This window comes from Crocodylus siamensis, chromosome 4 (genome assembly GCF_052110815.1).
Source record: "Crocodylus siamensis isolate JL-2025a chromosome 4, ASM5211081v1, whole genome shotgun sequence".
Taxonomy (NCBI): domain Eukaryota; kingdom Metazoa; phylum Chordata; order Crocodylia; family Crocodylidae; genus Crocodylus; species Crocodylus siamensis.
In genome coordinates this window covers 35,259,852-35,331,940 of record NC_143398.1, presented here as the reverse complement: position 1 = coordinate 35,331,940, position 72,089 = coordinate 35,259,852, and positions in this window count along the sequence as shown.

The following is a 72,089-nucleotide window of genomic DNA, read 5'->3' as shown; positions in this document are numbered from 1 at the left end:
AATGTTTAATGGAACATAATTATAGCTAGACTAAGCACAGTGATTGTGTTCTGTAACTCAATTACAGGAGTATTTGTTAAACAGGATGAGAAAACTTGCATCAAAGTAAGTTTTTTTTACTTGGGCTAAGTACAGATTTCAAAAAGCCCTAGGTTGAAGAAATCTAACTTTTGTGCTTTACTCTAAGTGCCCTACATTAGGTCAGGAGCAAACACCCTTTGAGGGGGGAAGGTATGCAGGGTCCCTGCACTGGCTGAGGCTAGCAGGATGGGGATGCTTCCACATGCTTCCCACCATGCCCTATGGGCTCCCTGGGCTGCTGGAGAGTGCTGAGTGGAGGTGAGCCTGCAGGACATCTGTAATTAACTGCTGGGTATGGGGGAGCACCTCCCCACCCCTATGACTGTCAGCCACAGGAATCTTTCAGCTGCAGTCAGGTTGGGGGAGGAGCATGAAATCTGCATCCCCATGTTACTGAAATAACAGAGCAGCAAGTGGAGGAAGGAGCACTTTCCCCAGGTCTGGCACAGGGGGAACAGTCTATCCCCCCCACTGCTGTGCTGCACAGACACAGGGACACAGATGACGTGACTTCCCCTCCCACCTGGCTGTGGCTGCATTTGTGTCCTTGCATCTGTGTCCCCACACAACAGTGCAGTGAAGGGAGCAGTTACCCCCCCCCACTGCTCTGCAATACAGGGATACAGACACAGGGACACATATGCCAGGATTTCACCCCCTCTACCCTCCGCCTGCAGTTTGAAGGACCTCTGAGGGGCCCAATCCTTCCTTCTGTGGAGTGCTCCCCCTACCCCCCACCCGCCTGGGGACATTGTATGAAGTTAGAAAAATACTAAGCTACAAAAACTATCTTCCTAGCCCTCCCCACTCCTCCCCATGACTGACAGCTCAGCTGAGAGTTCAGCGGGGTCCTAGTGCACTGCTCTGCAAAAGGGGTGGAGGGTGTGGGGGAGGAAGGGCTAGTGGAGGGCTGAAAAGCAGCCTGGGATGCTGGTGTACAATGACCTAAGTTGGGTCAGAAGGGGATCTGAGACAGAAGACTGATAGACTGGTGTAACCTAAATTGGTTAAATTTGATGCTATGCCCAGCCAGGTCTACTGCCATTTTTAAACCAGTCTATATGCACTGTACCTCTGTTCATTTATGGGCATAGACTGGTTTCCAATCACTTATACTGGTTTATGTGTAATGTCTGTACTTGGCCTTAGAGTCCTTAACCAGTTGTCTTACAGTTCAGCTAAGGATTGCATGTTTTATTATAGGTAAATTCAGATATCTCAGATATCTGTTTGCTAGGGTACTTCTAGACCATGGGCACCATGGATACAGCTTCAAAAGAATACGAAGTAAAGGAAAACTGCATTTTGAAGTTGTAGATCTAATGCAATTTTAAGTAAGATGATTAGATTGATTTAAATTCTAAACTTTAATAGTCATATTGGATCCTGCTGCTTTTTCTTTTAAATTCAAATGTGCCCTTGAGCACATAAACATCAGGAATCCCTGTTCTAGACTAAATAAAAATATTTCTTTTCCAAGCTAATAATTCTAATCCTAAAGCCCTATACAGGCATCTATGTAAAAGTAGCTCAAATTTAAAGATTTGTTGGCCGCGTCCACATTTGGGTCCCTGGGGACAAGTAGCTGTGGTGCACCTTGTGACACTGCTAGTTGTCCTCAGGGAATGCCTGTACCACCTGTCTTCTGGCATGCAGCAGGTTGCCCTGGGTGGGGGTAGGGGAGGCTGGAGCCAGCAGTAGGCTGGCCCCGGAAGCCTTACCTGGAGTCCTGGAGGCCTCCTAGGGTTGAAGCAGTGGCAATCCTGCCACTTGGAGCTGGCTGGCAGCTAGAGCATATTGAGTGGTGCATGCTGCCCCCACATGCGCTGCTCCTTTTTTTTTTTTTATGAGTTTTTTTCACCCCTATATCCAGGTGTCAAAAAATCCCCTGCACTGCTCCCTTGTAGTGTGGAGAACACCTGAGTATGCGGTATGTGTTGGCGCAGACATGGCTGTGGTGTTACATACTACATGGCTGCGCTCATCTGGATGTGGCCATTGAGTCCAACCAGGTACTACTAATGAGGAACTGCCTTTGTCAGTAGTGCTGCTCTGGTTACAGGATTAGCACAGTTTGTGCACATATTTAGCATCTTTTTCATCTTGAACATGAACAATGCGTGCCCCTGGAGGCTGGGGACGGGGGCACAGCGACTGCCCGCAGGTGGTAGCGGTGGCGGGGGTGTGGCGCTGGCGAGCGGGGAGCTCCCACAAGTGGCTGTGTTGGTGGCGGGGTTAGCGGGGAAGTGGCAAGCACCGATCAGTGGTCACTGACCACCTGCAGATGCCACCAGCAGTGTCAGCAGTGGCCAGTGGTGTTCACCATGCATCTGCAACCCCTATGCGTCGCCAGTGATCTTTAAGCTGCTTCTAACAAGACCACTCTCAGACTACTCTGCTTCCCCTTTGTCCATAATTTCTGATTTAAAAAATACAATTTTGTTCTTGATTTTAGCACCACGTCTACTTTCCCATTCCTTCTATCCTATTGGGAAAGTTAATTAACTTCAATGAGCTTTAGATTAGACCCCCTTCCTCCATTCTCCCAGAAAAAAAAGGGACTCTTTGTCTTTCACTTTGAATATGGCACTACTCTGAGGGCCTGGTACAATAATAAGTATTTTGAGAAAGTGTTTTTATATTGTTAATGGAATTTTTAAAATAATGATAAATCTCAAGGGCTCAACAGTGATTCTTTCATTGTAAAAGGCTCAAAAAGGGCCCATTCCTCTTGTGTAGTTGAATACCTGGCTGAAGTTTCAGGGCTGCAGCAATCTGTTGTGTACAGATGAATCTCGCTTCAAAGAGTGGAGGACAGACATCAATAGCAGATACCTTAAGAGTTTACACAGAGCTAATTCTGTGCAAGATCATTTTTTTAAAGTAAGTTTTATATCAGTAATAAATCTGAATCAGGGCCAAGGTTTTAAAACAGCTTAGAAAAGTCTGGAAAGGAGACAAGTCAGTATTTGGAGACAGTAGTTCTATTTGTTAATAAAAATATCTTTGTAATATGTCCATAAAACACTTTTTTATTTAATTTTTTGGTGTATTGTAATCCAGCCCATTGATGTCTTGATTCTCATTTACATTTGAATGCCCTTTCCACCACAGTGGCAGGTTTTAATTGTCTTTAAAGTGTATTCATGTGTCACAGAATAATTTGGAGAGCATCCTTATCACGTCACAAGACCTCTTGAAGAAGCTCACAGAGCTGCTTCTACCCCAGGTTGTAAATCTGGCAATCTAATATGGATTTGTGAAGCACTGCTCATTTCAGATTGTACCACAAGTGAAAAATAGGATGAAATTGCAAGCTCTTTTTTTTGGTAAATGAGAGAGAGTTGTATGCCTCTAATTTTAGATTCTGTGGGTGTGTCTACACGAGGTGCTTTACTGTGCAATAGCGTAGTTTACTGCGTAGTAAGTGTGTATACATGTATGTATACACTCATTTGCTACCTGCAAATGCAAAGAGCAGATTTACTCATGAGTAGTTACTACTCGGTAACGCACTTGTAGATGCCAACTGGGAGCAGATTTCCAGTCTTTAAGATATAGTGAAACCTATTTTGAATAACTTCACAAACATTGACTGTGAAGAGTCTTTCACTAAAGGTAAAATTCTAGCAGTAACCATGGTGCTTTAATTTGCACGGTCCAGATGCTGGTATGCATTAAAAGTAAATATAGCAAGCAAGTATTTTGGGGATGAGGTGGGATGAGGCTTGCACAAGACAGCAGTTCACTGTTTCTAGCTCTCTGGCAGGTGGAGTGGATGGAGAGGGAACTTCCAATCCAATTTCTTCCTTTTCTGTTCTCCCCACTCCTTAATTCTAACAGGACAAGACATGAAAGGACCTTATACCCCAACCACTCCATCTTTTTGGGGCTTCACATATTGTTAAGCCTGCTCTCCCTCATAAATAATCCTCAGTATGGGTTGCACTTTGTCAGAAAGGTAATATATTTCCCAGTCTTCACAACTATAATATAGGTTGCTGTATAGGTATATAGCACACAGAGTACAACTGCATTATAAAATGAAGTCCCATACAGGAAAGTGGAGAAGGGAGGAAACTGACATTTGCTACTGCCAGCATCAGTTATTCAGAAATCATGAATCAGGCCTCAAAAACCAGGAAATTGAAGTTAAAATAAATAAAAGATCATACATTTATTCGTAATTTCCAATTTTTCACCACGTATGTGGTTACCTGCCATAGGTGTTTTCCCTACAACCACGAAAGCTAGGATCCTTTTTTTTTAAATGAAAGTTGGTATTATTCTGTGAACCCAGGACATGCAAGACTATGTGGAGAGGAGAGAAAGGTTTTAAGATAGCTCCCAAATATTATGATACTTGTAATAAAGTCTTAAAAAATGGCAACAATAGCTATTTCTACCCTTCCTACTAAACTACAGAAAGTAACCAAGTAGAATGTTTTTTTCCCTGGGGAATAAATATTGCTCTTGTTCTCTCTTCCTGTGGGCACACCTATCTTTCTGTGCACTTCTGAAAGATTGATTTTGTTTTTGGCAAGGTTTCTCACAGGTCATGAAAATGCACCAGAGCAAGACCAGTTTCCACTGACACTCGGAATCAGGCTTTATAAATGACTGTTTTGGTTTAGAAAGCTGAAAAGTATAGAAGAATTTTTTTTGATTAATCCAAAGCAATTTCCCCCTCCCTTTTTAAAAGTGAAATGAACCCCTGGCCTCTGGACCATTTCATTTTGAAAAGTCAGTTTAGAACCATCTGATCAGATTTGTGGAGGAATGACATTTCAACATGGAAAAAAGGGAAAAGTTTCATTTTGAAAATATAAAAATGATTTTTTTTTCCTCTGAGAGCATTTTCTGATTTCCACATTAATTCACTAATAGTTTTGGTAGAGCCAAATTTACATTTTTGGCAAATAAACTATTCATCCAGAAAATGTTGCTGAGCTCTTTCCATAGTATGGAGTGACTTGCGTTTCATTTCAGTTATAGAAAACAGATGACATTGCATGAATTTGGAATGTTCTTATTTTTTTTCCATTTATAGGAGGAAAAAACCCCATAAAAGCTGTACCTGGAAACTGTGGTAGCTTATGCACAAGACATTTCACACAATTCTTATTGCATTGTAACTCTTAAGCAAGTGTCTGAAATAAGTTATTACATTGATCTTATCCAGCACCTCCAAGGCTTGATTCCCTTCAGGAATAAAATACCACCAGAACCCCTGCCGAACAGAATTATTCATTAAAAGCCTACGTGTTTTAAATTGTGCATCTTCATAAATACTTCACTTATGCAGTCATATGAGATCTTTCCCACAAACCTCTTGCATCATCTCTTTTTTTGAAATCTGTATTTTGATGTAGACATTCATAATATAACTCTTCTCTAATTTCTTGCATGCTTTGAGCTGTGAAGTACTTGACAGTGTTGACATTTAAAGTATGACTGGTCACTCAGAACTCATTGAGATGCACAGGGCAGTTCATCTGTCAACACCATCTTACTTTTATCCTGACAATATTTTGTGCATGCCATTATACTAGAAGACTGTATAATTAATCCATTAATATACACTCTTATCAAAAGCTTTTGAAAGGGGGAAGGTCTAAGGGTGAGGTATGGTTGGGATGTGCCTACTTGGGTCCCATCCAGATGATGGGCATGTCTACATATGCTTCCTACAGTCCATTGTTACTGTACCATTATTTAGTACTTAGGAAGTACTAAATGACAGTGCAGTAACAGCCTGTCCTGGAGGTACAAGCATGGGGTCACAAGAAGCCTCCCCATGGGGAAACCTGGGATGAGGGTAACCCAACCCCAAAGAAGAAACCCCGGAGCAAAGAAAAACTTACCTCTTTCAGGATGTTGAGGACACAAGGAGATGCCCGCCTGATTTATCAGCTGTGTGTCATGGAAATTTTTTGAGTATGTGCTGCCAGTACAGAAGAGGTTAAACTGACATGCGCGGTTTGAAGCTATGAGTGGAAATTTCCAAGGCTCACCCAGTCCTTGCCCCCTGGGTGACCTGCGGAGCTGTCAATCATTGCTGACCTACTTTCCCCACAGACCCATGCTCAGATTGTGTCAGCTTCTGACTGAGAGCATGCTCAGTCAGAACCTGACATGAGGTAATCGGACTAGAAATTTCTCTGCGGAGAGCACGTTGATTGGCTACCAAATTGATATAAAAGTTCTGTGAGCCCCTCCCTGGGGGTGGTGTGTTGGTGTGTGGGGGGAGATCACGTGGACTAGAGACAGAGGCTGCTGCTGCAGGGACTGTCTCTGAGTCAGGCTTCAGGGCCTATTGATCTCCTCCTTCGGCGGCTTAGTGCTCATTGTATTGCGGTTTTTGACTACAATCATCTGGCTCCTGACTTACCTTTTGAACTGATTAACGGCTTACGATTTCGGATCACCCTCTGGACTTTGTTTAACCCAGTTCTGGATCATCGACCTCGGCTTTCTTCACCAACTACGACTCTGCTCATCCCTCCAACTGACGTCTCCGCTGCATCACCTTCTGGCTCCTGACCTCGGCTTTCTCATTCGACCACCCAATTTGTCCATTGCTGTGGACTGGCGTCACGCGGTTCATCATCACTGTGTTACAGTTCGTTTTGTTGTTTGTGATCCCCATTTATGAGCTGTTGACCAGCCCTGGGACTAGGTCTTCGGACTGAACCTCGTGGGCCAACAGACCCCTTTGTTGTTAATTGTTTGTTTGTGTTCCAAACTGTAACTGAAGACCTTTCTGCCTATGCCTGAAGCGTAAGTCAAATAAATTCACCTGTTCTTTCTCAATCCGCTCCGAGTCCCTAACTCCAGACTCTACGCCGCTAATCCCACCTGTCCGTATCTAATTGCCACCCCGGCCCACCATGACCTTGGGGCCCGATCCTTCAGTTTTCCCCGACACTGTGCTTATCTGCAGCTGGAGCCAGGTGACATCAGCAGGAGACACTGCCTGGCAAAGATAAAAGCTGGTGCTAAAAGAGAGCTTGGGGGGCATGCTGAGGGCAGAAGAGGCTGCAGGCATCCCCCATGCCAGGTGCACCCCACACTGGCAGGATCAAGATGGGTTGATGCTGAGGCAGACATCGGCAGCAGCAGAGGCTGCAGAAGTGCCCTGCACCAGCTGCAGGCAGTGCCAGAGAGAGGGAATACAGACAGCTCAGGGAAGAGCCGAGGAAGACCCCAGATGAGGCAAGGGTGCGAAACCGAGCCAGGAGGATGCGCCAGACTCAAACTAGAAGCCCAGGGGGAAAGGAGGGCTGTTTGGCCCAATGATTCCCCACCTGCTTTTTGTTTCTATAGTCCTCTCACCTTTTCCTTTTCTTTCTTGTGTGCATGTGCTCCAGCCAGCCAGTGTGGCTCCTTTTCTTTACCTTTGTTGCCTTCTTCTTCCTATTTGGTGTAGTCTTGCCTTTCATTTTGTTGTATTTTTTTTTTTTTTTTACTGGAGGCTCCAATAGGGGAGCATGGCTGGTGAGAAGGTGTGGCTGTAGCCAGCATTGCTGATTAGAACCACCAGGATACCAGAGTGATGTCTCCAAGCGCGGAACATCCAGGGACACCTGGGTCTGATCAAAACTAAGTAGAACCATGTACAGAAAAGAGGGCGTGGAGATGTCATCACCGGAGGCCAAGCTGCATTAAGATCCTGAGGCTCGTCTCAAGGGCTGGCGCATGGATGGGGTGTAGAGGAGGTGGAGCCCCGCATACAACCGTTGGGGGACATGACAACTCTGGAGGTACCCTAAACAGGAGCCCCCACCACTGAAGATCTATCTGAAGTCATGGCAGGAGAGTTTTGGGGTCTTTCCTGAAGTGATCGAGGGCCCCGACAGGGTTTGCACCAAGTCCCATTGTGTCCAAGACCAGGTGCACGTGCCAAGGCAGTGCAGGAGCAGATAGTTGAGCTGAGACGGGTACTGTGCTATCCCAGTGGCACATAGTTATTTTTAGTAGCTATGTTGCTATAGCAATGCACTATAGCGAGGTAGTTTGTCGCTACGGTGATGTAGCATTGGCATCATGGTTTGTGCCTGTCGACGCTGTGTCACCGTAGTGATGAGCTACCTCACTATAGTACATTGCTGTGGTGATGTAGAGTCACATGTAGATAAGCCCACTGTATCTTTAATCCTTGCTCTCATTCAAAGTAAGAAGGGACACTTTTTCCAAATCAAGTTTAAAAACAGCCAAAATGTCATTGACTCACTTATTTTCACAGCATTTAGGCAACAAGATTTCAGATATTTCCTCTCTGCTGTTTGGTGCTATAACACCATTTTATACAACAGTACTGATGTTAAATTCAAACATTAACTTCATGCCCTATGCCAATCTGATTACAATACTGACTCCTTTAACAATATTTTGTCCTCACAAATAAATATCACTCAGTATTTAGACAGAAACTCAAAAGTTTCTGACTTGCTTTCTTCTTCCTTTCTATGAATGCCTTCTCTTTACTCTCGTATTACAGTATGTTCTTTGATGGATAATACCACACAGGCATTGTTTTTGTTTTGTTTTGGCACATTGTCCTGTCTGTGAAAATAAATCTGAAAGAACATGAAGGTCATCCTGATCTGGTCCCAAGTGTCCCTATAGACATATGTAGAGACAGATGGTTAACTCACTCTCCTGGCCAAAAACAAGACCTGTAGGAATTTCTCCTTAACTCTGGACAGGTGGCCAGCTCATCACAGAGTGTGAACATGTTTGTCCAAGGCATTTACATATTTTAAATATGGAAGTGTGGGCTATTGGATATAAACCAAACCATCATCCTACAGTATAAAGATGGAATATTTGTTTTCTTAAATGAATTGGTTTTCATTAAGTAGTTGGGTGATCTCTTAGGAGATGGAAAATCCTTGGGTTATCCAAATTGCTTTATCATGCAACATTATAATGTGCCTTAATTGGAGAAATGCAGGATCACTCTTGGGTTCAGTCCTAGGCCTGTAGAGGCTGCTATAGTTTAGTTAACTTTGCTGTGGGTAGCTGTTCAAAATTGAGACAAAACTGTGGTATATTTAATAACTAATCTCTGCATTACAGACATCTCTGGCAATGATACAGTTGCAGAGGTGCTGAGTTTCTAATATGACAACCAGTGGACTTTACATTCTGAAGTGTTCCTTTCCTTATGAGGAGGGTCTGTGGGGTAAACAGCAATCCCATATATGCTGATGTAAACCTGAAGGAAGACCCAAGATATTATGGTTGTAACTGATATAATACTGCTTCATAGCTTTTGCAATACTATAAAACAGGTCTTTTTTATCATTGGTCATGGGAATATGCTATAACCTGGGGAAACTATTTTTTACTGTAAATGAGGGGTTTTTTCGCCCTTTTTTGGATGTCTTAATTTTGAGTCCATTTTCCTAGCACAAACTTCTACTTTCACAGAACTAGGACTTCGATTTAAATCTATTTGGTATAACATTTAACATAGCTAGGGATTTTAGACATTTTGATCCCACAGCAGTGGCATGTCCCAGATGGGATATTTCTGAGTCCCCCCTCAACCACTCTTGGACACTGCTCCAAATATGCCATGTGGCTGCATTTGGGTCATCCCTTCAAGGTCTCCAAACCAACTGTAGTTTCTAGCATGTATGAGAGCAGCCACTGGATATAGTACCAGCATATTTCCATGTTTGGGGTATACATGCAGAAGCAAGTGGGCAGGTTGCACTCAGAGCTGTTGTGACTGGGGTATGCTGCCAACATGCCCCAAAAATACCAGTACAAAAGATCCATGAAAAAAATCAAGGCCTTTAAAACAGTCTAGTGTGCATTTTCAGATCATTTTTAAAGCTCCTGTAATTTAGTAGTCTGTACTAGATTTTGCATTATTGGCTTCTGCTTTAGCATGTAACTATTGAAGATGTCCTAAACCAGTAATTCTCAAGCTGCAGCTCCCTGCGGTGCCTTGAGATTCTTTCAGGAGTGTGGTGGGTTGCTGCACGATATTAGTACCACTAGGTGGGCAAACAGTCACAAGATAAACCCAGAGATTACGGTAGAAATTCATATTGGTAACAGCATTCTGACTTGCTATGATCTTTCAGAGTTCCTTGCAAAGAAGAATTTCTTTGTTATTTTTCCATAGTCAAAAAACATGGGAAAGCTAAGAGCTGGTATTTTCTGAGGGGTGGTTTGAGTCTAAAAAGGTTGAAAACTGCTTTGCTAGATGAATGAAAAGTGTGCAAATTCAGATTTTTAGAAAAAGCATGTTTCTAGTCAATTTTCCAAAGGAAATTTCTAAATGTATTTCAGCAGGTGCCTGTTGTGAACATATGGGCCAGTAGATGATTGATATAGAAATCCCCACATACTCATTGTTGTGATAAACTGAAATGACTCCCAGCAAGCACCTAGGGTGCAATTTGCTCCAAAATCAGTTGTTTAAAAAATATCAATTTGCATGAAATGAAGTGTGCCAGAGCTATGAAGCTGCAGTTGCTAACGTGTGCTGTTCTTAGCATTTGCTATGTTGATTTCAGTATTACTGAAGTAATACCTGGTACTTGTGAAGTAAAACATCTCAAATACATTTTGCTACTGCTCAAAGCACAAATGTTTAAAATTCTTAACTAGAATGGTGCTCTTTGATTGCTTTTTTGGGGGGGAGGGCGTGGGCAGGACAACAATTGTTTCCCATAAAATGTCTTATTGTAGTGAGGTAGGTTTTGTGACCATTACAGATTGTACTGCAGACACACACTCATAATTCTACCCTTGTTTAACCCAAGCAAGTTTATTAACTTTTGTGAAGGTGGATAGACACCTGACTGGGGTCATATGACCCCAGCATCTGTTCCTCCCAAAGACAGGGGGTCAGACTTGATGATCTGTTTAGGTCCCTTCCAACCCTAGCTACTATGATACTGATGAAAAACCACTGCTTATGGTCTTTTACAGGATTTCTTGCTGTCCTTGGTGGGGGATAGACATTATACAAAAACGATTTCAAGTGATCAAAAACTAGTTTATACCTGTAACAGAACAGATGCACATAAACCAGTTTGAAAATGGTCAAAACTGGTTTGAGATAAACCTAGTTAAATGTAGTATCAGACTTAACTGATTTGGGTCAAACCCATGAATGGCATGTGCCCCTGGCAGCTGGTGGGGCAAGGTGACAGCAGGAGCATGGCAGCAGTGGTGGGAGCAGTGGGAGCATGGCGGCAGTAAGCTGGGAACTCCTGCAGATGCTGCTGGTGCTGCCGGCAGTGGGGGGAGGGGCGGTGGCGGTGAGTGCTGACCAAAGGTCAGTGACCACTTGCAGCCGCGGCCAGCAGTGATGGTGGCAGCCAGCAGGGAACGTGGACTACCCACAGACACTGCCAGTGGTGTTGGCGGTGGGTTGGTAAGAAGCGACTGCCCACAGGCACGGCCAACAGTTTTGGTAGCACCTTTTTGCAGGGGGTGCATACCATGCTCAGGGGGTGCACATGCACCTGTATGCACCCCCTATGCATCGCCCCTGGTCAAACTGGCTTATGTGATGTCTCTCCCAGACCCCTTGCTGCTTTAAGTTAAATCAGACAACCCCAGCATCCCAGCATGCTCTCTTGGCTGGGCTCTTTGTTCCACAGCAGAGCTGGCCCCTTCCCTCTGTTCCCTGGCTGCAGCTCAGCACAGACTGCAGGTGTCCCTGCTCCCCCCCTTCCCTCCCCAACCCTCTGCCTTACAGACAACTCTCAGCATTATCTAGCAGACCACATGCTGGCTACGGTCTGTGATGTAGCAGACGGGACAAAGGGAGAATCAACAGGTAATGTGCCTCTGTTATTTTCCTAATGAGGTGATAAACACTGAGTTAGGGGTAAGAAACAATTCCCTGCTGGGGTGGCCGGAGGTGGGGGGGACCCCTCCCTAATCAAAGCATTCTGCTGAGGCTTGGCTATGCCCCACTCAGCTCAGCATTATGCAAGGGAAGTGAGGCCTGCTTTAGCACTCTCTCTGCCCCCCGGCTTCTAGCTTGAGCCACTGCAGTCATGTGTTTGCATGTCTGGGATGTCTTTGCAGTTACAAAGTGATTTAGCCTAGCCAGGTTGGACTAACCTGCAAATATTGAATCTATTTCAGGCTCAGGCTTTTTGAATGTCTGTCCCTAGCCTTTGTCTCCAAAGCTCCAGATACTGGACTCGACAACTAGAAGATGGAATGAGAACAACCATGTCATTTCTCTAAGTGTGTCCTTTTGTTCAGTAAGGGCTTTATCTAGCTGCTTCTGCTATAAAAGAGACTCTTTCCACTGATATCAGTAAGAACTGCATTAGGCTGCACAGATGAAATGAAGCCATTTTAAAATGATAAGGATGAAATGTTGGCCTCACTGAAGTAAAAGGAAGTTCTGTCACTGACTTTCATGGAGACAGGATGTTGTTGATAATATCCAGATGAATTATATGAAGTACACTTTATTACTATTATTAATTTAAAAAATATTGATCTTGACCATAGTTTCATTGCATCAAAATCAAAGAACTCCAAAACACTTTTCCATTGATAATGTGGAAAACCCAGATACTCTGAAAATTAATGGGGAAGTCATATTAGACACATACTTCTTGATGGTAGCATAAGTTGACATGAGCCATATTAATAGGATTGCACCTTGAAAGAAACATTTTGGTATAGTTCCAGTGGGGCTAGATCTGTTAAATGTTAATGTCTTTTCCATTAGCACTTAAAAATATTCGGATTCTGCAGCTGTTATCACCCAGGTTTTAAATATTAGACATGAACACATTGAGATATTCATGTACATATGCTATCACTAGGTGAAATGACATTTTCTGCTTAAAAAGTTTGGTGTCATATTTTATATTATTATCAAAGATATGAGCTAATAGAAGAGAAACATGAAAAATGTCAAAACAGAGTACATGACGAATTGAATACTTGCTATTATTTTGACTGAACGTATCTAGCTCTTTTGTTGACATATTTCGGTAAGGAAGGCGTGACAACAGAAAAGGAATACAAAATTGCAGAAACAAAAGTAATAGAAGTGACAAGCTTTAGACAATAGTAAAAATAAAAAATATGTAGTTTTTGAACTACATTGCAGATTCACATCTAATGTGGAGGAGATGAATACAACTATTCCATAGTCTCTGGATTTAAAGTATTTATAAAATGTAAATGAATTACTGCTAAATTGTTCAAGGTTGATTTGAATCCCTTTTTAGTTATTTGTTGGATAAGCATTTAGGCTGGTGATAGAGGGGGGAAAAATATAAACTGACTTTTACAGGAAGAAGCAATTTAACCTGGCTCCACAGTGTCTGTATAGATTGGGCACTTCAGTGGGGCTTTTTGGCACTTTTATTTAAAGCTGATTCAATAGGCTTTAAATAAAAGTGCCCAAGCCCCCTGTTGAAGTGTACAATCTATACAGATGTTGGACAAGCCAGATCAAATTAATGTGATGCCTCTTCTGGGCATGTGTTGGGCTTGGTGTGGGGGTGTGCTGAGTTTTAAGTGCCTTTTGGGGGGGGTGTTATGTCTGTAAGCAGCCCTAACTGATATTAAAATTCAGGGTAAGAAAGGAGCTCATTTTTTTTGCTAATTATCACTTGGTTTCTTAAATGTCAATTAAAAAGAAATTATACGTGTGCTTTGGCTTATTGATTATGGAGGGCATTATAAATCCAAACTCACTAATTATGCTAAATATTAGCTATGAACCAAAATGTAAAGTACCACAAAATTTAAAGAGAAGCAATTTTATGAAGACTGTGAAAGTTCCAACAACTTTTCTTGTTAGAAAAAACAGCAAACCACTTGTAAAATAGTTTAAGGTATCTCTTAAGGCATTGCATAGGTTTGGTATGCTGTTCACCATTTTGAACAAGATGTGCTTGTTTGTATTTGGGTTTCACAAACTAGTCATCTGTATGCACAAATACCCTGAGGGTCTGATCCATGACGTGGACTTGGACTACACTTAGTGAAGGAGAAGCCACCTACCTTCTACTCAGTAACTTAGCAGTCAGGTATTTCCTAAGGAAATGGGATACATGAGCTCTAGACTGCCCTCAGGTAACCTTATTTTCAGTTTTCCAGAAAAGTGCCTTAACCACTAGTTTATGGTGTGAACTAGGCTGAGGATCTATTTAAGAGGATTTATTGGTCAGCCCAGGGTGCAAGGTTCAGGGAGTCAAAAGGAAAATGAGCCTGACTCTGCATATCAGAAAGGCGGGAGCTCTCCTGGAAGGGAGCCAGCCCTGGGTTTTGACTTCTGCTCCCACTGCTGTTTATATATTTTATCTAATAACTATTTAATACAAAATGCATGAACAATCCCAAGGGCCAGAATCTAGGGCACCTTCATTAAGTGGTATGAGCAGGGCTCAAATGTATGCCTCAAGAACTGCAGCAAAATGCCTTATCTACCCTACCACCCCCCTCATGGTGGGCAGTCTGCACTTCTGAAAATCAGATACCAAGTCCAAGATAGAAAATGGATACACCTGACTTCAGTTTTGAAAAATTAATCTGATAATTACAGCCATAAAGGGCTTCATGTTCATAGTAGCTTTTTTATCCTCTTATCATCACAATTAGAAAACATGGATGCTAACTTAGAAATCTCCTCAATGTATTACCCCACAGAATAGGTAACAGAGTAAATAAAATGCAGATGAAGTTCTCTTGAAAGATTTAAGTGATTATTTAATAAAACTTGATGGAAAAATTCCAACAGAAAGCTGTTAGAGTTTGCTGCTTAATGGTATAAATTTAACTAAAAGTCTAAAACAGCCTCTATATGCTGTAAATTATTGAAGGAAAGTTTCCATTAAACAAAATGAATCTTGCTCTCTCAAATATCAGCTCTACACAGCTGATATTCATAGTTAACTCTAGCTGGATAGAAATCCAAGTAGATTTTCAGCCTTTTACCATTGTTTTCCATCTGATGCTATGAAATTAAGTGCTAAATGCTAATTCTCAAATGGAAATCCTTAAAGAAATCTCTCACTGTGTCACCTTCCCTATAATAGAGGCCCCCAGTAAATTGTTAATTTTAATCAAGGGACACTTTTATCAGATGTTGATTAGGTCCTGTGGCATTATGATGCCTTATGGTAAACTGTGCATTAATGGCATAAAGAAGGAACTGTACATGCTGCAGGGGCTCAGAAAACATGAGACAATGCTCTTTGCTTTTATCTTGTGGGTGAAATAGTTTTCCTGATAACAGATGAGAGAGCAAGGAGAGTGGCTCATAGTTCTGAATAATGAACCTGAATTTTCCAGATGTTCCTTTCTACTGTGAGCCTCTGATTTGCCTGAGATTTCCAAGCGCAGTGATCGGGCTACAAGAAGACTGCCTGCTTACAAAATGTGTATTTAGAAATGCTGTGGCATATAATTAAATGAAACGTACATTTGATGCTCTGTGGTACTCATCTACAAGTTAGCTCCTTAGGTATTTCAGAAAAAGCTTTTTTTGTATTGAAAATTCATTTCTTTGTATATCAAATGCCCTTTAAAATGGTAAGGTATCTTTAATTTTAATGCTAAGATGTTAAATTATTTTAGATCCAAACACTGAGTAAATGAAATACTTGATGCCCAGCAACCTTTTTAAGGTAACCACATTCATCTTTGTGACTGGGCAGCAAAACAATTTGCTTGTATTAAAGCTGTTTGTATGCGTGATGTCTGTTGAGAGAACAGCTTTCTTTGGCAAGCCAATCTCCCTAAAAGATTTAATTTAATTTTTATGTGTGAATTTATAAACCATTAAATTAAAGGAATATTCTTGAAAATAAAAACATGTCTTGTAATTGTGGAGTATTGGAGCTGTAAAATACTTATTATGGATAGTTATTATTTTTGGTAAATTGTACTGTTTTTTCCAGTGTTCCAGGAGTGTCTGCCATCCTTACTCTGCTCTTAAAGATTCACTGGAGCCTCTTCTTTTTTTTTTTTAAATTAATTTTGTAGAAGACAACAAACATATGACACCCACAATCTTTCTATAGCACTGATTAAATTTCTTACTGTGTTCAGAGGCCACAAGATGGCAGTCTTGGATTGAAAGTATCCAAATGTCAGTTTTATTTATTTGATGGCATTGTTGGTGCAGCAGCATCTTTGGAAAGTGGAGTTCTGGCTGTCCTGAGCTCATAGGCTTTGCTGACAGGGATTACAATTATGTTTGAGTCGAGCAGCAGCGCTTTAAGAAATGCTCCCTGAGGATGATAGGTCAAGCAAAGTGAAAGCGTGCCTCCTAGTTTTAGCAACTGGATGTTTTATCCAAGTTTACTTTGTCCATTGTACTTTAATTCCAAAGACTAGATTTAAAATTCACTCGCCAGTGTACATCTGGTGTGGGTCTCTGATATGCTGAGAGGAACCAAACTGTCTCTGTTTAAAGCAAACAAAGGCATGAGAGGCACATCCATGCTCATTACACAGTCAGTGATACTTAAATGGCCCCCCATTACTGTACTATCTTTTAAAATACATCTGTCTTCATAATAGGCTTTGCAGTAGGGGAATTCTATTATCCATCAATTTACAATACCCTGACCACTGAGTAGGGAGCCAACTAAGCTAGCCAAGGAATGCTGAAGAAAAGGGTATATCTTGTATTTTGCCTTTTCTGGCCTGGTCTGTACTTACCTGCGTCTGTTGCTACAGATTCTGGGGATAGACAGCACCTGCCATCAGACAGCTGCATAAGTCGGGCGGGATGAGAGCGGCATCTACTCCAGGAACTGACGATGAGAGTGCCACAGTCCCTACCCTCTGGCCACCAGGAGTGGTGGCAGGGGGAGCTCTGTGGTGCCCTTGCTGGGCCACAGGAGATGAACAAGGCAATGCCACACCAATCAGTATATCTGGTGCGGGGTAGGGGAGGTGAGTGGGGTAAGCAGATTGGTACTTCCTTCCCTGGGGAGCCTTTGCTGGAGCAGGCACAACCCTGCTCCCAATACATATGTAAGGGGGCCGAGGCCCCAGGGGGCCAGGGTCAGGCGAGGAACACCGGAGTTCCGCCCAACTTCCGGGGCCCGACCCGGAAGTTTGGCCGGGGGCCTAGCGCTTCCCGGAACTCGGACCTGGCCGGACCGGGACAGGCCCGGGAGAATAAAAAGAGCCCACCTACCCCAAGCAGAGGAGGACGGAGGCTCCAGCCGGAGCCTGCACCGGGAGCTGTGGAGCCGGGAGCTGTGGAGCCGGGAGCCACGCGGCAGGAGCCGGCGGCAGCGAAGCCGGGAGCCGCGGAGCCGGGAGCCACGCGGCAGGAGCCGGCGGCAGAGAAGCCGGGAGCCGCGGAGCCGGGAGCCACGCGGCAGGAGCCGGCGGCAGCGGCGCGGGGAGCTGCGGAGCCCAGGACCTCACCGCGGGAGCCAGTGGAGCTGGGAGCAGTGGAGCCAGAGGTGGTAGCGACTCGAGATGACAAACCGGTAACAAGGGGGCCGGCAGCAGACGCACCAGAGGGGACTGGAATGGGAGGTTCTGACGGCGGGACCGTTCTCCGGCGGCTGCGGGCAGTTTGGCCGCGGAAGAAGGCCCGCGGGCAGGGAGGTAAGCCTCGCAGCCCCCCCCGGGTCTCAAGAGACAGTCATTAGGGGTACGGACACCCCAGACCCATAGGAGCTAGCGGCACCTGGATAGGCCAGGTGCTGTAAGGACTCCTGAAGAGGGTCCTGCAGTGCGAGGGCGTCACCCCACTGCAGGACTGGGACACGGACAAGGGAGCCCCCTGACGGAGGCTAATCCCGGAGGACCGGGTGAGGGTGTAGGGGAGGAGGAGCCCTCAGGACCCCTGGACCTTGGAGACGAGGTACCCCATCCGGACCGCCAGCTTCCCCGTACGGGTGAACCCCCATATTACATCAAGTCGTGGCAGGCGAGATCGGCGGAAGCGGGAACGGCCCGTCGCGTATCCCCCCCTCTCCAGGGGCCGTCCGGGGATAGGGGGACCCACGGTAGGTGACGCACCTCATCCCCTCACAACATATAAATGGGAGGGGGAACAAACAGGGCACCAGCATCTGCTCCAGAGGACACCTGGGCACTGGAGGGCTGACACTGTTGAGGCTGAGCAGCAGCAGCAGTCCAGGAAGGTAAGACTTCCTTTCCCCTCTCCCATGATGCTGCACACTACCACCCTCCCCCATGCCACTGCCACCAGAGTACATGTACATCCATGTGCCTTTAGCAGCTCTCCATGAGTGCAATGTTCACCCTGAGCTATAGGATAAAAGGGTGGTACCCTTTGGTTGCCTGGCTGTTAGATAGAGGTTATGTGACCTCTGAGGACACTGGGCACCTCCCTGGGATTAGGTACGGGATACGTGGCTTGAACATCAAGATGGGCCTTATGTGTAAAACTGGCACCGAGCTGTTCACTTGGTGACAGAATCGTGGCAGTTTTGGTCACTACAGCCATGGAAGCATGGAGATCTGAGCAAGACAATTTACTGAACTGCATCCTGTATCTGAACAACTTCCATTTACAACTAGCTTGGATACCTCTGTACTACACTGCACTATTCAGTGCAGATATAACTTTACATATTAAAGGGTTTAGCTGGGAGTTTTGAGACTGCACACTTGTAAAATAGTTCTCATTTGCAGACTGTGGCGTCATGGTTTTTCTCCTTTCTGATATGTTGAACAGCCTTCAGGAATTAGTGTTGAGTTGACTAGATTTGAACATACATTGTGCTACATTGAATAGAACTTAGGGAATGCCAAGACTAAAATCCCTCAATTCCTTCTGACATCACAAGTTTCAGAGGCAGAGGAGGGCAGCTCATGCCTGGGGCAGTACCAGCTGTCAATGGCAGTGGGTTAGTCAGGCATTTTACGGCCCTCCTCCAAAGGCAAGGGTGACTATTCCAGTCCTCTCAGTAATGCTATAGTTCCTTATTTCTAAATGTATAGATATGCAGTGGTATCACTTGTATTTTTGCACACTGAATCACTTCTTTGAGCCTATACTTCTAACTTCTCTAGGGATCTTTTATTATTTCTCCACTTTGATGGGATTTGCAACAACCTCCATGTTTACATCTTCTGTAGTCTTCGTAAGTGGAGACTCCAGATCAAATATGAAGATGCATAAGTAGGTTTGGACTGAATGGCAGTATCTATGATGCCCACTTCCCTGCAGTTCACAACCACGAACCTTTATTTATGGCTGTTCAGGTACATGATGGCATTTGTTACTCAAGCCAGCTGGAATTTAGTTTTGCAAGTAAGATGTTATAAGACATTGATCCAAGTGCTTGAGAAAAGTGTCAATTCTATTCACATGATCTACTATTTTTGCAGTTCTACATATTTTTTAAAAATCATGTTTTGAGCACTTAGATAGCATACTTGAAGAAAATACATATTGGAATTTACTACTGAACTGTAGGATGTTTTATTGGTAGACTTGGCTGAAAAGTCAACTTGTATAATATGAAATGGCAATTAAAATTTTCATTTAAAATTGCAAAATATCTGTAGTTCTTTTATCCCTGCTTGAAATATCTTAGACTAACTCCCACTTACAAGTAATATCCCTTTTGACTGACTGAATTAGTTACAAACTTTGATAACTAAGAGAAACTTTGGAACTAGAGAAAAGCTAAAACTGAATAGGTACAAAATTGCTCTATGGTGTTATCTACCTTGCTACTTGTGCTTGCCCTGGATAAGGAATGTCAATGCTAAAGGAAGAACAGTAGTATGTACAATTTAGTACGAAGTATAATCTAAAACCTATAAAAGCCTACTCAGGTAATTTCTCTCTTTATCTTTAATGCCAATAAAACAACACACCTACATATCCATGTATAATGATGACATGTAAATTAGAGACTTCTAATGCCTGATCCAACTACTTGTTGAGTAATGAGGCTTTTAATAGGTGTTGGATAAGGCATTAGAAGTACAAACAATAGGCAGCTATTTGTGCCAATTTGTCTTTGTTGCTTAAAGATTCCTTCTAAATTCTGACTCTGAAGAAACAAATGTTGATGTATTCTTCTTATTACGTGTGCAGGGGAGAGGGGCTTGGGTCTCCATTTGACCACCATTTACAACTACCTTATATTCCTCTCATACTCAGTGTCCACATTTCCATGAACATGCACCATAATTAAAGGGTGAATGTAGGTTCCCTGTGGTAATTATGTGCATCTATCCATTTTCTCATTTTATTAATATTTTATTTATTTATTAAAAAACCAAACATCCATAAAAATAAAATAGGTTGTATTTGGTACCAGTTTGATGGAATACTTTTTAAACTACCTTAATTTTCTTGGAATAGGATGTCACTAGAGCTGGGAGTTATTGAAAACGTAAACCTAATCTTTTAAAGTATTCGAAGTGTGAAAATTGTGTTGTATTACAAACTTTGATGTTGAAGAATTCAGTTGAATGACCTGGCAGGCTTTCCTGTTATTCACATAGCAGTAAATTATTAATTGTTTCATACTTATATGAATCTGACCACTTGGGAATACTCTTATTTTAGACTAAGATGTGTTACCTCATAAACCAAGGTCAAATGTGAAGCTAGGTCTTCCTGTGTTCTAACCCTGAGTCTGCCACTTACTTTAAATTTTTGCTCTTGTTCAAGTTAAATTTATCTCAATTTATCTAAAACCTGTCTCAGAAGTTCTTTGAGCCTTTAGGGTGTACTAGAGTCTTGTTTTCAAGCTTTTTTCTGCAGCTGTGAAGTCTAGCAATTTCTTTTTTCACAAAACAAGGGTGGAAATTCTTATGCCTTCCCATCAAACCAGGAGTTGGGATTCTAAAATAACCAGCAATTATCCGGAAACATATGATTTGATCGTTATAGTATGATAAAATTGTTTAAATCAGCCTTAATCACATGGCTGATCTAAGGCTACTTTAGTTCAGACTTTTGTGATTATCAACTACTGCAGTTTTAGGTAGGTTCAAAAAAACTATGTGGCCAGGCGCACACATCTTCACTGCTATAAAGGGCATCAGGACCAACTTTATAAAGATGTACCATATTTTAAGAAACTGACTTTTTTATCCCCGTCTCTCAGGAAATGAAGACTGTTCATTATTTGTAAAAGACAAGATATTTGGCTGATTTCACCCAACATAATTCCATTAGCTTCAGCAGTTACGTTGATTGATTTTCAGCTTGGGATCTGACCCATAAAATACAGGACTCACCTAAAACAACATAATATTATTCCTACAATTTTTATTTTCTTCAGAGAAGGTGAGGGCAGTAGAGGGTACAGTAGTTTGCCATGATTAACATTCCACACAACTGTCCTCGAACTGAATGCCTATTGTAGCATGCCAGGTGACTAGAGGGCATTATTAAAGAGTGATGAATTCTAATAGCTGCAAACACAGAGGAATTAGTGAATAAATTTGGGGGTTATAAAATGTGAAGGTCAGGTCTAATTCTGTCAGTTCAGATTCTTCTTGTTATTGTGTCTTAACTCAAGATCTAAGGAAATTGGGTGAAAATGTACAATTTGTGTAAGAGTGAATTCTTACCATGTTTCAACAAGAAAAGTTTCCTTTGCAGAAATGTTAAAAAAAACCTTTCATGAGCCAAAATGTGCAAAGTACATTCTCCTTTCTCTTCTTTTACAGATCTAGTCCTAGAATTTACCAAAGGAAATATGCCCTGCAAATTCAGCATCATATAGAATGAAAACGTTGTTTGTGTGAAGGTATTTGTGTTGGATATGCCTGAATCAGTAGCATAGAAAATTCCCAGGTGTATACTGGGAAATGTCAAGAGTCTAATCTGTGGTCAAATTCCTATTGTGAAGTTTTCCAAGAAGGGTCTGTCTTCCTTTTTTCAGTGTGCACATGCTGAGCAGATTGCTAGTACCACACAAAGACTGAATATTAGGTTAAGTAGACAATAGCTGAAGGTGAGTAAAGACTGGTAAGATAACAGCTGACTTGAAGAGCCAAATTCTCTCTGGGCACATAAAGACATTCTCAGGACCACATCCATGATCATGAAGCTTTAAGGGTGCAAGGAGGGGCACGCAGAATTTGGATGGGGGGTTGGTGGTGTGGGGGGAGGCTGGAGGGTCCATGCGGGGAGTGGGGTGATCAGAGGGCTAAAAACAGTATGGTCAGGGTAGGAAGACAGGAAAAGTGCAGCCCCAGGGCTGGAGCAAACAGCTGGGCTTTCCCAGCCCCTGGGCTGTGCTCAGAGCATGTACAAACATTTGATGTGTGCTCAAAAATTAAATGATTAAATATTTCCACATGCTTCAAAATTCATTTTATTCGATATTTTGTCTTTTCACTTTCAAATTTAACTTTTAAGTTCAGTAGATAGCTGTTAAGAGGTTGACTTCAGCTGTACTAAAGCCCCTGATGCTTTTGTTTTTTAATGGCTAAGCATATATTAATAGGTTTGGTTTTGTTATACTTAATTTTGAAATGCAAATCACCAAAATTGATTTAAGGCAGTGCCCAGCATCAGTTGTACTGGTGTATCCTTTTTATAATGGTGCTGTTACCCTGAGATTCTAGCCCCAGAGCTTGCTAAGACTATTTATATTTTTTATTCTGATATAAGGATAAACACATTGGATTATCAGATTTTCTTATTAAATCAGTTCTAATTCTTATGCATGTGTATTTAGGAATCTGGTTAAAGGGAAGTTACCTGTATGTCTTTATATTCTTATGCAGGAAGTTTGCACAATGGATGACTTAAAGTCTAGCTTTCTTGGCTCCCAGCTTTGATTTCTTTTCCCACAGAAGTCAGCCCCAGGGGGACCTCACTGTATATTTCTATGTTTGCAGCATATTTGCAGAAGAGAGTGGGTGGGTGTGGTCTGTGTAGTCCCAGTTGGTGCTGACAGCCGTCTCCCATCCAGGGGTGCTGTCTCTGTGTTAAACCTCACCCTTCATCACTTGACAATTCTCACTTATCCCTTCTTCTACACTCTCCATAATGAAAGCGTGAAAGAATTGCCTAGATCCTTTCAGAACTGATGAAGAAAAGTGTTATCACTTCATGATGTCAGCTGCCATAATATAAAATATAATGCAATGTGTCTTGTAGGATTACCCAGGATATCAACAAACTGGTTGTTGGTTACAGTTCGACGTTTTCCTTTAATTGCAGTTGAACTAAAAAAGTGTTTCTGTAGTGCTGGTGGGAAAACAGCTCTCTAGACCTGGGTCAGCTGAGAGAGGTTTACCATTTTGAAGAGTTCCTCCAAATGGAATTCACGGCAAAATACAAGTAATGAAGAAGGATCCTGTTAAAAATAAATAATTCATCATTAGTCAGCTACTTAGAAGTCAGCTCAGATAAGCTGTAGTAATGTCACTGTTTCTGTTTTTGAGCATATATTAATGACTTTGGTCATGTTGATTTATTTTGAAATATAAAACACTTAAGCTGATTTAAGGCTTGCCCAGCACTGACTTGTTTATCCTTTTATAATGATGCCGTTAACCTGAGATTCTGGCCCCAGAGCTTGCCAAATCTATTTATGTTTACTTGCCCCAAGGTACCTGCAGTGAAGTTCTCAATGAAAAGTACTATCATTAGCACACAATTAAAGAGAAAACTTGTGCTAATAATGCCAGGAGTCACTTTATAATGCTAGGAAATGTTGAATGAATATATTTCTGGAAACTCTTTGATGATCATGATTAATTAGTTTAGTCCAGCTCCTAAATTAAGGGCAGCTTAAATATTATACAGATATTTGAAGGTTGCTTCATTCAGAGAAGGCCTTTTGTGGTCTTCTGGCTATGAAAGACATCTTCTACAATATTCAGCGTTAGTCAGAGAGCTTTACCCGTGAAAAAAAATCAACATTCCATTTGTTTTTAGAAAGCTTTTTGTAAATCTTGGGTTGTGAAAATAAAGACTAAAATATTTGAAACTAAAGCTGTAACTTTCTTCAGTTACACATTGGAGACTATTGTTGTTGTCAATGCACCAGAAAAATCCATAACACGTTATTACTTAATATATGCAGTCACAGTAAGTTTATAGCTGAATTTAGTCAGAGTAAGAAATTCTGGTAGTGCTGCAGTATTGTGCAGGTTCCCCTCTGTACAGTGATATCCTGGTTCTATGTGATGATTTCAGAAGAGTTTATATACATTTTTGAAAACTAAATTTGACCTTGATCCTTGCATGCACCAGTTCAAGGGGACTGAATATGCCATTAGACGAGTGCCTAAGCATTTACCACGGTGGATGAGGCCTCTCTAGGGTAGGCTTCACTCTTGACCACCTGTGCACAACCTCCGTGGGGACTGGACCAGCTGGCTATCCCTTAGGATGTTGGCATCAGCCAGTCCATTAAGGATGGCCTCTTTAATAAATTTTTCTAAGATCTTCCCCGGGGGAGAAGTCACGCTGATGGGCCTATAGTTAGCCGAATCCACGTTCCTCCCTTTCTTGAAGATTGGCACCACATTGGCCTTCTTCCAGTCTTCGGGCACTACACCAGAGCACCAGGAGTTTTCAAAGATCCGTGCCAGGGGCTGGGCTATGATGCTCACCAGCTCCTTGAGTACCCAGGGGTGTAGATTGTCAGGGTCAGCTGACTTGAAGGTATCCAGCTTCTCAAGATGTTCCTTCATGAGGTCAGCATTAATGGAGGGCAGGGGATCTCCCTCATCCGGACCTCCCTGTCCCGTAGCAGGCACCGGCGTCCCATGGGACTGATGAAAAACCGATGCAAAGTACCCATTTAATAGGTTGGCTTTTTCCTGGGCGTCAGTTGTCAGTTGCCCCATCTGGTTTAGCAGGGGTCCAACGTTGCCTTTGCTTTTCCTCTGGCTCCCCACATACCTGGAAAAGGACTTTTTATTATCCTTGATGCTCGAAGCTTGTTGGAGTTCAGTTGCAGCCTTGGCTTTCCTGGTTTGCTCCCTGCAGGACGGACCACTGCAGAATAATCCTCTTTGGAGGTGAATCCCGTCCTCCATCCTTTGTAGGCTTTCCTTTTTAGCCATAGGAGGTCCACTATATTTGCAGAAGAGAGTGGGTGGGTGTGGTCTGTGTAGTCCCAGCTGGTGCTTGCTAGGTCCCTGGAGAGCCAGGAGGGCTGCTGTGCCTTCTTGCTGCCTTTCCTCCGTGTTGGAATAGACTTAGCTTGTGCATTGAGGATCGCTTCCTTGAGAAGCAACCACTCTTCTTGAACTCCCATCACCCTGGGGTCATGGTCCCTGAGGGCCTGACTGACAAGCCTCTTGAGCTTGTCAAAGTCGGCTTTTCTGAAGTCAAGGACTTCTGTGTTGCTGACTGACTTGCCAGCTTTACAGCGGATGGTGAAGGTGATCAGCTCGTGGTCGCTGTCACCCAGCTTCGCATCGATTACTAGGTTACCGATTAGGTCGTCCCCCTTAGCCAGTACCAGGTCTAGCAGTGCTTTGCCTCTCGTTGGCCCATAGACTTCTTGAGTCAGGTAGAGGTCATCCACGCACGACAGAAAGCTTTGTGACCGCTCGGATTTTGCTGAGTGATCTTCCCACGAGATGTCCGGGTAATTGAAGTCACCCATGACAACCAAGGTCCTGGAGCAAGTGGCCTCAGTCAGTTCCCGGGTGAACTTCTGGTCAAGCTCAGGACTTTGAGTGGGAGGTCTGTAGTAGACTCCCACCGTTGTGTCCCTTGTGCCATATTCCCCACGAATTTTTACCCAGAGGGTCTCTAGCTGTCCATGCCGGTTGCCAACATCAGCTTGCAGGGACATGTAGCTTTCCTTCACATAGAGAGCTACACCTCCGCCCCTTTTGTCAACACGATCCCTCCTGTACAGGGTATAGCCCTCTATACCCGTGGTCCAGTTATGGGTGGAGTCCCACCAGGTCTCCGTTATCCCAATGATGTCATAATTCTTTGCACTGAGCAGGAGGATGAGCTCCTCCTGCTTGTTGCCCAGGCTCCTGGCATTAGTGTACAGGCAGGCAAGTGTCCCCTTGGGGGCTCTTGCCTTGCCCACAGATTGTGCCAGGGCTGGGGCAGGGGTGGTCTCCCTTAAGTGCCCCTTTAAGTGCTTTGGTCCGCTGGCTTTGCAAGGGTTACTCAGCGGGCCAGCAGTGGCAGCAGTCCCCCCATCCCCCAGCGGGCTTAGTTTAAAGCCCGGTGGAGCAGGTCAGCCAGCCTGGCTGAGAAGAGCCTCCTCCCCAGGGGGGAGAGGTGGAGGCCATCTCTTCCCAGCAGCTCGCTGCCTCTCTCGCCAAAGAGCGGGCTGTGGTCATGGAAGCCAAAGCCTTCCTGATGACACCAGCTCCGCAGTCTTTGGTTCACTACATGGATCCCCCTCTTCCCTCCTTAGCCCATAGCCCGAGACTAGGAGGATCGACAAAAACACCACCTGAGCTCCCAGACCCCTAAGCCCTGCTCCCAAATCCCTGTAGCGCCTCATGACCTGGCTGGGGGTGCTCCGAGCCGTGTCATTGGTGCCCACGTGAATAAGGAGCATGGGGTAGTGGTCTGTGGGCCGGAGGAGCTGCGGGATCCTCTCCGCAATGTCTCGGATGCGGGCCCCCGGGAAGCAGCAGACTTCCCGGGCTAAGGGGTCAGGGCAGCATATTGCCCCCTCAGTGCCCCGCAGGATGGAGTCTCCCACAACAAACACCTTTCCTTTTGTCTTGGGGAGAGCGGGGGCAGTAGCTGTGGTTGAGCCTGGGTTGCTTGCGGGAGCTGGCAACTGAGCAGGCTCTGCTGGGGCTGCAAGAGGTGCGAACCTGTTGCTAAGCTCCGGTAAGGAATGGGCCTTGTTGCGGCAGGCCTTAGGGCCCTTGACCACCTTGGTCCATGCCCCTGACTGGGCAGAGTGGGAGGTCCCAGAGTCCTTCTTAGTCCTGGAGGGAGACGGTGCTCTACCCTGCGGCTCCTGGGGGAGAAGGGCCTGGCAGTAGGAGTCTATCTCCTGCTCGCAGTCCCTGATGGCATGCAGTCTCTGGACTGTGGCCTGGAGCTCCTCCAGCTGGTGTGCCAGAGACCCCAGTAGGGAGCAGACCCCGCAAGGGGAGGTGGCCATGCTCCTGGGCCCCAGAGCCTGAAAAAGGGACAGGCAGCCCGTACAGCCAAGAGGCAGGGGCTCCGTCTGCGTGGAGCCCGGAACCATGGGCTCTGTCTGGGTGGCCGTCTCTGAGGTGCCCAATGGGGGGGCCGCAGAGCCCGAGGTGACCCTCAGGGTGCGGTGCGTGCCCATCCGTGTCATGCCTCTGATAGGCTGGCTACAGCTGGGACTGACTACTCTGGGGGGTTCGCAGGCAGGGTCTCGTACCCTCCCACGCCCTCTCCTGAGCGAACTCCACGCTAACTCGAGCGCCTGTTTACGCAGCCTGTTCTCAGGGCTCCCTGGGGGGCTGGGCCAAGTAGGGGCCTGGGCGGGGACTTGACCCGGCTTGGCTCCATGCAGCCGGCCTCCTCCCAGGGAGCGAGGAGTTAACCTCTTCCCACCACGAGCCCGCTTACCTCCGGCTGTGCTGGGGGTCCGCAGGGGGTTCTGCAGCTGCTGAGGGGGTGTCTGGGGGGCTTTGGGGAAGCGGGGGTGCAGCGGGCTTTCACCCACACGTCTCTCACCGCTCCGGAGCCTAACTGAGCTCTTGTTGGTACTATCCAACTACTTTGACTCCAGTTCCTTGCCTGCCGTAATTTTGATGATAACTGGTATGTGTTTAGAGAGAGGCTGCCCTTGAGACCAGGATAGTCCTTTCCTGGGAGCCTTGGGGATATTATGGTGACTTCCTTGCTGCTCTGATAGCCACACCACACCTTGCCGATGGTTCCCCATCTTCCCCTTTGCAGGGTCTCTCCTTCTCAAGCTCTTTCTCTACCCAGAATCAACACCAAGCCCTTCAGACCTCAGCCCATATTTGGGCTTCAGCCTTTTTGGCTTTAGACCCTTTTTGTCTATCTGAGACCCCTCAGCTCAGGTCCACTATTTGAGGCCCTGGCTCTCTATGCCTCAGTCCTACAGTAGAGAGTGCCTACCTGGTACCCCGCTTGTGGTCTCTTCTGCCTCTACAGCCACTCCCAGTCTTCTGGTATAAAACTACAACAAAAATACAAGCAACTGCTTTAAAGTCAAACTCTCAAAGTCCCTCCTTCTGGGTCATCATACTACAGGCAAGCCACCTCCCTACTCTTTGGCTCTCTCAGCCTTGGGATTACCTGCCATGGCCTGCAGCTCCGCCTCCCCACCAGGCTGAGCTGGCAGGAGTTGCATAAATCTGAGAGATGACAGTCGTTTGGCCAGTATGATTCTGCAGCCTGGTGATTCAGCCTTTGACAAATTTGGGGTGGTGGTTTATGATATCAACTAGTGGAGCTGAGATATCCTTTTGCCTGGTAATATCTAAATATTTTTGTAAATGAGTGAGTAGAACTGCTGTGGATATTTGCTCCTCTGTCAAATTACTGATCTTATCTATGTTCTTTCCAAGAGAAAAAGATGATCCAGTGATTAGTGTACTAGTCCATGACTTGGGAGATTTGAGTTTAAGTTCTTGCTCTTCAGTGGGCTTTGTACTTGACCATGCTTTAGTTTCACATCTGTGAAATGGGAATAAAAGCACACCCTTACTTTATATCGCATTGGAGAGAATAACATTTTTGCACTGTGTATGTAGGACATTAAGGCTAGGGACAGAAGTTACACATAAACTGTTATAAGTGATCAGAAACCGATTCAAACCTGTAACACAAGAAAAGGTCAGTGCACATAAACTGCTTTCAAAATGGCTGAACTCAGTTTAAGATAAACCTGGCTGTATGTAATATCATACTTAACTGATTTAGATTAAATCAGTTTATGAAACTTGTCTCTCAGATCCCCTCTGACTCAAATTGCCTCACAGTCCCCCAGCATCCCAGGATGCTTTGCAGCCCTAGGCTGTGCTGTGTGCATCAGAGGAGCAGGGCTGGACCTGCCCCCAGCAGTTACAGAGCTGAGGCAGTAAAGCCTCTGCTTTCTAGTCTGTGTCCTGCCTGCACCTTTCAGGCTTGTGGGATGGGGGATGGGGGAACAGGCCCTCAGGTCTCCCCAGTCCGGGCCTACATAGCATGGGGGAAGCCCCCCAGATGGGGTGGGGGGAACTTTCCCTTTGCCAGCCCAGCAAGCCACCAACCAAGGGCAAGTCATGCCTGACCATCCTGATTGCCTTCTATGATGAGGTGACTCACCCTGTGGATGTGGGGAGACAAGTAGATTTTAGCTTTCTCTTAGTTGTTGGTATTTAATATAGTATGTTTAGTAGACAGCCACCCATCAGGTGCTCAACCATGCTGAAAACATTAATATTAACCATGGCAAACATTTTAGATTGTCATCTATTGGCATCTATTTTTTTTAAGATTCAGGAAATGGTTGACATCTTAACAGCAAGCTTGTGGCATGCTGCTAATGTCTATTGGAATTAAAAATTAGGAAGCAGAACAATGTAGCATGATCATGGTTGGATGCCATTCAATAGAAAAAGTAAAAAATAAATACAGGAAGTATATGCTTGGAATAGAAGATTAGACAGAGGTTTTGAAGAGTGTACAGAGGAGACTGGAAAAACCAGGCAAGTTTTTCACAAGAGGCAGATGAAGAGAGAAAATGACTAAAAAGAGCTGATGTCATTAGAGAACTCAAAATAACCTGAAAACATAAAATTAGGAAATAGAGGGAGGAGGCTAAATAAACTGCTATTAGAAGTGGGCAGAATAACTATATAAAATTGCATAGGAATAGTCATAAAGAAAATGGAAAACTGAAATAATAAGATACCTTGATGCATAAATTAGTGTTTTAATGAAGGAGGATCTGGGAGCAAATATTGATAAGAAGTCTGTTTCTCAGTAATACCTCAACCCTTCGGTTGATTTTTGTGGAATTATGGCAGCTGAGTAGTTGATTTACTAGTTTAAATTCTGAATGTTTGAATATCAGTTACAACCACTCTGACTGAGATCATGGTAAATGGATTGCTGAAAAGCCTACAGTTAGTGAAGCTGTGTTTGATTATCACTTCTTAGTATTTTCCTTAGCATGGAGAGGCAATTGAGGTAAATTCCCACAAAAATCAGAAATATATTCTTAATCCCCTTTCAAATTCCCATCAGTGAAGAAAATAATTATTTATATTGTGGTGAGGGCTAGAGGCCACTGTATTAGATGTTTTGTAATATATGGGTGATCTCTACCCCAAAATACCTGCATTTTAAATAACACTTTCTTCAAGGCCCTTCCAGCACTTAGATGTTACGTTAACAACATGATTTCCTCTGTCGGGTACAAGGCACAATCAATAATTGTCGCAAATCTTTTTACAACATATAAAGTAATGGTTCATCCATATCAATGTCCTTTCACAGCATCTGATGAAATGACCTCAGACTCATGAAAGCTTATGCATCTCTGTTTTAGTTAGCCTGTAAGGTGGAGCTCTACCCTGTCTTCTGCCTGACTTCAGACTAATGTGGCTAAAAATCTCTTTCTACGTCTTTATATATAATACTTCACTGCTGACTTTCCCTGGGGTATTCATTGTACTGCCACAGGATGTATTTTTAACAGTATTTGGCAAGCTGAATTTATGGATGTAGTTATGGTAAATGTACTTTTTGCTTCTTCCCCAAAAAACATAGTATGATGAAACAACATTAGCATTACAGAGAAATAACTGTGTAGATAACATCGTATCTTTGGAAAGTACACAATCAGGAAATTTCGGTAAAGGAAATTTTCAGACTTTTTAATGAGGGCTTTTTTGATGATTTGTAAAAGAAAAAAAGAGAGCAAAAGCAATTTTTATGAACTCCTTAGTCTTTTCTGATTCAAAGCCTGCCAAGTCTTGGGGGTTTTCCTCTTGACTTCAGTCATCTTTGAATCTAGCCTGCATTGCATTTTAAATTAGCTGTTGTTGTTTGAGATATGCAACTTCTGTGGCTTCTTTTTGCCACTTCAGGCTTAAAACCAGTTTTTACATGCCTCTGGGGAGCTTTCTGCAGGGCACAGCGTCCGGAGAGCAAAAAGAACTCTGCTGCCAACATTTCCTGCTCCTCAGGAGGTAGCAGGAGTTTCTACGCCCAGGCTAACTTCCAGAGCCAGAATGGGACTTCTGTGGACTGTGGGCATCCAGCATTAATCAGGTTTCTATAATTTGCGCCCTGAGTCCAAGATGACACATATGAGCCCAAGGATGCACAAGTTGAATGCTCGTACTTGTATAAGCTTAGGTTATATATTTTTACGTTAGTGTAAAAGTTTTGCCCCATAATTTTTGTTGGCTCAATGTAGTTAACTTACTTTATCTTTGGCATTGTTGCTCCTGACCTTTAAATATTTCTTTTTTAAAAAAGGGCTTACAGGTAAATTTTTCATTTAGACTCCCAAGTCAGTTAGCGCTTGATCCAAAATGGGATATAGGTGCTACAATATGAAGCATCACAACACCTAACTTTTAGATGCCTGGACCAAGAATGGAATCCAGAACATGAGCTAGGAGCCTAAACTCAACCTGAATATTGCCCCAGCTATCAAATGATAGGCAGCTCTTAAGTAATTATGTGTAGGCATGCATTCCCTCTTGAACCTATTCTACTATGAAGAAAGAAATCCAAGTTTTGTTACACCAGAAAGAGAGACTAAGTGTAAGCCTCATTTTCTAATCTAGTGGTTAGACTACTCACCTGGGAGTGGAGAGTCCTGGTTGCTAGTTTGCTTCTGAGATTGTTTGGCTAGGGACAGAAATTACACACGAATTGCTGTAAGTCATCAGAAGCCAGTTTAAATCTGTAACACAACAGAAGTTCAGTTTACATAAACCACTTTCAAAGTAGCCAAAACTAGTTTAAGATAAACCTGAATTGAGGTAGTATCAGAGTTAACTGATTTAGATTAAATTGGTTTATTGAGCTTCTGTTCTAGATCCCCATCAGATTCAAATTAACTCACAGTCTCCCACACCATCCCAGGATGCTTGGAACCTCCCCTGAACCTACCTCTTGCTGGGTGGGCAGGGTAGCCTTGTCCCAAGCTGTCTGCTTCAGCTGAGCAGGGAGATGTGCTTTAGCTCCCATACCCTCCCCTGGCTTCTGGCCTGGGCCACTGCAGGTGTGTGGCTGCATTTTCAGACTCAAAAGTGAATGTGTGTTCACTTGCTTATATGTTCAATCTATGCAGTTTAGACTAACCTGTAAAGATCAAATGATTCAGCTTTGGGCTTTTTGACTATATGTACGTAGCCTCTATAAGTTTTATCCAGTGACTTTTTAATATAAAATACAGAAGTGGTGTTGAAAAACACTGCTGTGCACTAGTTGTGCACAGGAGTCTTTGGCAAGAGTTCCACATCCTTTATCATCTGCTATAGCTTTGTTGTTTTACGGCCACAACTGTAACAGGACTCTACCTGTGACAGTCTCAGTTAAGGCACCTTGTAGGGCTGAGTCTAAAAATACTTTCAGTGATGGGTTTGCATGTGCCCAAGGATAGCTTCAGGGCCCACACTTCCCATGGGACAGAAGAATCAGGGCCCTGCCCTCCTGACAGTGCTACCTTCTGCATCATATGCTATACACCAGCTGATGTCTCCATGCCTGGGGGTGGAGCAGCACCCTTTATCTGCAGGACCTTGTGAGGTGGTGACATTGACAGAGGGACTTGGATGCTTGGGCGACTGCAAACTAGAGGCTGCCCACAGGATGTCACTGGGGTCCCCTAGTGTATCTTGCTCCTCCTTCACTGAGAAGTTCCTTCATTGGTAGCTCTCTTAACAGGGTTGTCCCCCTTTGAACCCTCAGATCCAAGCTGGCTGGCACCCTCAGGGTCCAGGTGATTCAAGGGGGCAGTAGGATGAGGTGTCCCCGAGGGCTGGCTCTGAGGCAGTGCCACCCTGTGGGATCCTAGTGCTGTGATGGAGTGCTGTGATAGGACTGGGGACTCCTGCAGGACAGTGATGTTGAAACCTCCTGATCTGGGCATAACTGGGGGCATTTGGGACAGAGGACTCAGTGTGGGCAGCACCAGGTGCACAGAATTGCACTAATATATTTCTGGGGGCAAGGGGCAATGAGGAGGCTGGTCTAACTCAGATCTTCAGACTTGGAGTTTTCTGTGGGCATTTATGCCTCAGACTAGGAATTCCAGGCTTGGCTGGACCTGGGAAGAGTTGTAGCTAACACGTTTTGTGCCGAGGGCAAAGCTTGTCTGTGCCCTGAGGTGTGCATGTGGGGTTGGTAAAAGAGCTGAAGAGCAGGGAGGGGGAAGGGGGATTGTCAGTCTTACCTGGACCAGGGAGGCAAAGACCCCTCCCTCTCTGGCTGGCTAATGCAGGACTGTTCTCCCCCTCCCCTGCCCTCCCTCCTTCCAACCAGGCAGTGGAGGGCTGTTTCCACTAAGCTCCTCTGGCCAAGCTGACCTCACCATGGAGCTGGTGAGTGGGGGAACAGGGAGTGGGATGCAGCAGGTAGGATGGCTTCCACTGGTCTCTCAGGCAGGAAAGTATAGACCTGGTGAGCTGCAATAGGCCCCCCAAACCTAGTCCCTGGCCCACGCTGGCCTTCCCCTTCTTGTTCACAGCCCTTGTGTGCCACATACAGTGGCCACTTGTCACAGGGTGACCATCCCCGAGTTAAACCTTCTCTGACAACACCTGCAAGATGAAGCTCCAAAGGGTCGTACCTATTTTCTAGATCCAAGTGAGGCTTAGGTATGATATAGACTTTGGGTTGCTCAGTCCTGTCCAGACTGAAGCATTTTGGGAGCTATATAGCAGAACTATAGGCAAGTGGAGAAACAAAATTTAAATGTGAAGCCCCCGTGGAGTTTAGAAGCCTCCAGGTATAGCTGAATGGGAGTTTTCAGGCTTGCAGTTTTGGAAGCAGGCATCTACACTTCACCTGCGTTCCATATTAGGTGCTCGTCTGTTTTGGAAAATGTTTCCCTCTGATTTTAAGGAGAGATACATTATTTAAATAATAACAATACTCATTTTAAAGTACAGCTGTATATTTTTGTAATTGCTCTTTTAAAGGAGGTAATATATTGAAAAGGGCATGGTTAGTGTTAAGGTATTGCCATTTGATGCAGAGGCTTTCACTCTTTATAGCTGTAATGAGTTTCATTATCATGTGATGGTTGTTGTAGGGCTTGAATAGAACAGCATGGGTGTAGGGCTGGAAGCCTTGTTGGGGGATGGAGACACAGGTGGGGAATTTGTAGCACTGCACTAATGAACCTTGGAAAGAATGCGCTACAAGCTGTCTGTTCTCTGTGTGGACATGCCCTCTGAATCGAAAAGCAAAGAGTCATCTTTTTTTCCCCCTTCCTCTTTCAGCATTAGTAAATTGCTCAGCACACCCTACAAAGAACAAAACAAATGAGATTCCTTGCTATGCATGAGTAATTCTCGGTGAGATTGCAGAAACCTTGAGGTCCAGGATATAGTTGTAAGCAAGGGTTGAAATGAAATGAAAATGAAACCGCCCTACTCCTCATTAACCGCTTTTTTCCCCTCTTCCTTTAGGAAATATTGTCTCCTGTAGATTCACTGTATCTCAGGCAAAAAGGAAAAACACTGTGCAGTGACACATTTCTGTGAGAAGTTTCCTTCATTTCAGGGCCCAAAATGGGCACAACAGGAAGCCAACTCGATGTGCATACACATGAATGCCTGCCCCCAAAAGTCTGCCATCAGGTTATTTTGTGAATACGTCAAATATCCAGGCACCAGTTTCTGGCAGCATGGTGATATTCTCTTTGACTAAGTACTATCATTATGATGTAAATTGTTTAGGTTTTGCTCTGTGTTGAGCTTTGCTAAACTAGACAGTGACCCTTTAAGCATCAAAGAAATGCACTTGGCAGTTTTCTTTTAAATACGTTTACATTTAGAGCTATTCACTCAGAAGACTAAGAGTCTTGCTTGTCATTCTGCCATTAGTGCTGCCTTCCCTCATGGTTGAATAATTCAGATAAATGTTTTATATAACTGCAAGCCTATTACACAAATACTCTATAAAGACTCTATATATGATGAAAGCAAATTTGAATAAGAAAATTAAATGCAAACTGGGATGTTTAAAATAATCAAACCACAAAACTCTCTTTAAAAATAAGGATCACACACGGTTCCAAGTATGTGTATTTCTGTCCATCTGTCCATTTGTCCACCCAAAAAGCATACAAGGGTGTACATAAAGGAGAAACTCTGCTTTCTGTTAATATGAGCAAACACTTTTCTATATTATCACCATTCAACAATGTTGTAAAGCATATAGCCCAAATTTCAAATACAAATCTCTTTGTATTTGAGATTAGGCATATACCTAAAAAATCTTCTAAATAGAGGCCATTGTGTGGCAGTCATTGGATGGGATTTAGAAACCTTCCACAGCTCTCTGAAGCTGTTTTGGATGCCTTCAGTGAAATGCTGCAGTCCAGACACCTGGAGGCCAACAGAATTGCTTTTGCTTTTGTGATTTTACACTCAAGTCGCATCTATCTCAAATTAACATGTTCTGCCCTCATTGTTGATTTATTGCATTTTAACTGTCAATACATAGTGTTAAATTAAACAATCTGAGTTTGAATCCTAGACTTGATGGAAAAATATGTAATTGTTTTATCACATTGTTTTCTTTCACAGAAAACCACAGAAATGGCAAAGAAATCAGATGGTAAGAAGCAGAATGATGGCATGGAAAAATCTAACTTGTTTTCACCATAGGGTTCAGGGAATAAATTTGGAGTCATGCTAAACCCAGTGACCCATGAGGTATCTTGGCCCCAGCACAGTGGATCTTGGGATAGCTTGTCTCTCAACATGCTATTCTGTGTCCCCCAGTTGCAAAACTGACTATGAGCCCTTTGATGCCAGAGGAGAACAGGGCACCTACATGGGTGCATCTAGGAATCTGAAAAAGAGAATGCAGGACATGCTACCAGTGCCACTAGGGAGGTTTCAGCCCCCTCCCCTGACCGTGGCAGATGGCACCAGAGTAGCATCTGTCAGGGACTTTTTGGAGTCCCTGAAGCAGGTGAGACTCCCTCCACTGCTCTTGACATTGGGACAGGCACCTCCCTTCCCATTGCCCTCTCACCCTATCCAGCAGGGATTGCCTAGGAATTGCCTCTGAGTGCAAGAGAGGGGGACCTGCCTGCTTCCACCACTGTCCCCAACTGATCCAGTGGTGGGGGAACCCCAGGGCTGCTCCTGGCTGGGGCTTTTGTAAGAAGCAGCATGGGGTGCTGGCTTGGCCAGGGGCAGTGTCAGCAATGGGCAGATCCCCCAGTCCAGTGCCTTGTGGGGAAGAGTTGCACAGAGCACTGGGCAGGGCTGGGGACAACAGCATCAGTAGGCAGTCTTCCTTTCCAAGTTCTCTGCTCCTTGCCTAGCCACCCTAGATGTTTCCCATGGAGCAGGTACTGGCAGGGAGGAATTGCCCAGAGATGTTGCTATTGCCAGTCCTGCTTGGCTCTTCCCACAGATGGAGCCTCAGGACCAGTGAAGGAAACATGGTGGAGGAGGAGGGAGCACAGACTCTATCCTGCCACTGCCACCTCCATGGCACCTTGTGCAACTACTTTCTGCAGCCCTGGGCTGGAGTGGGGCAAGAGTGGTCCTGAGGCTTCCTCTGTCACTGAGGTAGCTGGGGACAGCAGCCCCTCCTTTCCTCACCAACTCCCTGCTTTGTCCCTCAGGTCACTCTAGCCTGGGGCTCTAGTTGTGCCTTGGACACTGCAGGAGACCCAGGCATGGGGAAATGGAGCTTCTGGCATGTGACCTTCACTATGGAAGGGGGTGTAAATGAGCCACCATACCCCCCTTGGATCCACCCTACCTACAGTCAGCTGCTTCTGGTTTCATCATCTAGGTGGCCACAACTGCACATTGCTGTGGGCTCCAATACACACATTCTTTACTTGGGCAGGTTTCTCTAAGAGCATCTGTAGCACTTTGTAAATGAGTACGTTATGGAGCGAGTCCCAGGACTGTCATTGCTTTCATGGAGGCATTTGGCTACAAGAAAGCAAACCAATCTGCTTTCACTGAACAGGAGAAGAGGACTTGGGGAAAGCTTGAAAAGGTTCTAAGCCCCTTGTCCCTTGTATTAGTCCCTTGTGGACTCAAGCAGAGTCGGGGTTGTGTTCAATCTACATTTAGCAGCTGAAAAAAAAGAAGTATAGAAATTTATCTCCAAACACTCTTTATGGGTTGAAATCATGGCTAGGAAGGTTAGCAGAATTCACAGGTATTACCTGACAGGGGTCATGATGTGAAGGCTTCTGTTATGGCTTCTGCCGTAATTTGTAAAAGCAGCATCCACCTGCACAGTCTATATTTTGGTACTGCTGTGTCATTTACATTGCACAACCTATTGAGTGAGATTGCAAATAGATATTTTAGGAATTAAAGTACGTCTTTTAGGGGGAGGAGGTTTCACAATATAATGAGAGCATGTGTTGAAGTAAAGGTAACTAGTATATGAAGGTTTGGACAGATTTGGTGGAGGAGGCAGTAGAGCCCACATAGCATTAATGAGATTGTTTATTAGTACCGGATGAACAATTCTGCAACACACTTGACAAATACTAAGCAAGAAGCACCACAGGGGAGCATTTCAGTGCCTTTGGCAACTCCCTGATCTGTGGAAAAAAATAATCACTAAAGAAAAAGAATCTTTTCCATCTATTGAATTTTTTCTTCAACATGAAACTGCCTCTATTGGAATTTATCATCTAGACAACTCCTGTTTGAGATCGGGCACCTGGATTAAAATCCAAACTCTGCCTGAACCAGCACTGCAATGCAAAAATAGCCATGTAATGAGTAACTGAATAAGCCATAGATCCTGTGTCATACATATTTTGCTCCTGTGTTTTTAAGATCTTTGTATTTGTTCTTAAATTAACAAAAAAATCACTTCAACAACCATAAAACATCTGAAGTTTTGACTATCAAAACTTTTCTTGCTTGCTATATTTGTTTTCCACTACTGTGTATTTGTAAACTCTGTGTCTGCTTGTTAGCTAACTCTAGGATGCTCTTATACATTCTCAGTGGAGCACTTCAATGAACTTCAGGATCTGTTTGAATTTGTCTATGGCTGTAGCAAAACCATGATTTTATTAAAAAAATGTAAATATATACATGCGTATGTGCACATGTATGTGTGTTGTAAAGAAATTCACAGCATAAGATGTTTTCAGATTTGGCTGTATATTTTTGTATAGTTCTTTCTACATTTTCCAGATTTTTATTTCCTTTTATTTGTTCTCATATTCTATGATTGTTGGGACTTCACAATATCATTAAGAATATAAACTGGGAGCATTATGTCATCTCCTTTTTCTTTCATGAAAACTGTGAACTGAATCACCAGAACTGAGTAATTATAATCATCTCAACTATATCCAGAATTATTTTTCTGTTTCTGGATTTCCTGTTTCAAACTTCTTTGTCATGGCAATGGTTTCCGAATTTGGGCTGCAGAACCGTCCAGAATTCAGAGCATAATTTGAAGATTATTTAAGTTAGTTTATGAAAATGGTTGTTCTCTTGCTTTCCCTCATCTGAATGCAAATGTTAATACAATGATCTTATCTTAAAGAGTTCAGATGCCCTGCTGAAGACTGAGGTTTACCTTCTGAAATGGTGCTTTCCTGTTCCCCTTAGCTTTCCTTTTATTTACCCATCAGCAATCTAAAAGATCTGGACCTTGAAAATCTCTTTCTCCCCTCATGTATTTTCTCTCCTGTGACTGCAGTTTTATGATCCAGTTTTTCAAGTATACTGAGCTTCCAGCAACTCCCACCATTTCTGTCACATCTGAAGTGAAGCACCTTTATTCTTAATTGGTGTTGCTGTGGGCATTTTAAAAACACCATATATCATGTAGGCTTAAAATTGTGTGGGCAGCCTCAGGTTTGAGCTACCAAGAAAAATGTCACCTCTTTGTGAGTAGAGTAGAGGTTTCATAGTAGTATGCACCCAAATATCAAGGGTAGCATCTAGAATGGCAAACCGCTGACTTCGGAAAGGCTCTTGCTTCTCTAACATAAGATTGTGATGGAGCAGCTTCAGTGCTCCATCTCTTTAAGGGGTGGAGCAGGCAGCCGGCTGATTAGGGCAGCCATTTTAGAGCCCAGCTCCAAGGGCTGAGAGGGCAGTTTGTTGCCAGCTAGCAAGGGAGTAACATCACCTGACTGAACTACTGCTCCAGGAACACCTTGGAAGTAAGGGTGGGGTATGGGGAAGGAGGAGGCCCCATGGTCCTGGGCATGACCTGAACCTGCACCCTGCTGGGGTAGGGAGGCCTGATGCTACTGCCTGCGGTGGGGCAGTGCTATTTAAATGCCAGGACCGCTAACCTTCTCAGTGAAAGGCGGGTAGGGGTGCCTTAACCCCAGCCCCCACCATCTGATGGTTAATAGAGAGTGTTGGGCCAGGCATGCTCAGAGAGGAGCACCTGAGCCTGGCAGGGGGACTGTTCAAACCCCAGGGCCCCAGAGTAAGGGTGAAATGTTGGCCTGAGAAAGAGGTGGTGTGGCCCAGTGAGGGGCTAGGGGCAGAGGCAGACCACAGTTGGTGAATTGGCTGGCAACCGCTCGGATGAGACCCAAGAGGCTGAGCCAGGGCCACTTAAGGAATGCTGATGGCCCTCTGGGGTTGCTCAAGGAAGCAAGGCAGGGTGAATGAAGCCGAGGGATGGGCAGTATGAGATAAGTCCTTGTGAGAGAGTGGCAGAGGCCCCCATGAGGGGGGCTGAGTGAATGTGGCCCAGATTAGGGTAGTGTGTAAGAGGCTGAACTATGTGCTGAGTTTGGCCCAGCCTTAAGCCAGAAATGGAACAAATGATAAGTCATTTGCGAGCCGTGGGACACGTAAAAGGGAAGGTCAGAGCATGTATATACCGCCCATTGACATCAGGGTGCTCAAAGGGCAGCTTACCCGCCTAATCAAAATCCTAGTTATTTTACATCAAGGTGTGGCAGTAAAGCAAGGCAGGCAGTTTGTCCATAGACAGGAGGCAGGCTAGTACTGACATTAGGCCTGGGAGTTTTCCCTTGTCACAAGTTTAAATCATGTTAGGACAGGGACATCTAGATTCAGTTCTGTCTAAAGAACCTATTGATTTAATGGACTTTTGTGCATAGGGGTAAGGCATGATTCAAAATACATTGAAGTCAATAGAAAGACTCCTTTCACTTTCATAGGTTTTACATCCATTCTTTTACAAATAGGGTGCCTGCATCCCAAAGAAGTTCTTAGTTTGTTATATACCCTCATGTTTTGCTCATGTCATAGCTAATTTTTGCAATCCAGCTCCATGTATAGTAACTAATATGTAGAATGATTTAAAAGTGTTTGTTTGTTTGTTTGTTTGTTTGTTAATTATCAAGAGGCAGGAAGTAGGGTAGTAACTTCTATTGGACCAACTAGGTAGTTGGGATAAAATTAGGCAAGCTTTCAAATGCAAGATATTTTTTGTCAGGTCTGTGATCACAGGAAACCAGACACAACATGGGAAAATACAGCAGAGGAGAGGGGTTGAGCAAATAACAGACTCACAACTAGCAGAAGAAAAGGAGGTGATTAGTGGGAGAGCAAGGTCTATCAATTGGGAGGAGGGTAATTCTCACCTTTCCAGTGTGGAAATAAGTCAGGAGCTGGATTAATCTGATATCAGTGGTCCTAAAATCAGTGTTCAGTCCTTGGTTCTTAATGTCTTGGTGTATTGGATCAGGTATATCACATTTTGGGAAAGACATGTGTAGGAGCCATAGATTCTGGGGGATGTTGATAGTAGTGGCATTGGTGATGGCCAGTTAAGTATTTCTTGCCAAGGCTGTGTTCCTCTCTATCTCTGTTGGTCAGTGGAGAGTTTGCCTTAGATGATGAGTGGGGTAAGATTAGGGGTTTGTTTGAAATCCAGGAGTGGAGGGGCTTGCAACATTTGTCTTAAGGTCAGATCTTTGAGTATAGGTGGTAGTTTGGTGATTATTTTGATTGGTTCTACTGTGAGGTAGTCTAGCGGTGTGCAGATGCAGAGTGTTTGTTTTTGTTTTTGTTTTGTATTGTAGCAGGTTACTGTAGGGTATTTGGTATTTTCTTTAAAAAATATGGCCTATTTCTCTATTGTAGTATCTTTGTTGTATGAAGACAGATTTTTAGTCTGGTCAGGTGGGCATAATGCGTGTTGTTCTTAGAGCAGAAGTGGTGGTATCTGCGGGCTTGGCTGTAGAAAATAGCTTTATTTGATGTGCTTGAGATGATTGCTTGTCTTGTGGACATAGGTGTGGTTGTCTGTGGGTTTTCTGCATATAGTGGTTTATATGGTGCCATCCTGGATATGGATTGTGATATGTAGAAAACTGATAAATGAGTCCATTCCCTCAATGTAATGCAAGTATAGTGCAGGTTTGATGGAGGAAAATTTTCTAGAAAAGTACACCACGTGGCTCACAAAAAGGTTGGTGTATTGAGAGGCCATCTTTGTGCCCATACCTGTGCCCATGGTTTAGAAGAAGTGGCAGTTGTTGAAAGGGAGGGTGAAGTGGAAGATTTATGCAACATTTAGCAAATTGGAGTCTATCTCATGTTCTTGAAGGTATTTCAGGTAGACAGCTGCACCTTCAGAGTGTTGAATGTTAGTGTACAAGCTGGTGACAGCCATTCTTGCAAGTGGTCTTCTCAATGAGGTAGTTGATGTCCTGGATTCTGCTGAGGAAGTCTGTGGTGTTTAGTAGAAAACCTGCTCTTTGAGATGTAAGTAGTTTCTATGAATCCTGATAGCTCTTTGGTAAGGGTGCCATAGCATATCATCACCCATTGGCTAAAAAATGTCAGCTTCCTCTGAATCTGCAGTTAAAAATATTTGAGTTTTTGTGAGAAACACAATTTAAAAAAACAGAAGAAATAAAAGAAGAAAAAGAAATCCAGCTAACTGCATTAGAAAGTTCTGGATTGAATGCTTGCAATTAATTTTTTTTTCTAGACCCTAAGCCCATGTGCATTAAAATCCTAATAGATGTTTAATGAGAGTTTTAAGTCTTTAAAATTTACTATCATTATTTGTGTTTTATGTCAAGTAAATGTCTAAACTTCCCATGTGAATCAAAATAAAAACTCATTTAATATGTTAATAAAAACTGTAATTTTATTCCTATTTCTTCCTATGTAATTGAGTTGATTGAGTTAATTTTGTGCAACTGGTTTTATCTTTCATAAGAGCCATTTCAGAATTCAGTTTACATAGAAACTTGCAATAACTATCACATTAAATGCAAATTACTGAAAATGCTTTGGGACCATTTCCTGCGTCCAGATGAGTTACATAGTCTGACAAGCCTCATGTGAAGAGAGTATGAGGTGGGAAGTGTTCTGCAGTTGGATGCATCCGTTACACTCATCCTCTGCTTTTGGATGAGGTGCCCCAAGGAACAATCATTATTCTGGTCTTTTGGGTGCTACTTAAGAAGGTAAGTTCTTATGCTTTTTCATTTTCATAGATTTGAGTGGATCATGCAATAACTTAGAGAAGCTGGCTTGAAAACAAAATAGCAGTTTTTGCCATATAGTTTGGTTCCATTTCTGTATAAGGATAAAAATAAAGCTTTTGCAACAGATTCGAGGAAGTGAAAGCTCTGGCTGAAATCCATTTTCATGGGTTGTAGAAGACCTGAGTTTAGGTCCCCACTATGGATGAATCACTTAAACCTGAGTTCCGTCATTCTAGTTTGGCACCAGCCATGCTATTGGGTGGGAGTAGGACTTTTTCAGTCTCTCCTACTTGAATTTTTCTTCTCCGTGCAAATTATTTATTAACTCGGCCAGAGAGGAAGTGACTACATAGAATTGCAGCTTGGAAACTTACCTGAAATACTGGAGACCCTGGCTCCAGTTTTTTTTAATTCAAATTAGGTAAAGCAGGGACAGGTCTCCATCTCTCTGAGCAGAAATCCTTGCTGAAATGAAGAAACTTTGCTGATGAAAGCTTGGTTGACACTGTTGCATTTTTAGCAGATATTTTAACTACAATTTGACATTTCCCAGTGTGAAAAACATTGTATTAAAACATTCCCAAACATCTCTGTTGTTCTTCACCTCACACTACATAAGCAGCAGTAGCATGGGTTGTAATCTGAGTTCCCTTCCAGGGCCTGTCCAACCTTTATTATTGTTGCTTAAGACCTCTTTAGTGGGTGTAGAGGACCAGGGCTCTATGTTCACTCCATAGTTTGTTTTCTTTATAAAGAAGATTAAATTACAATTCATTTAAATGATTAACAATAAACTGTAACACTTAACATTATTAACATCTCTATACCAACCTAAGGATAAGAGGGAATGGAGATGGGCTTTTTTTTGTGGCCATAGGGGACAGAACAATGAACAAGCTTCAGCAATTTAGATTGGAGGTTGGAAGGAACTTCTTGACTATGAAGTCAAACATTAGAACAGGCTACCCAGAGAAGTTGTAGAAACTCTATCCTTGGAAATTTTCAAGTGTAGGTTGGAAAGACACTTGATGGGATGGACTAGATGACCTCATGAGGCCCCTTCCAGCTCTGATTTCTTAAATCCTATTTTATATATATATACCTGTAGACATTAATTTAGAGTTATCTCAGGAGGTTAGTCAGTCTTCCTGGTTGTGTTTTGACTTCTGTAGAGGTTCATTTTCTAACTGAAAATTCCTGCAGCTTCATTTTTGTTTTCTGACACCTTTTATTTTGGTGTCTGATCCACATTGCATAGATGGAAGCTATTAAAGATAAATCTTATTTCTCCAGAGGAGACCTTTTGGAGTCTTCACTAAACACCACCTGGGAGCATCTGCCATATTATGAACAGTTCTAAATGTTTGGGAGCTTTTGGGCCAAACTCTGCCCTCTGGCAGCAGCTTGTTAATGGTTTTGCTTTATGTCTAGTATTGAAGGCTTTTTGCTGCTGAAGTTTTAGTTCATCATCACATTTCTTGAATTTTGTTGAGTTGGGCCATCTATGTTTTTAAGCTGTACTGTTGCCATATGTAATGGTATCTTAAACTGGTTTCTTATGAACTGTTCTTTATAAAGAGAATGGAAGAGATGGAGGTTATTCCACAAGTATATTTGTAGTATTGAAACCCAAAGGAAACATCTGCATTTGTGTCCATGAGTGATTGGTGCCTCCTGAGTCGGGGGGGGGGGAACTTGCCCCCTGGCAGCTGATCATGCTGGCCAGGGTGGGGGGTCCTTCCATTGGCACTTCTGGGTCAGCACAATTGGGCATGGGGGGGACCCCCTTGCCCCCCGGTTGGTACAATCAGCCATGAGGGGGCCACAGGGATCACTTCTCCTGGTGCCCTCACTCCCCAGCTGGCACTCTCAGAGGGGGGGCATCAGTGCTCTTGCTTGCCCCCCTGCTTGTTGCCTAAGTGGGGAATGCTGGCTGTCAGGGGGTGCACCAGTGCTCTCAGGGGGTGTGCGTGCACCCTGTATGTGTCACCACTGATTTTGTGTGGACCTTAATCGGCTAAATACAAATGTGTGCAGAGGTGCATGCAGCCATAGAATTGGTTTTAATTTAACTCTTACCTCTATTTCAGGGCCTGTTTGACCTTTATTTTGTCCTTCTAGACAACCCCACTGGATGTAAAGTCCAGGACTCTGTGGTCAGTCCACAGCCTCTAATGCTTTGGCCTTTTGTCTTTGTGCAAAGGAAATAGATGCCAAAACACAACAAAGCTACCATAGACTTCAGAACAACACCCTACATATCCTTCTTAGAAGAATGCACATCTGAATAATTTAGCAGAAGTTTGAAATCAGAGTGCTATACATCAGAAGTAGGAATATGAGACAGCTTAGGCCATTAGGTGTTTGAGAAAATTATGCTGGCACACATCCATGAGGGGCCAGCTGGGGACTGCATGCTTAGGGGCAACCAACACGGGTTCATCAGTGGCAGGTCCTGTCAGACCAACCTGGCGGCCTTCTGTGATCAGGTTACCAGATCATTAGATGCAGGGGTAGCAGTGCACATAGTTTTCCTGGACTTCTGGAAGGCATTTGACACTCTCACACCCTGTTCTCATTAAGAAACTGGGAGACTGTGGGGTCGACGCCCACACAGTCAATTGGGTCGCCAACTGGCTGGAGGGCCGCACCCAGAGGGTGGTAGTGGATGGGTCCTTCTCAACCTGGAAGGACGTGGGCAGTGGGGTTCCGCAGGGCTCGGTCCTTGGGCCCGCACTGTTCAACATCTTCATGAGTGATTTGGACGAAGGGGTAAAAAGCACCCTGTTCAAATTTGCTGATGACACTAAGATGTGGGGGGATGTTGGCACACTAGAAGGTAGCATCAGGCTTCAATCAGACCTAGACAGGCTACAAGGGTGGGCGGATGAGAATAGGATGGGATTCAACACAGACGAGTGCAAGGTGATGCACCTGGGTAGGAACAACTGGCACCATACCTACAGGTTGGGGAACTCCCTTCTTGTCAGCACGGAGGCAGAAAGGGATCTTGGAGTCATAATTGACTCCAAGATGAACATGGGCCGGCAGTGTGGGGAGGCAGTCAGGAAGGCCAGCTGCACCTTGTCATGCATCCACAGATGCATGTCATGCATCCACAGATGCATCTCAAGCAGGTCCAAAGAGGTGATCCTCCCCCTGTATGCGGCACTGGTCAGGCCGCAACTGGAGTACTGCGTCCAGTTCTGGGCACTGCACTTCAAGACGGATGTGGAAAACATGGAGAGGGTCCAGAGGAGGGCCACTTGCATGATCAGGGGACAACAGGTCAGGCCCTATGAGGAGAGGCTACGGGACCTGAACCTGTTCAGCCTCCACAAGAGAAGGCTGAGGCAGGATCTCGTGGCCTGTTACAAACTAGTCAGGGGGGGATCAGCGGGTATTGGAGTCACTGTTCCCCTGTGCACTGCCAGGAGTGACCAGGAATAACAGTCACAAGCTGGCAGAGGGTAGATTTAGGCTAGATATCAGGAGGCGCTACTTCATGGTCAGGGCTACTAGGATCTGGAACCAACTTCCAAGAGAGGTGGTCCTGGCTCCTACCCTGGGGGGTTTTAAGAGGAGGTTAGGTGAACATCTTGCTGGGGTTGTTTGACCCCAGTATTGTTTCCTGCCATGGTGGGGGGCTGGACTAAATGATCTACTCAGGTCCCTTCCGACCCTAGAAACTATGAAACTATTTTCTTCTATGCTTGTAGCTAGGCAACTCTCACTTTTATTGAACCAAGTTCAAAGATTTATAGATTATAAAAGCAAGAAGGGACCACTGTGATCATTTTTGTTTGACCTCTTGTACAGAAAATGCTATTGGACTTTCCTGTATTAATTTCTATTTGAACTAGGATATATCATTTAGAAAAATAGCAAGTCGTAATTTAAAAATGTCAGGAGATGTAGACTCTGTGTCAACCAGTGGCAAGTTATCCCAGTGCTTAATTATCTTTGCTGTTAAAAATTTGCATCTTATTTCTGGTCTGAATTTGTGTGGCTTCATCTAACTCATTGGATCTTCTCTATTATCAAATTTCTATTCCTCATGTAGGTACATACACAGTGGAAAAAATGACCCTTAACCCTTCTATTTGTTAATCCAAATGGATTGAATGACTTGAATCTTTCACTCTAAGCCATATTTTCCAATCTTTTAATTTATTCTTGTGACTTTTCTCTGGCCCCTGAACAATTTGTCAACATTATTCTAGGTTGTACACACCAGAACTGGGCACTACATTCCTATTGTGGTTGTAATAGTGCCAAACACAGAGGCAGTATACTATTCTTACTTCTACTTGATATTTTCCCTGTTAATACATCCAAAAGTCGCATCGGCCCTTTTGGCACTGGGAGCTCATGTTCAGATGATACCTACTATGACTTCCATTTTTTTTTTGTTTTTTTGTTTTTTTTTAACCCACTGTTTCCCAGGATGCCATACACACAATTCCCATCATGTAAACATAACCTATTATTTCTTTTTGTTTCTATGTATATGACTTTACATTTGGCCATCTTAGAACACAAAGTATTTGTTTGCTTGTGCCCAAATTATTAAGGCAGAGGATGATTCAGTAAGAGTGACCTCGTCTTTTCATTATTTACAACATTGTTAATCTTGAACCTCGTGAGATTTCTTTTGGCCCTATCTTCCAATTTGTCTAGGTTACTCTGAATCCTAGCCCTATCCTCCAGTGTATCTACTACTCCCTGCAGCTTGGTGTTATCTGCAAACTTGCTGAGGGTGCACTCTATACCATCTTCCAAGTCATTGATGAAGATATTGAACAAAACCATCCACAGTACCAACACCTGGGGCACTCCACATGATACTGGCTGCTAACTAGACATTAAACCATTGATTATTACCCTCTGAACCTGATGCTTCAACCAATTTTCTATCCACCTTACAGTCCATTCATCCAACCCATACTTCCTTAGCTTGCCTGTGAGAATGCTGTGAGAGACTCTCTCAAAAGCCTTGCTAAAATCAAGGTATGCCTCATCCACTGGTCTTTCTGGGTCCACAGAGCTATTCATCTCATCATTGATGGCAATCAAGTTGGTCAGTTATGACTTGCTCTTGGTGAATCCATGCTGACTGTTCCTAATGATCTTTTCCTCCAAGTGCTTAGAAATGGATTCGTTGAGGATCTGCTTCATTACTTTGCCAAGGAATGAGGTGTGGCTGACTGGTCTGCAGTTTCCTGGATCCTCCTTTTCCCTTTCTTAAATTTGGGCATGGTGTTTGCTCTTTTCCAATCATCTGGGACCTTTCCTGATTGCCATGAGTTCTCAAAGATGAAGGGCAGTGGCTCTAAAATCACATCAGCCAACTCCCTCAGCACCCTTGGGTGCATTCCCTCAGGACCAATGGACTTGTATGTGTCCATCTGTTCTAAATAGTCCCTAATCTGTTCTTTCACTACTGTTGACTGCTCACCTCCTCCCCAAACTGTACTGCCTGGTCCAGTAGTGTGGGTACTGACCTAGCCTGTGAAGACTGAGGCGAAAAAGGCATTGAGCTCTTCAGCCTGTTCTGTATCCTCTGTTACAAGGTTAACTCCCCCATTCAGAAGGTGGGGACCAACACTTTTTTCCTGATCCTCCTCTTGGTACCCACATACTTGTAGAAACCTTCTTACCCTTCACATCCCTTGCTAACTTCAACTACAATTGCTCTTTGGCCTTCCTGACATCCCTGTATGTCTGAACAATGCTCTTATACAACTCCCTTGCTATTAATTCAATTTTCCACTTCTTATAAGCTTCCTTTTTGTGATTTAGTTTACTGAAGAATTCCCTAATAAGCCAAGCTGGTCTTATGCCATACTTGATAGTCTTCCTGTACATCAAGATGGTTTGTTCCTGCACTTTCAGTAAGGCTTCCTTAAAGTACAGTCACCTCTCCTGGATTCCTCTCTGCATCAGTCTGGCCTCCCAGGGGATCCTGCCCTTGAGTTCCCTGACTGAGTCAAAGTCTCCTTTTCTGAAGTCCAGGGTCCTTACTCTTCTGCTCTCCATCCTTCCTTTTCTCAGAATACTGAACTCCAGTCACCCTGTGGTCACTGCTGCACAAGTTGCCATGCACTACTATGTTCCCCATCAACTCATCCCTATGTGTGAGAAGCAAGTCAAGAACTGCACAGCCCCTTGTTGGCTGCTCCAGCACTTGCATGAGGAAGTTGTTCCCAGCATTCTCCAAAAACTTCCTGGATTGCCTGCTGCTGTTCCAGCAGATGTCAGGGTGATTGAAATCCCCTATGAGAACCAGGGCCTGTGATTGGGAAACTTCAGCTAGTTGTCTGAAGAAAGCCTCATCCACTACTTCCTCCTGGTCTGGTGCTTTATAGCAGACACCCATCACATCACCCTTGTTGCTCTGCCCGCTAACCATAACCCAGCGACTTTCAACAGGCCTATCTGCAGCTGGAGGTCTGAGCACTCATATGGCTCTTTTACATAAAGTGCAACTCCTCCTCCTCTTCTCCCCTGCCTGTACTTCCTGAACAGTTTGTACCCATTGATGTCTATGTTATTCCAATCAAGTCATAATTCTGTGATCGTGCAAGGACTTCCAATTCTTCCTGCTTGTTTCCCAGGCTCTGTGCATTTGTGTACAGGCACTGGAGGTAACTAGCTGATTGTCCTGATTTCTCAGGAACTATGAGAACACTTTCCCTGTTGCCTTCTCCTGCTTGTTCTTCCTCCAGGTGTCCCGCTTCCCCATTTACCTCAGGGCTTTGGTCTCCATTCCCCAGCACAGCCAGGTGTTGATCTGCAGGATGTACCTGCTTCTGCCCCAGCCCTTTCCCTTGACTGGAAGAATTGAAGAGAACACAACCTGAACCCCAGACCCATTCACCCGTGCACCCAGAACCCTGTAGTCACTTTTTATCTGCTGAGGGTCTTCCCTGGCATTGTCATTGGTGCCTACATGGATAAGCAGCATGGGTTAATAGTCAGAGGGCCAGATGAGTCTCTCTCTCTCTAATCCCTCTGTGACATCTTGGATCTGGGCTCTGGGCAAGCAGCAGACTTCCTGAGACAACAGGTCAGGTTGGCAGATGACTCCCTCTGTCCTCTCCAGAAGGGAGTCTGCAGGCACCATCACCCACCATGTCTACTTGGATTTCTGGATTTATGTAGAAGTTGTTTCAGAGTTTGTATTGCTCTCTCAACGTCTCCGTTGTTCTGAGGTTAGTGAGGACTGCTAGTATGCTACTGGAAATAAAAGTTTTCTGCAAACTGTAGGATTAACTCTGAGGTAAACTGTGGCCCATTGTCCAGTAAGAGGACCTTAGGAATGCTGTGCCTTGAGAATACAGACTTCAGTTTTTGGATGATCTGTGCCAGTTAGGTCTGTGTAAGTAGAGTTGGGTCAGTATAGTTGGGAAAATAATCAGCTACAACAACATGTGTGTATCCTTTCCAGAAAAAGAAATCTGTTGCTAAGAGCTACCAAAGTCTAATAGTTATCTTTGTAGAAATTAATGGCTCCAGAGACATCTTTTGTGTTTGTTTGCATCCCTCACAACCTTCTTCTAAAATCTGCATTTTTGTTAACTCAGTCCGAGCTACTGTATAGATTGTTATGCTCTTGCCCTGCATTTTTTTTTTTTTATTCCCTGGTGTCCTTCATGGATCTTTGAAAGCATTTCTGCCTAAAGCACCTAAGGGATCAGTGTCCCCTCCTCCTTTTAAGGAGCAGACCTTTGACAAAGTGGAAGCCATCTTGATCCTGCCAATATAGATGTAGGTCTTTTTTTAATGTCATATGCCATGGATCTTCCATTTTGATAGAAATAAATCAGTTTCTGGCAAGTGTCATCCTTTCTTGCTCACATCTAATTTGCTGAAGTCTATTAGCAGATACTGGCAATGCTGTCAGAACATGGTCAATATACATATTAACATATTTTTAGAGTTATTTCTTCTTGTGTTGGTGGCTTCCTAACTGGTGCTCTGGATACAGTGTCTGCAGCTACAAACAGCTTCCCTGGTAAATATTCAATAGTGAAATAAAATTGAATTGGTCGTAGTTGAAATGTCTGAATTCTGGGATCCAAATCCAAGGCTTTGGATCGCAGCAATGCCACCAGAGGTTTGTGATTTTGTTTCTGTTTTAAAACTTAGGCCAAACAAGTAAAACCTGAGCTGTTCACAGGCTCAAGTGACTGCCAAGGCTTCTTTTTCCACTTAAGCATAGCATTGCTTGGTGTTAGACATGCTGATAGAAATGCGACATGTCTGTGGTATCCTTCTGTCTGTCTCCATATGAAGACGCGTCCGCATGTGGTAATGCCAGACGTTCTTTAGCAGTAGTGAGTGCCCTTTGTTCTGCATTCCCCCAGGCCCACAGATTGCATCTATTAAAGACATCTCTTAAGGGTTTTGTTAGCTGTAATAAGCTTGGCAGTTTTTTTCCAAACTGGCTGGCTATACCCAGCAATCCATCTTATGGCAGGAATGTCATGGGTAAGTTAGTAGTCGAGATTCTTTAGCAAGAGGTATTTGCCAACACCCTGCAGTAGCATCTTATTCTGAGAGCAGCTGACCCATGTCTATTCTATTGCAGAAACTTGTGTCCTTCAATGCATATGTTTTTGTTGAGTACTGTTCACACACATCTGAATTTTTCCATTGGGTTTTGGTACTACAGATATTCCTGCATACCAGTCTGTGGGTTCATATATTTCGGAAATAACCTTCATTGCATCCATCTTCTTTAATCCTTCCTTGACTTTTTGTTGTTGTTGTTGTTGTTGCAAAGGAATGGGGATGTGCTGAGGAGCTGTTAGAGCAAACTGAATTGGCAATGGCAACAATTTAATTTTGTATTCCTCTGACAGCCTCCCCAGTCCTGTGAAAATCATCTCTTGTATGGTTTGTGTTCCGCTATTAATTGAGTCCAGTTTCTCTAATCGGCATAGATAGTCCTTGTACTGCTGGCAATCCCAGTAGGGGAAATGCTAAACCTGTTCGCACATAGTGTGACAGGTTTTTTTTTTCCCCTCTTTTTGTCCAATATTTCCTAGAACTGGCCACACACTTCTAATGCAGTATTACTTGTTGCCCTGAGAATTTTATCTGACCTTTGCAGATCTCTATCCCAGTACTGATCATAATCTTTTGCAGGGATGGCAGTAATTGCAACTCCTGTGTCTATTTTGAATATAATGATTTGACCACTGAGAATTGTGTTAGTGTACCAAGTTGTTGATTCGTTTGATGCCACTTCCCCCTCAAATTATTTCCACTATTCTGGATGATCTGTACTCTTTTACAAATGTCTCTTCTTGTGGCACCCCAAGCATTCTGTATTTATTACATGTGCCACACCTTCCACTGCTTTCACAATTAAAGTTTTGCCTCATTTTTGCTCTCTTCTATATTGTGTCTTGGATATTAGGGTTCCTTCCCTCTCTTAGGTCTTGTCGCTTTGATATATCAATGTTACACAATGAAGTTTTAGGTACACTGTTAGTCTCTAAGCCATACTGCTGTTTCTTTATTGTTTTTCCCATCTTAACTTTTTTGTTATGGCTTTTGTTAGTGTGAGTTCTGGATCTAACTGCAGTTGTACTGATAAACTGGCATCTCTGATGCCTACCACAATCCTGTCTCTTATGAGTTCTTCTTTCAATACTCCATAATTGCAGTGTTCAGCAACAGCATGAACTGCAGCAGTAAAAGAGTCAGCTATTTTCCCTGGCATCTCATATTAAATTTGGCCCTTTTTGTTATATTATATTTCTTTTCCCCATAACATGGGCCTCAAAAGCCTCTTTCACCTTTTTGTAGTTTTCCTTTTCTTCCTCAGTGAGGGGGAGGGCACATAGAGCATCATCTGCAGTCCCTCCCATGGCAAAGATGAGGGCATTCCTCTGTTCTTTGTACTAAACCCCAAACCATCAAAAACCACTCAAACTTTTTGATACAGCAAGGCCAGCTGCCTGCATTTCTACAGGCAAACTTCTCTAGCAGAACCATTCATGTTATGGCCTCCATGGTTACCCTAGGCTTTCAGCCTGTCTTCTCCCTGCTGCAGTGCATACAGCTTCTCTCTGCCTCTTGTCTGCACTCTGGTATTTTGGGGGCTCTTCTTTCTCTCTTGTTCCTGGAGGGAGAGACCAGGCCCACTTCTGACACTACATGGTTTGAGGGAAACAAAGACACATGCAGCTGTAGTGTGGGGCTGTAATCCGGCTCTCCCCCAGGGAATGTCCAGCCTTTATTACAGTCCTCCAGTACAGCCTATCAAGTGGGTATGGTGGACCAGGAAGGACTCTTTGATTACTTCACAGGTGCCATCCCAAGGTAGTCCATGGAAAAATCAACTTGCACAATAATAGTTATGATCCTGATAGAGCTTGCTTCAGCGAGCAATAGCTGGGGTCAGTGAACACAGCAGCCACTCCTTTTCCCTCTATTGGCACAAATAATCTTCTACCTAGTAGGTGCATCTATATGTGCACACAACTGCACAGTTGTTACTGCACAGTGATTTAGTACTTGCTTTAGTGGCCCTAGTGTAAACTGCTCTGCCCTAGCTCAAACTTCAGACAAACCCACTGGACACATCTACATGAGATGCTAACTCACCATAGCAATGAGCTACAGCAACGTAGCTCTTGGCCCTTTTTGTTATATAATATTTCTTTTCCCCATAACATGGGCCTCAAAAGCCTCTTTCACCTTTTTTATAGTTTTCCTTTTCTTCCTCAGTGAGGGGGAGGGCACATAGAACATCATCTGCAGTCCCTCCCAGGTCACTACACCAATGTAGCATCAGCGGGCATGAACCATGATGCCAAGGCTACTGCACAGTAGCAATACGCCACTTCATAGTAGGGTCAGAAACAATCCATGCACCACCAGGACTGCACAGTCATCTAGTACACTTCCTTTAGTACTAAATGACTGCACGGTAATTGCCAGTACCGAGCAACCCCAGCAGTGCACAGGTTGTTTCCAACCCTACTGCGCAGTGCACAGTAGTGTTGGCATTACAGTTTGTGCCTGCTGCTGCTATGTCACTGTAGTGATGAGCTACATCACTGTAGCTCTTCACCATGGCAACATAGTGTCTCATATAGATGTGCCCACTGGTTTCATCTAAAATTTGAGCTGGGGCAGAGCAGTTTATGCCAGGGCCACTCATCCTTGGGCTTCAGGTAATAGCATTGGGGGTGGATGGGGCTGGCTGAAAGTGTGGAGCTACGTGGCTAAGCAGCAAGTAGGAGTCTGGCCTCTGGCTGGCTGAGCTCAACTTATACCCACAGTCAGCATCTACACATGTATTTAATCACTGTAAAGTACCCATGACAGCACTATCTTACTGTGGCTTTAGTTTGCTGCAACCTAATACCATCACAAGTGTAGATGGTGCCGCTTTACTCTTCAGCTAATCAGTCTACTCAGTTAAGCATGTGTAGATATGGTAGTATGTGTGTGTAAGGCTGATAGTATCATGTCTGCATGTTCTAATACAGCACGGGTGCTGCATATAGTGTGCACTCCAGACTGGCCCTGCACACTGCATGTAGCACATGCTGGCTCTGGCTACACCTGGTATATGTGGCATGCAAGGTTGATACTGGGTGCACACTACACAGTGCCTACACTGGCCTGGCCCTGCATGCTGCCTCCTGTGTGCTGGGCTGATATGGGGGCTTGAACCTGACAAATCCATCATGTAGGGCCACTCTAGTGTATGCCCCAGACCAGCTACACACACTGGGTGCAAGGCTGGACTGACCCTGTGTGTTACATATAGCATGTGTGCTGGGTCCAGCCCTGTATGCCACATGTAGCACATGGGGATGGTCCAAGACCAACAGGAAGTGCTGCAGGCCACATGGTAGGGCTCCACAGGTTGGATCCAGTCCATGGGCCATATCTTTGACACCCCATTGTAATAACTTCTAGTAGAGCAAGTGGATTTGCTATCCTCTGCTTTTATTTTCAAATGGTTAGAATTAATTTCTTTTCTTTCTCTCCCACACACCAGTTTAGAATAAAAGCATAAAGTTTTCACAAAGATCTTGGGAAGAATCTTGTCCCCTCTAAAGTTTGCTTAGCCTAAGATACCTGAATATCATTTAGAAGCATTCAAATAAAATTCAGACAAAAATCTGACTGAAGAGCAAACGCTTTGGGATAATGTCTTTTGTTTAACAATAGAATCTAGATTGCAAAAGTAGTACAGCAAATTGGACCACATCCCACCAAACCAAGCAAGAAAAAATACAGAGAATGCTATTAAGCTAGTAGTTTGAGGAAAGGAAAGGGAATATAAAAATCATATAGTTTTTCAGTCCAAGAAAATAGTTTAAAGCTATAAAGTACAAGATGTATCACAGAAACAAATTTTTTCCAAACAAAGCATTTTATTTCAAAAATTAGCAGAAAAAGCAATTGACATTTTTAAAAGGAAAAAAAAATGTTGGCCTGGAGCATAACAAAATATCATTTTGCTACTATATAGTTTTAGTTAGTGAATAAGGTACAGTTGGTCTGAAGAAGTCAGCGTGTGAGAGTGCTATTAAGCAATTTACCTGGAGGGTTAAAGACCACAAAATCCAGCCCACTGCCTTTATATAGGTCTACATGTGCCGTGTAAAATTGCACTGGAATATTTGATGACAAAAAGAAAAGGAGATTATGTGTATATTATTTGATTTTTATCACATCTTAGTTACTGTGAAAGTACCCAGTGGCAGAGTGATAGCTGCCTTTATGTTGTATTTTCTTCCTTATGAACCGTCTCCTCCTCCTCTCATTTTAAATGTTTTATATATGTTGTCATGTTGGTCTCTTCTGTAGTGCACAATCTTTTCCCTGCTCAGCTCAGGCTGTTAGACCCATAAGTCACTTCACCTCCTGAGAGGGTGGGGTCTGCTGGGATGGCATTTGTGTCATGTCTCATGTTATCCACCAAACAACAGCTTGGGAGTGACATGCCTTTCCGTTGCAGTTGTCTGTTTACAATCCTGAGTGTGGTTTCAGTCATGTTAGGGCCATTTAGGCTACTTTAGATTCTTTCTCTTACTGTTTGCAAACCTCGTTGAAGAGATCTGAATCATCTGTCTTCACAAACCCACACTCCCCTTCCTACTCCTTAATTCTTTCCTCTGCAGGATTCTTCTCCTTGGTTTCCTTCAGCATTTTCTTTCCACGTGAAGTGCCTGAAGTCCATGAGAGCACCCGGGAAGTTTCAAGTTTTTGTGTTTTATGAAGGAAGCTTCAGTTGGCTGGAACATAAATTCCCATTTATGAGTTTCAAACAACACTAAAAGTTAAAGGGAGCCTTTGCCAGGGATAAGCTGAAATCTGAGACCAAAAGACTCCTTTTATTTTCACTGTAGGTGCAGTGTTTCATTTCAGTGCAGTCTTTTCTAGAACTTGTTGTGGTAACTTGCATGCAATCAGTCAATATATTGTTTTTAATCAAATACAAGACAATTTTTTTCCCTTCAATCAGCATGGGGAAAACAGCCCCTCATCTTACACTTTCATTCAAGGAGATCTCATTAAACACATTGGCTCTCATTAAACTAGTGCCAAAAGCAGCATGTGCTCAGCAATAGAAACTAGCTATGAAGCTGATTAATTTCAGCCAACACTGAGCATGTATAAAACACATATGGGCCAACATGCTGATGGGCACCTACCACAAGGATAGGGTAATTCAGCCTAATTTAAAGTGATATATGACAGCCTATTAAGTGCAGTCTCCCTCAGTGCTGACCCTTTTTCAAGTCATTGTGAGCCACGGTGTATTCAGTATAAATGATGAATACATTTTGATTCCTCTTCACTCCCACAGCTGAGGTGCATCTTTCTTTTCCATTTCCAATGATTCCTGTTTCTTCAACAGCTTTAAAAGCCTGGCAAACATCAAATGGAGTCCCAAACAGTTCATTCAGAATCCCTCTGTCATACCCTGCCTCAGCTTGTTGCATATGATTAGTGTGGCCCCACATCCACGAGGTGAAGCAGGACCAGGTTGCCTGGTGAATATCTGCATATAACTTTTTGGAGCACCGTAGGACTTGAGACAAGAACACCTGCTTCCAGTCATAAAGAGGGCTTATTCATACCTGGTTCCTTTGCTGGGTGGGGCTGGGGGTTGGGGGGTATCTGGAGTATACACACATACTGAGCAGTGCTGAGCTGTGGGGCCACCTTGGCTTGAAATCCTGTTGGCTCTGGTGGAGTCCTGCCCAATGAATTATATGGTAAATCATGAGTCTTTTGGGCTTGGACTAATATCTTCATCTACATGAGGCATTTATTGCACAGTAAAATAATTATCTCCACAGTAAGCAACTCAGCATCTAAACATGTATCTTTGTTAGGTTGGAGTAAACTAGTTTACCTCACAGCAGTGCATGTGTAGAAACTGCCCTAGCTGGCTGGGGCACAAATGTGCTTCAGTGCTGGGGCTGTTTACCAGCTAGTCCCATGCTGAAGCACCCTCATGCCCCAGCCAACCTCTCTGCAGCATAATGGGCCAGGAGAAACAGCCCTGGGCTGGCAGGCTGACCTCCTGAATCCCCTGTCAGTTAGGGGCTACTTCAACCTGGCTCAATGAATTGTGCCCCTAGGTGCATGTTCAAACAGCAATAAATTCTGGGGTTTATTGCTTCACATTAATTGTACATGTAGATGTGCTCAGTCTGTATGTTACATAAATAGGTGCCAAAGTGCTCCTTGAAAGTGCATTTATGAAATACCTGTGCTAAAGCTTGCAGCAGTTTAAATAAAAAATAACATGCATCAACTCTGAATGAAGTAAGTCCTTGGGTACTATATGCATATTGCTATAGCTATGTTTAATTTCATAGCTTTCATAGCTATTAGGACTGGAAGGGCCCTTGGAAGAACATTGAGTCCAGCCCCCTGCCCCACGGGCAGGAAGTCAGCTGTGCTCATAGGATCCCAGCAAGATAAACATCCAAATTTCTCTTGAAGGCATTCAAAATAGGTGCTTGAACCACCTCCAATGGCAGGCTATTCCAGACCTTGGGGGCTTGGACAGTAAGGAAGTTTTTCCTTATGTCCAGTCTGAAACAGTCCTGGAGGAGTTTATAACTGTTCAACCTTGTCATCTCTTGGGGTGCTCTGGTGAACAAATGTTCCCCCAGATCCTGGTGAACACCCCTTATAAACCTGTAAGTGGACATTAGATCACCCTGTGTCTGTGCTTTTTCCAAGCTGAAGAGCTCTCAGCCTCTCATCATAAGGTTTGTTTTCCTGACCTTTGATCATGTGTGTGGCTCTCCTCTGGACTCTCTCAAGCTTGTCCACATCCTTTTTGAATTGTGGAGCCCAAAACTGGATGCAGTACTCCAGCTGTGGTCTCACCAAGGCAGAGTACAATGGAGAATGACATCCTAGAATTTGCTTGAGAAGCATCTGTGGATGCAAGTCAGCATTTTGCTCGCTTTACTAGCAGCAGCATCACATTGCAGGCTCATGTTCATCTTGTGGTCAATCATGACTCCCAAGTCCCTTTCATCCACAGTGCTAGCCAGCGTAGCACTGCTGAGCCTATGAGGATGCTGCAGGTTTTTCTCCCAAGGTGAAGAACCTTGCATTTTTCAGTGTTAAACACTATCAGGTTCTCATCCGCCCATTTCATGAGCCTTTCAAGGTCAGCCTGGATTGCCCTCCTGTCCTCAGCTGTGGATGTTTTACCCCAAAATTTGATATCATCAGCGACTTGGCCAGTCTGTTACTGATACCAGTGTCTACATCGTTAATGAAGATGTTGAACAAAATAGGTCCAAGGACAGAGCCTTGGGGGACCCCACTGGTCACAGCGTACCACAACGATTGACTTCCATCAACCACCACCCTCTGGGTCCAACCACAGAGCCAATTTCCCAGCCAGTGGATCATGGTGGACCTGAGGCCACAGTTAGCCAGTGTTGCCAAGAGGTGATCCTGGGATACCAGATGGAAGGCTTTTTTAAAGTCAAGATATATGACATCTATCCCTTGTCCAGGTATTGGGTCACCTGGTCATAAAAGGAAATAAGATTGGTCAAGCAAGACCTACCTGCTGTCAGAGAAAAATTTTGATTAGATGCTGCCAACACAGAAGATTGAGACTGACATGCATATTTGACTCTGTGAGGGGAAAGTTCCAAGGCTCACCCAGCTCTTGCCCCCTGGGTGATCTGCGGGCCTGTCAGTCATTGCTGACCTACTTTCCCCACAGACGCATGCTCAGACTGTGTCAGCTTCTGACTGAGAGCATGCTCAGTCAGAAACTGACATGAGGTAATCTGACTAGAAATTTCTCTGCGGAGAGCGTTCTGATTGGCTACCAAACTCAAATAAAAGTTCAGTGAGCCCATCCCTTGGGGGAAGACAGGGAGAGATCGGACCCAGTGTGTGAGTACAGAGACTGCTCTCAGCAGAGACTGTCTCACAACTGGGGGGAGATCGTGCTAGCTGGAGACAGAGGCTGGCATTCCAGGGACTGTCTCACAGCCAGGCCTTCTAGCCTATCGGTCTCCTCTGGTTTGGGCTCTCTCTGCATTTCCGTTCTTCATAGTCCTCTGGCTTTTGGACTGATTTGGCTTTCCGTCTCGACCATGATTCTTGCGTGACCCTACTTACTTCCATCATCTTGGTTCCTGTCTTCCCGGCATTCGACCTCGGTTTGCACTCTCGACTACCCGTTGTCCTGTTGGACTGGTGTCACGACACCGTTCATCGTTTCACTGCGTTACAGTTTCTGTTTGTTCGTTGTTCCCTTACATGAGATGTTGACCAGCCCTGGGACTAGCAGTGGGCAGCCACACCTAGCCCTCAGGGGTAGAAAGCAAGGGCTCACTGTGAACCCCGTGGGCCGACAGACCCCTCTGTTGTTGATTGTTTGCTGGTTCTGTAACTGTAACTGAAGAAGCATCGTACCTACGCTCCACCAAGCGTAAGTTAAAATAAATTCCACCTTGTTTAAGAAACCAGTACGCTTCCCGTGCCGCTCAGACTCCACTGCCGCTAATCCCACCTGTTCCGTGATCCAATTGCCACCCTGGCCCACCGTGGCCTTGGGGCCCTGTTACCTGACACCTGCAACAAACTATCCCTCAGGATGTTGCCATCAGCCAGTCCATTAAGAATGGCCTCTTTGATAGTCTTTTCTAAGACCTTCCCTGGGATAGAGGTCAGGCTGATGGGCCTGTAGTTTGCCAGATCCACTTTCTTCCCTTTCAAGGTTCTTGTTTTCAAACTTGCTCCTCACTTCCTTGCGCTCAGGCAGAGCAGAGTCTGACAGTAGGGAAAAGAGGAAGGGGCATAAGTTTGAGGGACAGAAGGTAAGAGGGCTACCTGACCTCCCAGACTTATTTTCCCTGCTCTTTCAGTGGGAGGGGGAGAAATTCAAGGCAAACCTCCAATAATTAGATTCTATACCTGGAAAACTGTAGCAATTTTTAAAATTGTTTGTATATAAAATATAATTATTGGGGGGTCATTTGACGTAATCAGGGTCATTGTATATTTGAGTAAATATGGTAATTTACCATCTCAAGCCTTTGCAGGAAGGAAAATCCCCATTTACATGAGCAAATATTGGTAGGATTTAATTTTAAATTTGAAAACACAAATACTTTTGTTTGTGCGTTTATCCATTCCAGAAACAGAAATATTATGTGCCTTAGTCTGTCACTAATAAGTCTTATAAATAGCACATCTTAAATTATGAATATTCATGAGAAATATATATAGAATGATATAAAGGGATTCTTCAAATATACTTGAGTAACACAGACAGACAAGGTTCTTTGGGTAAATCTAATGTCTTTTATTAGACCAACTAAAAAGTCAACCGTAGACCTCCTCAACCTGAAGAAGGGTGTTTGTACCTGAAAGCTTGCAAAGAAGAATAATTCCAAGTATTTCAGTTGGTCTAAAAAAAGATATCAGATTTACCCAAAGAACCTTGTCTGCCTATGTCCTTAAACCAACATGGCTGCAACCTCTACTCTTAAGTAACAAAGGCATTCAAGAAAGTTGTTGTTTGTTCTTGATGAAAGGAAGGAAGGAAAGTTTGGCCACTCATTCACTGTAAGCAATGTGTATGATATCATGGCAATAAAACTTTGGATTTCTTCAGATTTTTCACTGCTAAAAATCTCAGAATGCTTTAAAAACATTAAATAGTATTTACATAGAGCAACGAAAATTACTGCAGATACTATAAACTCCATATAAATTAGCCTACTTAAATCTCCAACTGTCAATAATCACCCATGGCCAGGGTTGAACCATATGAAATTGTGCTTTACAAAGGACTCACAAATAGCTCGTTTGGCCAGTATTACTTATCTATACGAGTGTGATCACTCAGTAAAGAGGAAATCATTGGCAAGTAAGCCATTTTCATAGACTAGAGTTTGAAGAGGTGTATATTAGGAATCTTTAGTGAAATGAATGCATGCCAATAGATGCAGTGGCCTAGGAGGCTCTTTGCAGCCCTAAATTCCTAAATACCACTTCTAGAGCGGTCAAAACCTTTTAAGACATCTTTTTGCAATTGAAAAAATGCCTTTTTGTTAATAATGAAATGTCTTGCAGGAACGTAGTTTAGTCCAGGAATTATGGGACAGGAAAGGATTGTTGTGTGTGATATCTTTTATTGGACAAACTGCATGGCTTCTTCCCTCTCCAGTCTCACAGTCCTACCCACAGTTCTTAATTATTGCTATGCTTGCTTCTTTCTTTAGACCTAATGAAAAATGCTTTGCATTTAAAAGCTTGTTGCCACTCATGCAATTTGTCCAGTAAAAGATACCACCCACTACAATCTTTGCTTCTTGCAGGAATGTAGTGATTTAAAAAAGAAGGCATTTGGAAAATTTTATAGAGGAATTTGAAGGAGTGTTGGGGGTGAGCTGCAGAAGAAAGAGAATGTCCAAGTCATCTTAGAATAGCCACTATTTCAGTGTTTAGGACACTCCCTTGGCATATGCCTGACCAACTTGATTTCCTTCAATAAGGTGACAAGCTCTGTGGATGGTGAGGACAGCATTGGAGCATGGTTTTTGATGCCATCTCACAAAGCATTCTTATTAATAAGCAAAGGAAATGCATACAAAATAAAAATACTGTAAGGTGGATACACAACTGGTTGGATCATCATGGTCAATGAGTAGTCAGCAAAGTCTCAATGTCTAATTGGGAGGATGTATTAAGTGAGAATCCTCAGGGGTCTATTCTAGGTCTGGCATTGTTTAATATCTTCTTTAATGATTTGGATGATGGGATTGAGTGTGCTCTTAGCAACTTTGTGGATGATGCTAAATCGGGTAGAGTTACAGACACTCAGGAGGGTAGGTCTAGGATCCAGAATGATCAGGATGAACTTCAGAAATGAAAATTAGATTAAATCAGACGAAATTCAACAAGGACAAATCCTGCATTTTAGACAGAATAATTGCATGCACAGTTACAGATTAGGGAATGCTTGGTGAGGCTGCAGTTACAAGGACCCTGGGGTTGCAGTGGATTATCAGATGAATATGAGCCAACCATGTGTTCTTGTTGCAAAGAAGTCAACAGCATATTGGGTTGTATTAACAGAAGTATCACTTTAAAAATCAAAGGAAGAGATTTTTCTGTTCTATTCAGTACTGGTGAGGCCTCCTGGAATAATGTGTCCAGTATTGGGCCCCAAACATCAAGAAAGACATGGACAAATTGGGAAGAGTTCAGCTTCCCCAAAATGATTAGGGGCCTGGTTATTTAGTCTGAAGAAGAGAAGACTGGGGTGAGAGGGGGAAGGGGTGATTGGGGATTTGATAGCAGCTCAGGGAGCTTTGCCATCACTGCCTTTTCCCCACATGGCTCCAGGCCAACAGCTGTTGAGAGAGGGGAGCCATTCTTCCACAGCAGAAGCCATTCTGGGAAGGTTCCCTCCTCCACCTTCCACCGAGCAATGGATATTCTTTAATCTTTGTGACAGGAGGAGGATGTTTATGACTGTTTCTCAAACTTTTAAAACTCAAAGCACACTTTGTTAGACTCAAAATACCTCTTGAAAAATGCCAGCTCTTGGGGCTCTTTTACATGTGCTCCGAGAGTTGGTGGGAGGGTAGCTCTTTAATTAGCGTGATTCTGAGAGTTGCTTTAATTAAAGTGAAAGTGCTGCCATGTCTCCTGTATCAGCATCCCCACACTTAAAAATGGTGGTGGGGTGCTTGAACTAAAGCTTATTTGATGAGCTTTAGTTCAAGTGCCCTTGCTGCCATTTTTAAGTGCGGGGATGCTGATACACAAGATGGAGGAGGCTGCTGGAGTGTGGCAATTGCCAGGCTCCAGCAGACTCAGTTATTGAGTCTGGTCTGATGTGCTGGAATTCCAGTGTGTCAGAACAGGCTCCATGCTCATGGATAGGCACCCTTAGTTATGTGTTACAAACAGCACGAGGTACCTCTGTGGGATGTTGGTTGGCCTGTGCTGTGAGCTTGTAGTTTGTGAGCTTGGCATGTGCTGTGTTGCTTGTTAGGAGTTAATACCCTCTCTAGCCTGCAGAGCTCTGACTTGCTTTGAGAGCAGGTGAACAGGGGTGCAGCTAAGAGCTGCCAAATCTGCTTCATGCTTGCCCAGCTCATTGGATCTCTAGTGGCAATGCATGTCTTTTGGTCAAGTGCTTCAGCATAAGTTCTGCACTGCACCTGCCCATTCAGCTTGGGCCCCACCAGGCCTCACATATCTGGATCATCCAGCACTGTCTCTGTCCTCCAGGATTGGGCCCATGTTGCCCTTGTGCACCTGGATCAGTTCCCACCACCCTCTCATGATGAGATCAAGCCAGTATCACTCCTGCTGGGCCCTGGATTGGGTGCCATCCCTCCCTCATGCCTGATCAAACCCATGTTACTCCTGTATGTCCAGATCAGCTCCACTATTCCCCAAAAGTCCAGACTGGGCCCCACACACCCAGATGGAGTTTGCACTGCTCCCACTGGGCCCTGGATCAGGCCTTTCTGCCCCGATGCACCTGGACTGATCCTGTGCTGCCCTCATCTGGCCTTTTGACTGCTCACTCATCTGCACCCCACTGTGACTGCCCGGCGGTGTGGTGCAACCTGATTAGGTGTGTAGGTGGGCCTTGATCAAGTTGTGTGTGGCTCAGCAGGGCTCAGTGGAACCCAACTGGAGTGGTGCAGGCTCCAGCTAGGTGTATGGGGCCTGTCACCCCTCCCTTTCCCCTTCTTCCACTTCCCCTCTTCTGTTCCTTCTGCTCTTGCCTTATGCCCCTCTTTTCCCTTCCCTCTCCAGGCACACACAGCTATTCAGCTGTCCTGACTGTCAGTCCAGGGCATAACAATCTGGTAGGCTAGCTAGCCTGTGTGTGTGTTGGGGGGGAGCTTGTACTGCCACTCCTAGGATACTGGAGGACTACTCATTGCTGTTACTAGACTCACGGAGTAGACTGACATTACTGTAACATGAGCTATCTAACACCAGTTGGAGATAATCCTCACCTCAAGAGGAGTAACTTTGAGAGGCTCAGAGGGTATTTGGGTCATCTTTTCCTGCCTTTAATGTGTGGACACTCCCATCTTAAAAGCTTTTAGCAAGTATGAAAGGTAATGTGTAATTACTACCCTAGTTTTCACTCACATTTGACTATGGATAAATAATACAGCAATTTTTCCGTTGCAAAGAACCATGACCTGTCAGAATGTTTTTAGCACTATGGATTCCTATTTAAAATGATCAGGTTTATCTTGTGAATCACGTTTGCATACCTAACAGTGCTAACAGACATGGCATCTGCAATACCCCTGAAAGGATCTCATGGTACTCCAGGGTGCTGTGGCACCCTGGTTGAGAATTAGTTCTTTACACTTTTCAGAAGAGGCTTTAATTGGCACTGTTCCCAAAGGAACCAGCACCCAGCTTTGCTTAGTTTTCACTGCTGAAGTGCTATAATGGGAATGTAAAGCAGATGCACATCTGTAGTGGAAAGGGAGCTGTTATAGCTCATTCCTATGACAAAGCCCGATAGCACCTGGCAAAAGATCAGTAATGTTACTAGGGGTGAGGGGGTGGGGTACCAGCCCTGGCTCCAATTTAGGAGTGCCAGAATTGCTCTTACCACCACGGAGTCTGTGCCCTGGCAGCAAAGGCAGCCTGTGGCATTGCTTGACCAGTCACCATTGGGTGCATGGACACTAGCTGCTGCTATAAGAGAAACAGCTGAGCTGGGGAGACGATGTGGCAACAGCTGCAGCATGGTCTGTTTCTGAAACCCTGGCATCCTCCCAACCCCTCCCCCAGTTCTTGGAACCCATGCCCATCTGGTGCTCTTCCTGCCCTTACCTGCTCTCCTGCAGGGTTTGCTCAGGATGCCAAACCCTCATGCCTGTATTCCTCTGCAAAAGATGAATGTCAAGAACAGGAGGGAAGAGAAGGGAAGAAGCTATAGCCAGAGGACACTGGGTGCAGACAGAAGTGCAGCTCCCCATTGTAATGGAGACTGCTTTGCAGGAAGTGTTCAGAGTTACAGAAGTTCACTGTTGGTTCCAGCAGGGAGGGGAAACTAGCTACTGGCTTTGAGTCTGTAGCTGGTTTCCCCTAGCAATGGTCTCTCCCAGCCTGTCCCTGTTTCAGAATAGGAGGGGGCTTGTTCTAGTGGGTCCCCAGCCAGACCTTGAGGGTGGGGTGGGTGAATTGGAGCCCCCCCCACCTCAGGGGTTGCTCCAATACACCCACCCCACCCTTCTGTGGGGTCTGAACCCCCCCCCCCAACCTAAACTCCTTCCATTCCCTTTTCCCCTCCTATTCTGAAAACAGCTCAAGGCCGGCAGACAGTGCAGACAGAAGTTACAGAAGACCCTGTGCTGTGAAATGTCTTCATCGGACCTCTCAAGCAATGAGGGTTCAGATTCTCACCAGACTGGCCATTTGTAAGTAGTCTGCGGTCATGCACTTGTGTTTCAACATGGCTATAGACCACGTTCTGTGACCAGATTGGGCAAAAATTGTGACTTCTGTTTGTGCCCACTGTGATCATCATGCTACCTGGTGCATGACATCCAGTTGTAGCTTGCAGAAGCCTTTAGACAGCTCTACCTTACCCTGGTACCCAGGCCTTAGGATGTTCCCTGAAGCTGGCAAGATATAGTTGGCTCCATTTTGCTCTCCCCACATTATTAGACCTGAGAGTTGAAGCCAGGTCATTTTCTTTCATTCACTGAAATTACCGTGTTTTTTAAATTGTGAGTAGCAATTAATATTGCTACCCAATAACAGTAATAATTCTTACCATTATAATAACATTTTTCAGCGTCAAAGCACATAACTAAGATGGACTAATTTTTTTTTAGTTTTCTTCTGAGACAGAATTGCAAACTGTGATGGTGCAAAACACCTAAATAATAATATATATTTTTATAATGAACATTATTCTGAAGACTATTTTTGTTTTGTTAGGTATAGCCTCTGTTAGGTATAGTAAATGCTAATTTGATCAGATAAGGGTTAAAGCAAAACTGATTAAATAGTAGACTTTTGGTTTTAAAGGCTTGAAGAGTAGCACCTTAGTAATCTTATTGAAAGAGAACCTCTTTCATGTAAAGCTTGATTATTAGATAGTAAAAAGTAGTGCTATAATGTTGAAGGTCTGGGTTTTCACAGAATCCAAGCAGACACAGAAAATGAGTGACTCTAACTTTTATGCTATCAGAAAAGTAAAGTTATGAAATTGAATATTCAAAATTGCACACAGCCTTTTTCAGTTTCCATTCTAGTCTGTTTCCAGCATTTTCAGCAATGATTTTCTGTGCAATATTAAGTGGAAATTGGTCCTTTTCGCCTAAAAGGAGAAATACAAAAGCTTTAGTTTGCAATAAATAATTTGCTCAGGATGTATAATTCATGAACCACTCTGTGTTCTTCTGACCACAGCTTTCCCAGTTACTGACTACTTCTATTATTTAAGTGATTACTTCATATAATTTCAGGGAGACAGATTGTTTGAAAAACTTAAACTTTCTAACTCTGTTGTTTCGTATAGTAATAACAACATTTAATAACAATATTCATTCCAAAGAATAGTTCAAATTCTTTAAATGTCTTCTTTCGCTTTTCTCTCCAGAGATGAGCAGAAAAAGGTGAATCTCATCATTATTCTTCTTTTCAAGGGCAAAGCCGTGATAGACAGGGCTTAATGTGTATCTTGGTAGAATTGGATTTGATCCTCAGGGCTGGGCCAGAGGGCTGCTTTGTTAGATTTGTTAGATTTACTCTCTCTCTCTCTCTCTCTCCCACAAACAAAATTACCTCTTGGAGGCCTGCATCAAGTCCAGCATCCTGAGACTATCTCCTTTTCTTGATTTCAGTCACATCTAAATCTGTTTAAATTGTCGACATGATGATTTGTGGAGAGACAGGGATTAAGCAGAAGGGAGATTAACACAGTTGTCTGTCTTCTTCGAAATAATATACCTGCTGACAGTAAGGGCATTCTTCAATTTACATAACTTAGTTCACAAGGAAAGCTTTGCAGTTGTTATTGGGTTGCTTTTTTGCCATCAGCAGAACAAACTCACCTGCTCCTTTCACATTTAAAACCTTGACAGTCCATTTTTTCAGTTCTTGTAAGATTGAGAGACATGGACTGTACTCTTTCCAGATAGAGTTTCTTTGGCATCTGATTAACCTGAATTCAAATGACTATTTAAAAAAATGTGCATTACATTTCCCTCAATATATGATGAACGTATTGTCCTAAGCAAAACTATTTACATTTTATCCTTTTCTCAAGAGAATCAGAGTTCTGCAGCATATTATTTTGAAATAGAATCACAGGTTATTTGCTCTTTTCTTTTGAATTGTTTGGCAAAAAAGTAGATTTTTATTCATCTAATTTTAGGAAAAGGAATATAGAGTTCTCTCTTTTTAGTGCCTATCATTCTTGTAATGTTCATTACTATTTGCATAAAAAGAGTTACTTGTAAATAATTATGTTCTTGGCATTGGTGCATGAGAAAAAAAAGCATTAATTCTGGATCAGAACGATTCATCAGCTGTAGAATGGGAATGATTTTCTCCCGACCTTTGTTCCTTTTGTCTATTTCAGTTGCAAGAGATAAAGGGGCGTGTCTTTCTATGGGTAGGTCGAGTGCCTAGCGCAAAGGGATCTCAAGATCTCAAGTTAAGACCTGTATTATGTACAGCCATAAACAAATCCTAATGGTGGAATAGAATTTCATGCCATTGGGCTGGTCTGTGTAGGGCATCAGTAGAGCTGAGCATTTACAAAAAAAGGAATTATAAAAATGAAAGTAAAGTGAAAAATTGTTCAGTTATTTTTTCTTTTCCTTTTTTCTTGCACGTTATTTCTATAGTCTGATTTTTTTTTCTTTATTATAGCTTGATTACTGATTATCTAATAACATGTTATCCCAAGGAGAAAAGGGAGCTTATGTAAGTTTCCCCAAAGCTTCCTTTCCACGAGTCTGTGCACTGTGGAAACATCTTTTGCTTCAGAACTGGAAAACGCAATCTACTGTGAGGCTTGCAGTTTGGCAAGTTAAATAATGGTGCACCTGAAGAATGTAACTTCCTTGTTTTCAGATCAGTGAGCTCTTAGAAAGTTGTTTTATGGAAGCATTGCACATTTTAAATACTAACAAATAAAGAAAGCAATTTAAATAAAATGAGAGCCAGGCCAAACCCTCACATATTTCCTACATCACACCAGAAGTGAACCTTTATTTCTAAGGCCTGAAACTTTGGTCAATTCTTGTCTTTTAAAACTCTGCATGAGTTTCAGGTCAGAAGCTTAAATTACTGGAAATTTTGTGAGGCAGCTTGTCTCCTTTGTTCACCATCCAAATTGAGCAAAGTCAGACCATTTGGATTATTTAGTTAATGAGCTGTAGATAAGCATCCATACTTTTGGGTGCTTACCCAAGTTGAACTGAATCTTTTGGAGTTCACCCAGCAATGATAGACATCCTAACTGAAAGTGCTTTTCTTAGTGCTAAAGCAGCATTTACAAGCATTTTGTGTTAATATTTTGCTTATTTAACAGTTACTGATGAGTGACAGTTTCTTAGAGAGAATAATGGTGCGATTCCTGTGAAGTAAATAATGTAGATCAAGTGAAACAGGAGAGGATGATGAGAGAGATTGTATCAGGCAAGAAGCAGGAAGAAATTAATACCTGGTATGATCAGGATGCCTGCACTATGGGTTTATTTCAAAGCTAATCAGAGTTAACTGGAATATTTCCACTGACTCCAATCCCCAGGCTACATTCAATTGTCCAACAATTCATTCCTTTACTTTATTTTTGCTATGACTATTTTAAAAGGCTATTATGACAATAGGGGGAAACATCACAATTGACAGTCCCTAGTGGAAAAAGGGATTTGAAAAAGAAGGCAGTGTGTCCTACAGGACTCAAGGACAATTATTCCAAGGACAAGGCACTTCATGATAGAGGGAAGATGGTGATTAGCAGAGGGAAATGGTTGATAAATGGCCCTTAATGAAGTGCAGATTCGGGTAGTTGTTTCCTATGCCTTACTCTGCTCTTCTGGTAACTGTATTTTGACCTACAGAAGCAGTGTCATTTTTTGCTAATTACCTTGCTAAATTGCTGAGCTGGGGGTTTGAAGGAAGGGATATCTTAATTCTAGCCTTAGGATCCTAAACGGCTTCTTTCCAAATAAATAAACCATTCAGAGAGAATAGGGTGCCTCTATAAATTATCCTGACACTCCACTTAAAGGAAGAATCTCTGAAAATTACCTTTCATTGTCTCAGAGGCAAGAAGGACCAGAAATGCCAAAAGGATGAAGTGAATGGCTTCTGAATGCTTCCTGGCTACTTTAACCCATTAATTCAGCCCACTTCATACTTGGGACTGTTGGACATAATTGCAATCAGCCTCTTGTCAGAAAACATCTGACAGTTCCTTTGTCCATGTTTTGCGAAATAGAGTCAGCTGATGCTGCTAAACTCATTGCATGGAGGGCTTTCAAACTGTCCCCTCTCTGAATGATTTATTTGCACACATTAGCTCAGGAAAATAACAAATGGTTTTTATGCCAGTGATACGTAGCCTAACAAACATGTACGGAAATAGATAAACCTCTCCTTTTATACCCAATCTGCAATATTTCTCCTTCATATGCCCTGAGAGGAGAATTTGCAGGAATACCCTATGTAAAGAAGAATTTGGATTAAAAGCTAAGCCATTCACCTAAGTGTGGTTTCCTATCAGTGGGTTAAATTGGGTAAAAAATTTATATATTCACATCATTTCAAGCTGCTGGGTACATCAGCTGAATGAATAAATTTGCTGTTGTTTTTTTCGACTCATCAGTAAATCTAGTACAAAATCCGATCGTATACCAGTAGGATTTATATTGCTGCAACAGATAGAGATTATTGTAGGTGCCAAAAAAGACTGATTTTCTGCTGAGTTGATTAGGAGCATGTCTGTACAAAAAGGTATTTTAATACAAATGAGCACCATAGTCCACTGGAAACAATCACAGCAGAATTTCTCAGTTGGACTTGGCAGCCAGCAGGCCAATCGTTGCTTTTTTCCTGTTGCGTCTATTAGAAAATTCATACAAAATTTTTAATCAACCTTTCCATGTGCGCTAGGAAATGGGCATTCCATATTAACCAGGGAAATGTCAATTCAAGGCTATAGGGGCTGGCACTAATAAGGTTAATGAATAGTTGGCTTGAAAAGCAACAGATGGGCCTAGCAGAGCGAGAGCCTTAATGGCATTTATAATGCCTAGGGTCAACAGCAGTTTATCTTCATTTTTTCCTCATTTAAAATATTCAAAGGAATAATAAACTAAGTTTAAATTTTCCCTACAGGGAACTGAAATTTTATGCGGCACTGTTTATTGAATGTCAATGTGTTTGGTTATAAACAGGGGATTGCTGCATAATGCTAGTACTGTAGTTGTTACATATTGGTATCTGCATGAGGAATCTTTCCTTTAGATCATTTAAAAGATATTGCTTTTCTTAAATGCCACTGAGGAATTCTGTTTTCTTTACCCTTGTTGTATTGCACAGGAGATTGAATTCTCCTCACTGAGTACTGCGATATTGAGGTGGGAATGGGTAATTATAGGGTACAATTGTAGGTGTATGACCAGTACTCCCCCCTGCAAAAAAAGCCACAGGGATCTCACAGTTCTTCAGCAGCCATAGGAAGTATTCAGGTCAAGGTGTAGCTCACAGGTTACGTGTACTTCGTTTAACCTGGCTTTCCCCTAGTTCAGATAGATTAGCTGTGTTCTTGGCAGGAATAACTACAGAATGTCAGGTCATTTCTGGTCTGAATATTGGCTCTCTGTAATGTTAAAAATCATATTAGTGCATATTTGTGTTGATGCTAAAAGTGCACAGGGCCTGAATGTAGTTTATGAACTCCAGAATGTAGTAACAATTTAAATCAAATAAAGCAGTATAACCCAGAGAGAGTTTAAAACTAATGTTTGAATGGAAATTATTTTAACGAAAAATGTAGATTAAACTGTTTCCCTAATTCAACTTCAACTCTGTCATTTCATTTAAAAATAAATATAAGGACCCAATGAATACAATGGGAGTGCAGGAGGATCAGTAAGACCAGAATTTCAATCACAGATTTATAATATATGGATGTGATTTGTACAGACATGTGTGGGTTTTTTTTTGTTGCCAAGTCTTCAGGTGTTCAACTGATATAATTCACTACATCAAAAACTTTCTGATGGCTCCCTCTCTGTTTCTGTACTGTTCCCATCTGCTAGAGGTAGAAATCTCAATGACTTTAGAGGCATGGTTAGACCAAACCTGAAGATATAGACATTCATAATTTACAGGGAGTGAAAGAGGGTGGGGTTTAATGATTCATCAGCTGCTCTGCAATTACTATCTGCATTTATGCTTTTACTCTGCATAGCTGGAAGCTCAACTGCAGTAATTTACTACTCAGTGAAAGAGGGCTAAATCACCATGGTTTAGATTTTACTTATTGCACATGTACATACAGATATTTACCATGGAGCAGCTTATCTATGGTAAAGCCTCACTGCCTTCCATCCTGAGGCAAACTGTTTGAATTGCCATGTCTTTAGGGTTGGACTTTCTATGCACAATGAGTTGTTCATGTGTCTGTAAATCCCACTTTCTGTGGATTTTTAAGATACCCCAGACAATTTATAATGCACAATAATAATTAGCTGAATCTGTTCACAATGTGTAGCACAATGTTTTCAAAGCATCATGTCTCCCATTTATTTCACATTCTGTTTGTCATGGGATTTGATATAATAGAAAGTGTGATGAAACACAAGAGACATGATAGGCTAATTTTTAATGGAAGAATTCACTTCTGCATTTATTACTAAAAAGGTATATTCCTGCTGAAACTACTTGACAGGCATCTTGCTATTCCAGAGCTCTGCTTTATAATACTGTTAACTGACTTCTACCCACACA